The 58,351-nt window shown below is 37.5% G+C and overlaps 8 protein-coding genes across 11 annotated transcripts; 6 read left to right on the plus strand and 2 right to left on the minus strand.

The window, feature by feature from the left end:
* Positions 1 to 202: 202 nt before the first annotated feature.
* LOC103447397 (uncharacterized) lies at positions 203 to 2,167 on the minus strand. The gene is made up of 5 exons (XM_008386587.3): positions 1,912 to 2,167; positions 1,744 to 1,799; positions 1,364 to 1,445; positions 844 to 908; positions 203 to 749 (listed from the first exon to the last, which is right to left on the minus strand). The coding sequence occupies exons 1-5, from the start codon at positions 1,976 to 1,978 to the stop codon at positions 525 to 527; spliced, it is 495 nt and encodes a 164-aa protein (XP_008384809.1). The 5' UTR covers positions 1,979 to 2,167; the 3' UTR covers positions 203 to 524.
* Positions 2,168 to 13,340: 11,173 nt separating this feature from the next.
* LOC139187451 (uncharacterized) lies at positions 13,341 to 15,030 on the plus strand. The gene is made up of 4 exons (XM_029108776.2): positions 13,341 to 13,534; positions 13,673 to 13,727; positions 13,888 to 14,466; positions 14,567 to 15,030. Exons 1-4 carry the CDS (start codon positions 13,491 to 13,493, stop codon positions 14,870 to 14,872), a joined length of 984 nt encoding a protein of 327 aa, XP_028964609.1. The 5' UTR covers positions 13,341 to 13,490; the 3' UTR covers positions 14,873 to 15,030.
* Positions 15,031 to 15,099: 69 nt separating this feature from the next.
* On the minus strand, positions 15,100 to 16,783 carry LOC103426694 (protein CHLORORESPIRATORY REDUCTION 6, chloroplastic-like). Its single transcript, XM_070813733.1, has 3 exons — positions 16,520 to 16,783; positions 15,942 to 16,076; positions 15,100 to 15,521 (listed from the first exon to the last, which is right to left on the minus strand). Exons 1-3 carry the CDS (start codon positions 16,731 to 16,733, stop codon positions 15,352 to 15,354), a joined length of 519 nt encoding a protein of 172 aa, XP_070669834.1. The 5' UTR covers positions 16,734 to 16,783; the 3' UTR covers positions 15,100 to 15,351.
* Positions 16,784 to 22,168: 5,385 nt separating this feature from the next.
* Positions 22,169 to 25,730, plus strand: LOC103447424 (uncharacterized). Its single transcript, XM_008386612.4, has 9 exons — positions 22,169 to 22,519; positions 22,632 to 22,819; positions 23,532 to 23,713; positions 23,832 to 24,116; positions 24,194 to 24,252; positions 24,343 to 24,379; positions 24,486 to 24,557; positions 24,756 to 25,080; positions 25,174 to 25,730. Exons 1-9 carry the CDS (start codon positions 22,417 to 22,419, stop codon positions 25,549 to 25,551), a joined length of 1,629 nt encoding a protein of 542 aa, XP_008384834.2. The 5' UTR covers positions 22,169 to 22,416; the 3' UTR covers positions 25,552 to 25,730.
* Positions 25,731 to 25,830: 100 nt separating this feature from the next.
* Positions 25,831 to 29,161, plus strand: LOC103451852 (uncharacterized). The gene is made up of 8 exons (XM_029108797.2): positions 25,831 to 26,592; positions 26,733 to 26,914; positions 27,029 to 27,313; positions 27,404 to 27,462; positions 27,556 to 27,592; positions 27,675 to 27,746; positions 27,846 to 28,140; positions 28,596 to 29,161. The coding sequence occupies exons 1-8, from the start codon at positions 26,356 to 26,358 to the stop codon at positions 28,950 to 28,952; spliced, it is 1,524 nt and encodes a 507-aa protein (XP_028964630.1). The 5' UTR covers positions 25,831 to 26,355; the 3' UTR covers positions 28,953 to 29,161.
* Positions 29,162 to 30,365: 1,204 nt separating this feature from the next.
* LOC103406867 (uncharacterized methyltransferase At2g41040, chloroplastic-like) lies at positions 30,366 to 33,462 on the plus strand. Of its 3 annotated transcripts, none has more exons than XM_029108799.2 (7): positions 30,366 to 30,627; positions 30,705 to 30,817; positions 30,911 to 31,133; positions 31,247 to 31,440; positions 31,542 to 31,653; positions 32,724 to 32,828; positions 33,131 to 33,462. In XM_029108799.2, the coding sequence occupies exons 1-7, from the start codon at positions 30,469 to 30,471 to the stop codon at positions 33,257 to 33,259; spliced, it is 1,035 nt and encodes a 344-aa protein (XP_028964632.1). In that variant the 5' UTR covers positions 30,366 to 30,468; the 3' UTR covers positions 33,260 to 33,462. The 3 variants fall into 3 exon arrangements, with proteins under 3 accessions (XP_028964632.1, XP_070661364.1, XP_070661369.1); XM_070805263.1 differs by having other exon boundaries at positions 30,408 to 30,627; positions 31,253 to 31,440; XM_070805268.1 differs by having other exon boundaries at positions 30,408 to 30,627; positions 31,262 to 31,440.
* Positions 33,463 to 38,544: 5,082 nt separating this feature from the next.
* On the plus strand, positions 38,545 to 40,197 carry LOC103447442 (protein RGF1 INDUCIBLE TRANSCRIPTION FACTOR 1-like). Of its 2 annotated transcripts, none has more exons than XM_008386641.4 (4): positions 38,545 to 38,788; positions 38,879 to 39,115; positions 39,216 to 39,356; positions 39,754 to 40,197. In XM_008386641.4, exons 1-4 carry the CDS (start codon positions 38,786 to 38,788, stop codon positions 40,135 to 40,137), a joined length of 765 nt encoding a protein of 254 aa, XP_008384863.2. In that variant the 5' UTR covers positions 38,545 to 38,785; the 3' UTR covers positions 40,138 to 40,197. The 2 variants fall into 2 exon arrangements, with proteins under 2 accessions (XP_008384863.2, XP_008384854.2); XM_008386632.4 differs by having other exon boundaries at positions 38,550 to 38,788; positions 38,870 to 39,115.
* Positions 40,198 to 45,592: 5,395 nt separating this feature from the next.
* Positions 45,593 to 49,244, plus strand: LOC103447434 (uncharacterized). Its single transcript, XM_070805271.1, has 8 exons — positions 45,593 to 45,860; positions 46,003 to 46,211; positions 46,878 to 47,344; positions 47,440 to 47,498; positions 47,609 to 47,645; positions 47,755 to 47,826; positions 48,024 to 48,348; positions 48,580 to 49,244. Exons 1-8 carry the CDS (start codon positions 45,746 to 45,748, stop codon positions 49,027 to 49,029), a joined length of 1,734 nt encoding a protein of 577 aa, XP_070661372.1. The 5' UTR covers positions 45,593 to 45,745; the 3' UTR covers positions 49,030 to 49,244.
* The last annotated feature ends 9,107 nt before the right edge of the window (positions 49,245 to 58,351 follow it).

Here is a 58,351-nt window from a genome sequence, read left to right on the forward strand (position 1 = left end):
CATACAAACACCAACATTGTAGCCATTAGACTTAAATTTCTAGCTCCTTGCAGATAGTACAATCATTCATTATTGTCCACTATTTTCGGAGAGATTTTTACATTGTTAAGTATTGTTAACTTGTTATCAATTTGTTAATGTTATAATGAAAAAAAATACATCTTGATATAATCAATATATGGATATCATAATCAAGAGAACGTCAACAAAGTGTGTCATTTTGTTTTTCTTTGTAACATTAGTGTTACAACTTACAAATAATATCCCAAGTGAGCACTCCATAAGTGCTTTTCTCATTTGTACTCAATCATCCAAATCTTAGCCTTCAAAACTAAAACAATAACAAAATCCCAATAGAATATCATAGTTCCCTGTACACAAAGCTAGCCCTAAATTCTGCAGCATTTTCTGAAATGCTGTCCAACTTCTCTATCTAATATTTCCTCATTTATTTTGTCCAACACCTTTCCACTACTAGTTTTTGTGTTTTTCTTTGTTTATCTTTATTCACTACTAGAAACTCATCAGTTGTGTATCGGAGGTTTTCTCCTTGCCGGAGAATAGTCCATTTCCGTCATGTCTGCAAGGTCCGGATAGTGCTGGTGAGCTGCAGCAGCCTCCCGCTGCTTAGAAATAACTGGTGATTTTGCTCTGACATTCCCATTTTTTCCACCATGTTGTGTAGTACTTTTAATGTTTTCGCCTTTCGGTTCGGGATCACCTCTCTTTTCCCTTCCATTCTTCTCATTCTGTACATGGATCACATAGAGGAAGTTTTCACATCTAACCCTTAGAAATTATCAGTATATTAATTCTAGTTACTTTCATTAATTAAGAACCAACCTTTGAAGTGGTGGTAGTGGTAGTACTAGAGGGGGATGTGGCAGAGATTAGTTTTCTAGTGCTTCCTGCAACAATACAAATGAAAACCACTTGATTAATTTTGGTAGGTCCTCTTTTTTTAGCAGCAACTTTAATTTACTGCATAATCTTACTAAGAAAATGGCCACATGATTTAGTAAAATTCATGACTAGTACTGCAAGTCTATAGTTAGATTAGTTTTTTCGGGACAAAGATTGTTCTGCAGAATACATGATAATTGTAGAGGTATCATTCTTCTGATAAAACTCAAAACGGAAAACTAAATCGTTGTCAGACGGTCCTTTTAATGGCCGAAAATAATGGATAAAAGAAGAATGAATTGATGATCTAGCTCTAGCTCTCTATAAATTAAGGTAACTACGTAATCCTAATGGTGCTTGGGTCTGTGATGACTAGGTCCGCAATAATCTTCATGGATATTTGGTAACTGGTGGTGTGACAACTTCTTGGATTCTCTAAAAACTGTTTTCTTCAAGGTACCTGATGATGCAATATTACTAGGCTCTCCTGCAAGACCAGCTGCTGCAATATTACTTCTTTTCACCACAGAATTTTCCTCTTTCTGCATTTAACAAAAAAATTATGGAATTACTATTGTAAGAATCATGTTGTACTAAAAGAGTAATTAAGAAACGTATAAATGTATATACGAGGAACTTCATAAGGGATTCTGTTGCACTATAACAAAGGAACAGACAGAGATTAATGAAATAATTCATCGCCTTCCAAATGGTTGTATCACTCATATATTGCATATACATCAATATATCACCCACGTATTATCATAACGTGAAAACCTATCCCCTTTTTGCTACAGTGCAGCGGGATCTTCACTAAGAACAAAGAACAGAAGTACTCACGTGGATATTATTGTTCTGCTGTCTAACTGAGATGAATCCTTTCTCCAAACGAATCCCTTCAAGAAAGAAAACAACAACAAATATAAGTTACTTTCATAACCAATATTCATAACAATAACTAGGCGTATAAGTGAATATTTTTGCATATATATATAATTGTATAAGTACCTTGAGCCTGAGAAAGGAGGAGGGAAAAAAGAAGAAGAAGAGATACTGCTGAAGATGAAGTAGTCATTTGGAGTGTATCTTATGAATCTGCAGAGATGGCAGATCAATTGATATGGAGAGATGAAAAAGGATTGGATGTCAGGAACAAAACTGTTGTGTTTTCTGCAGGTTTCTCTTTTCGTATATATCTGTTGAGGAACTTGAATATGGACAGTATGGGAACTTCTGAATGGTATGGTTGGGGGGATGCCTGCTTAAATACATACATATACACGCACATATTTATAAGATCTTTGGGCACACATTTATCTTCTCCCGACAAGAGATTTTTGTGTCGGGAACATGTCCCGACACAACAAATGTAATAATACAACTGGTTAAAAATTTAAAAACAATTCAACCAATTATATTATGACACTTAGTGTAATGAACCGTGTTCTCAATACACTATTTTTCCCCGTAACTTGAGTAGGATAAAGTGTAGTCTTTGTCCAAATAAATTAAAGACATCTTTTAGAAGGATAGAATAATAATTTGGATTAAGGTTGTGTTAATGAAAATTCCAAGTTCAAAAGGCAGCTGATTATGGGGACAAGAATTGTCTTTTACTCATATAAAGTATGAAAAGCAGATTTTCTTTGCATAGAATTAAATGTCCCATCTTTTCAGGGTATGATGAGGATTTGCTGAATCCTCTTTTCAAATCTTGTTTTAAATATGAATTAATTGACCAAGATGATTTACCGGTTTGCTCTATTTACTCGAGAGATAATTAGGTACAATTGGATTTATATTTTTCTTGACCTAAAACATTAGGTAAAAAGTGATATAGACATGACATGAGAACGTAATAATGCACTTCGTTCATTGCACTAGTTAGGTTTGAGTCCTATATTCTCATATGCATGATGTATCAAATCCCATTTCACAATTCGTACACTTTTGCTTTTCATGTTGTATCTCATTTTTCATGTAACAAAATAAACAAATCTTACCGTAGGATTAGACAACATGACTTGCCAAGTGATACCAACTGCTATGCTTTATACATTATTTGGTCAGTTAATGAATTTGAAGCTTTGTTCTTGGAGAAAGCCAACAGACATCATATGTGGCAAAGCATACGCGTTCCGTTTTGAGTGATTAATCAGATCGTATGGTATGGCTGATTGGAGTGAGGGATGGGACTGTCCGCACTGCATGATGTAATTCATGAAAAACCTTGGTAAATGGAAATTTCATGCCGAGATCCTCGCTGGATCTCATATTTCAGAGCAAAAGGAGTAAGTAATCTGGACAACTCATTAATTCTAAATTTTACGATCTCATTAGTTTATCCTACTGGCCCGCCTAAAAAAAATAAAAATTAAGGGTCTGAATCTCTCTCTTCCTCCCGTAAACGGTCCAAATAGCACTATTTGTTGCCCCTGGAATACCAAGACTGACGTTTCAAGTTGAAAATAATAATTCTTCTTCATCATTTGATAAATCAAATAACTCTATCTCCTTACATTGTTAGTTCGGGGGTTTAGGTTTATGCTACTTTGGTATAGATATATAGTAAATAAATAATTACCACATAGAAGTGTTTTAATACTATATACGTCATGTCGTTTCGCCTCTATATTTTAACAAGATGATATATGTACAACACAAAATGTTTAATTACACTAAGGGACTATTAAAACTTGATATAAAGTAAGAAACATACTGTTTTAATCAACCGGTCTAATTTACGTGTGAATGGAGTTTAAACCTTCATATCTGTGTTGATATGTTTGAGTTTAAAACTTCATATCTGTGTTGATATGTTTGATATATCGAGTGAGAATATGCTAATGACAGGAATTCCAATAAGAATTATCGCAATGGTGAATTAGGCTCTGTCACGACTTGAGCTACCAAAAACGAAGTGGGTAGCAAACTCACGTGTCACCGGCGACAAGGCGGAGTAAATGCCACGGCGACAGGCGAAGTTGAAAGTCACCATTTCACAACGCCCACCGGACGTGGCAGTAATGTCTCTAGCTCATGGCTGCTTTCTCACGACAACTCCACGTGGAAGTCCACATCCAGCGGCCCCCACCAGAATATGACGTGGCAAACAATTTGGCCATGTGAGCACCGCCGCATCACGAGGCATGTCTGTCCTTTAACCGTCAAAGAAACATCCCGGGACCCGGGACGACGTTTGTCGAAGCTGCCAAGCGCGCGGAATGTGACGACTTTCGCAAACATCTCTTTTCAGGGCGGTTTGCCGATCATACACTGTGCTTATTATTATTATTATTTTTTTAACAAAAAATTTAGGAAGAGATTAGTTACTCTCACCAGTAACGCTAGAGCATACCCACAACATCAAGCCTAAATCATAGCCTTCATTCTCTTACCTCCAATGTTCTTAAAATTCTATTTCAAGCACCACATGCCCTAGTTAGTGGTTATTCAACATAGTATCATTGTTTTTTTTTTCTTCCTAAATGTATGTTTTGAGTTTGATTCCCGTTTCTTATTTCTTTGTTGGTTTACTAAGTGAATGGTGGGGATTCACGCCTACACGTAAATTTCTCTTTTTCCTCTCAGCTCTTCATGCATATGTTAAGCTTAATTGCCTAACTATGTTATTTAAACAGGAACAATATCCCTCACAACTATTTCAATGATGTTTTTAATCACTCAATCTAATTTATTTGAGCGACGACCTTTACCTAACAGAATGTGGTTGGATAAAATCATAGGTGATAAAAAGTTATTTTGCCCAAAAAAGTTTATTCGTCTGGGAGGAATTTTTATTTTATTTTATTTTTTAATTTTTTTTAGCGACGAAGCCACTTTGGAGACCTTCTTTTGGAACGATATTCATACGACCATACTATTGTTTAAGCTCAAGACTGAATAAACTACACACCATTCGCTCACCATGGGAATATGCTAAGTTCCGTGTATGTTGTTTGTCATAAAAAAAATGCTTGAATTGTGGGCTGCTGTCAAATGACCTAATCATCTGATCATTAGTGAAACATAATTAACTATTAACAATTCCTCTAAAGTGCAAGTCATTGGCTTGATGATGCAATTAACTAATTATTTTCCTCAGACATTGAGAGTTTCAATTATGCTTTGTACGTACGTGCTGTCTATAGTTATATACTGAATATTATTTCACCCCTAACGAAGAATGAAATAATTATTTGTTTTCTCCCTCAGGAATTATTACTTAATTTGAAATCTTTTATCAAAGCAGAACGACTAACTTTTTGTTCTTGAAATACTGTCACGTAATATTACAATTTCATTCAAATTATAACGTATGTATTTATTTTTTATTAATATATGTTAAAAATGAGACATATTAAACATGTTACTTACCCATATTATAACACGTAAAAAAGTACATCGCATGATAAATGTATAAAGTGCACATAAAATCTTATCAAAAGGAAAGGCAGGAAGATTTATACACTATAAGAAAAGTGCGTCTCCTACACATAAAATGATTGTTAATTAAAGTCATCGATGCAAATAATTAATATAGTTAGTGCATGCAGAAGGGCAGAACCCAAAACTCCGAGCAAAAGCAGTAAAGGACCACAGAAAACATCAATTAGACATCGATCTCATAATCATCCTCTAGAGCCGCATGTACAACGAATAATTTAAGATATTTAGTTAATTAAATTATTATGGGATTAATAATATATTGCTGGAGAAATCCAAGTTACTTAAAAAGTTGGATTGAGAAATACATATTGATCAGCCGACACTCGACAGAGAGAGACATCACATGTTTTTGGGATTGAATTAATGTTTGAATTGGACCACTGTCCAGTGATTTCAACGCCTGCATTTTGTTCTAGATACATGTTTTTAGGGTCGTATGTCTGGATACATTTACAACCAGATAATCCAATTCGAATTTGAATATATGGGATCAAGCTTCCATATTTGAAAGTTCTTAACAACTGTATATAGACTTTGAACATAAAAACATCGAATTATGTATTAAGTTGTCGTTTATTCTGATTGACAATATATATACTTGCAAAAATTAATGAGCTGAGAAAAATGCTAACCAAGATATTTCTTCCACTAGCTTAAAATTTGATAGTTATCTGATCCCCATCATAATCCGCTAGAGAGACTTAACGGAAATCGTTGTCGTTAATTTAGTGGTGGAGGTGGGTAAGGTGATAGATAAAATAGCTAACCCTAGGTACTTCCTCAACTAGCTTATATATAGCTCATCACAATCCGTCAAAGAGACTGATGAAAGCCAATGAAGTTAACTTAGTTATGGTGAGGGTGTGTATGATGATAGATAAGAGTATGCTAGATCCATAATTCGAGTGTAACCAAAAAATTAAAAGTCTGTAAAAATGTCGAGAAATTTGTGTTGAGAGTTGGGCGATTTATTTGAACAATGTGGAGACATGCATATTTAATATTGGACCCAATGGATAGGTTTATGATATGACATGGATGTTTTGCACAGACCGTCGTGATTCATGAAAATTAATTTGGTTGGGATCGACGTGACATCTCATGCATGCATAAATGCCAGGTTAGGTATCCATAATAAATAAATCACGATATACATTAGCATCCATGAATTTTTATTTCGATTTTTGAAAGTTTGTGTGAGACGTGCTAGCTAGGCAGACCTTCTCTACCTCTTAAGATAAACTGATTCATGTGCAAGTGCGATAGAACCTTTCAATCTCTTCGGGCTGAACATTTAACTTGTCAAATTAACGTATACAGTGGGAATTGGAAAATGGGAAAGTGGGAACCCTTCTCCTTCACAATGATAGAAACAAAAATAGGGTCATGCAGGGATTTGAAATGTTTGTGAACTTGTCGTCTCCACCAAATTGTGAAACATGATCAATACCTAAATCATCATGTATTATGGATACAGAAACATGTTGGGTTTTCGTTCCCATTTTTGTTTGTTTGTAGGCCTTCCATACCCATATATATATATGTGTGTGTGTGTGTGTGTGTGTGTGTGTGTGTGTGTGTGTACTAGTGTGTACCTAACATGTGTTTTCCATCCTGTTACATTGGCACATGGGTGCCATCCCTCGTATACAAGCTCCACAATTTATTGTAGAAGCACTAATTAATTAGAGAAATTAAAGATAGATAGCATATTGGTTTAGTTAAGTTAACTAGATCAGTACATTATTTTTAAATAAAAATAATGCACCCAAAAATAGCGTGAATGCTACAATCATTTTTTTTTGTCAAAGAGAGGAATATTATTAAATACGAATAGAAAGGTTTACATCAATAGCCGGAGTATCAAACAACCACTCTGGTTCAAAGCAATCCCACAAGTGAGAACCTCCCATACGTGTGACATAATTCGCCATCAAGTGCCCAGCCCCATTACAGGTCCGAGGAGTAAAGATAAATTCCACATAACTCAATTGTTGTTTGATGTGATCAATGTCCCATAGCACACCTTCAAGACTAGCATCCAACAGTAAAAGGCCATTTAACATCTCCACAAGAACCTTCGAGTCGGTCTCGATTTAAACCATCCCATAACCTCTTTCTGTACAAGCCACCAAAGCCCCCCTCACCCTTTCCACTTCCGCCATCAGACTAGACTCACACAAGACATTCCCCACACCACCGGCCCCTTGAAAAATTTATGCAAAGTCTCTAGCCACCCACCCAAATCCACCCCTTCCCGTGTGATTACACCAAGCTCCATCACAATTAACCTTAATTGTTTGAAATGGAGGCTTCACCCATCTCTCATGTACCGTCCCCCCCTCCCTGCCGCTGCTGACCACCTACAAGTGTGTGCTCCCCCCCCCCCCCCCCCCCCGGGGGTCTCCCTCAAGTTCACTCCATTGACGATGCATAAGCTCCAAAGCTACCCGAGGCTCCACTACCGACTTCTCAAATACCACACTATTTCTACATTTCCAAATACGCCACAAACCACACACCACCCATCGCAAAAGCTTATCCGCCTCCACCTCAACACTATATTTTCGACATAACCATTTCCAACATTCCAAGAAATCCCCACCCTCCACTGAAACCACATCCAACTGTAATGGTGAACCAAACCAAAAAATTCTAGCAAAAGAGCATTTGAAGAAGAGATGTACTTGTGTCTCCTCTCCACATTGTGGACAACAAGTCTCCAACCGAACACCCCGGCGTTGTAGGTTAGTACGAATGCTACAATCATTGTTGATGGCATGAATGCTATGTTACAATGATGCTGAATGATCAAGTAACTCATTTGAACTGAATATTTTCGCCAAAGAAGCTCAAACTGCCTCCTATGCTTCATGAAAGATTGTCAATATCTTAAGATTCCATCTAAGTTCGAATATTCTTTTTCGTAATTTTAATAAACGTAATATATATGAAATATTGCTTGTATATAAAAAAAGGTACAAGAAAATGTTCACTGTTGCAACAAATACTTCTTAACGTTGAAATTAAACTAACCTTGGAGATAGCTGAAAATTATACACAGGTTTCTTCAACCAGTTGGGCAGGCATTGGAGCCACTCCACATCCTTGAGTCTTGACACAGTTGGCATATGACGGTGTAACACCAACATAGTTGATTGATAGACAATACTATAGCTACTCATTGTCTTTTCATGCATGATTGATGATAGAAAAAGAAGACGACGACTAATGTTGAGATAACATCCATTAATTCATTGACATGAATTGATGAAGAAATAAGTGTTGTGTAGGTTCATACGACGCAGCCTCCGCGCATACACGATTGTGATTTGTGAGTGACTCCCTACCTCTGGCCCCAAAAAAAAAAATTCCGTCTTGTTTAATAAGTATGTGTAATGTGTTTATATCTTTCGTTATACAGCCAATCATGTAATTACATAAATAAATACATAATTTCTACTCTTTAGTAGAATTTTCTTTGTCAATCAAAAGAAAGTAAAAATACCATTCTACCCCTACTAACAAAAATAAAGAAAAGTTATGGACAATATAGCAAATCACACAAAAATAATTTCGTTTTTTTTTTCTCTCCAGGTAATCCTCACTTTTCCTCCCACCTCCATCACTCTTTCTACATGAAGCAACTATCCTCACTATTTCTCTAAAAATTACTCATCAATAGGATTGTAAACGGATCAATTAAATCAATTGTGATAGGATCCAATTTAAGAAGAAAAATCATTTGACATGATCTAATAATCTAAAGATCATTGATAATCCTAATAAACATTATTTTAACCATCATGGGGTGACGCAGTGGTTAGGAAAGAATTTAAGGTATGTATCCCACACGACATATTTTGAGTCCATTTCCTGGGGCTCATAAATCTCATGATGGTGGTCAAAAGAGGCTGAAATGTCATTGTAAATCTTCCTGACTTGTAGAAGGATGGATTGCACTGGCAAAGTCACTAGCAGTCGCTATCGGATTTGTTAACGGACGGTTATCCGCATTAATAATGTGATCTTATGTGTTTATAAGAATTTTTATTAATTAACTATCATAAAGTTTTGTTTTTACCAATAATATACGTCAACGCTTATCAAAGAAGTTAAAAAATAACAAATATAATTTGACAATTAATTTCTACGCAAGTATAAAAGTTTTAACGAGATGTTATTGGCACTCTAAAAAGTTTATTGTGCACTTCTGATAATGTTTTTTTTTCTCTTTTTCCAGTTACATGTTCAGCCTTCGTTTCCCCTAGTATTTGGTGGAGAAGCGTCTCCAGACTCACCGTTACAAATCCCGCCCACCATAACCGCTAAGCCACCCCCAAAGTCACAACCTAATTTCCCCCTCTCTCATTTTCATTCACTAATAATTAATCCCTCTGGCTCTCATTTCCTACACTAATCTTTAGTCGTAATCATATAATTAGGTTTTAATTGTTAAACCCCACCCCCATATTTTCATTCTATCTCTATTTTTCCCTAGAACATATTTGTCATCTATCAATTTAGTCCCTTATTCTCTTTTAATCCTAACCCTTAATTTAGAATTTCTATTGTTCTTAAATTGCCATGTGGCAGCTCTCAGATCTCTCTCTTCTTCCCTCTCTTCCTGAAACAATTTTCCAATCTCAGTGCTCTCTCTCTTTCGGTTTCTTCTCTCTCTCTCTCACTCTCTAAACTCCGAGAGATTCTCTCTAGCTTTCACCTCTCTTCCTTCACAAATCAAACCCCAATATCTATATATTTGGAATCCTTGAGACTTATGTTAGAGTTATGTAGAGAATGCCACTTGTCCTTGTATTAGTGGCTGTTGAGTTTTGTATCTAGGGTGTTATGTTTTGTATGAGTATAAATAGCATAATTGCATTGTATTGATTAAGTTAAAACAGTAATAGAAAAATCTGTTGCAAAAGATCGTCTTCTCTCTCTCTCTCTGATATTCGTTATCTTTCTTCATACCTAAGTTTTCTACATTTCTTAGCAATGTTATCATGGTATCAGAGCCGATACGGTTAACACCTTCGGTTGTCGATCCTTCTTGCTTCCGCTCTCGTTTTCTCTTTCTTGGATTGTTGCTGTGATTTGTCGATCGTCGTCGGTGTTCAGGTTGTGGATTTCGATTTAGTCGCAGTCGGTGGGTTCTGATTTCTGTCGCTAGTCTTCGAAGTCGGTGCTCTGCAAAACCCTAGAAATTGGGGATTTTTGGTGTTCTTGAGCTGTTGTTCATTGTCACTAGTTGCTGAGGTGATTTCTTCTCTATGTTACGGTTGAATCCCTGATTATTGTTGAAGATCTCTACTGCAATCCTAATATGTGGAAATTGTTGTTGCGGATTCTTGATTTTTTGTTCATTCTCTCTCTGCTGTGATATTACTACTCCTTGATTCTTGTTCTTGGTTCTTTTCGCCTATCTGTGGTATACTCTCTTGTGATTCACGATTTGTTGATTGTTATTTGTACAAACATGGTTACCACTGCTCAATTGGCTCTTACACAATCTCCGATTTCCTCACTGATTCCCAGTGTTGGTAATATTGTTACGGTTAAACTTGATGATTCCAATTATGTTACTTGGAACTTTCAACTGGAATTGTGATTGGATGGTAATGGAATTCGAGGTTTTCTTGATGGCTCAATTCCTTGTCCTGCACGTTTTGATGACTCGGATTCTGATAATGATATTGTGGAACATGCACAAACTGTTAACTGATGCATATAAAATCTGGAAGATTCATGATAAGGCTTTAATGACACTCATTACTGCTACTTTGTCCACTGCTGCATTGTCTTGTGTGATTATTAATGGCTGTTGAGTTTTGTATCTAGGGTGTTATATTTTGTATGAGTATAAATAGCAGAATTGCATTGTATTGATTAAGTTAAAACAGTAATAGAAAAATCTGTTGCAAAAGATCGTCTTCTCTCTCTCTCTCTGATATTCGTTATCTTTCTTCATACCTAAGTTTTCTACATTTCTTAGCAATGTTATCAACTTAACGAACTCAATGGTACCCTTGCATGCGCCATCAGAGCATCGTGGAGCTTTCTGCCATTGAAGCCGAGATGCTTCAAAGCTCTAAAACTCGAACCCAGGTGAGAAGTGTGTTCCTTCTTCAAATTTCTGGGTTATGTATGTTGGTTTTATGACAAAACTCGAGGGTTTTGACCTCAGTTTTTCTCTGTGCCAACAATCTAGCTCCGACGACGAACTCCGACGAGTTCGAGGTCCATTTCTTCCCAAAACCTGCTGCAGTGCGTCCAGGTGAGTTCTTAGGTATATTTGTGAGGTTTTAGAACCCTTTATTCAAGCCCTAACCCTTGCCATCCTTTGTGCATGCATGTCCGGTTCCGATGACGAACTCCGGCGAGTTCGTGAGTGTGTGTTTGGTATGTTTGGTCCCTGCAAGGTGTGCGTGTGTGTGTGTGCAGGTGTGTGTTGTGAGCTGTTGTGTGTGTGTAGTGTGAGTGTTGAGTGTGTGCGTATGTGTTGTGTATGTACGTAAATTGTGTGTGTATGTTTGTGTAGGAAGTTGGGCCGTGTGCGTGTATGTGCTGTGGGTGTGCGTGTGCTGTGTGAGTGTATGTCGTGTGCATGTATGTGTGTGTGTGGGGTACGGTGCATGTTATGTGTGTGTGTGAAGTGCATGCTTATGCATGTTGTGTGTGTGTGTGTGTGTTTATATATGTATATATATATATATGCAAGTGTGTGTGTGCAGCGCATGCTTATGCATGCTCTGTGTGTGTGTGTGTGTGTTTATATATGTATATGTATATGCAAGTGTGTGTGTAATGCATGCTTTGCATGTGTGTGTGTGTTGGTGAGTATGGGTTTGGGCTCAAGCCCAAACCACCTCTTGATCCTAACCTATCCAAACCCAAGGCCCATTTCCATTTCCTAGAATTATATTGTTTGGGTAGTTTGATTAAGTTGTACATTTTCGTGCTTAGGTGAAGTTGCTAGTGGAGACTTCCTTAATAATTTTCCGCACAATTCTGCTGCTTCGGAGTATCTGTGAGTGGACCACCTTCAAAAATTGCATATTTTATTGATAGAATTGCATAATTTAATAGCATGCCTTGCAGATTGATTGATTTGAGGAATACTTTACAGAAGCATGATGATTTAATTATGATTGATTATATATATTTTGAACTATTTTCATTATATTGTATTTTCTATATAACCCTCATTCTGGTAGACAATTTGATCGATGATGATAGGATACTAAGAATGTGTTTCAAATGACTTTCGAACACCTCTTCGTAGTATAGATGATCGATGAATTTATGCTACGAAGTTGTATTTTAGAGATGAATTATGTTTTGTGCGTACCTAGTGAACACTATGCCGACTGAGGCGAGGATCTGGTGTTGGCATTGAGGCCAGGAGAAATAATCCCTAGCGAAAGGCTGAGGGATACGGAGACAGGCATTGGGTCGGGAGGGAGATATCTCTGGCTACGGGCACAGAGACTGAGGTGCAGGCATTGGGCCGGGAGTATTGTTATTCAGTGCACTCACTAGCGACACAACTTGTGTTATGCTTCCTGATATGATTTGTGATATGATTTTCTGAGATTGATTTGCAGAGAGATATATGAATTGTTTTTATGGCATGCTAGAGGTTTTGAGAAACCTATCACTTATTATTTAGTAGTTTTCATTATCTTAACTGTGGGGGTTAGTATGTTTATAATTGTTTTCGTATTATGTATGTATATAAACTTGGTCCACTCACCCTTATTTTGCGCCCCCATTCAGGTCTTAGGGACGAGGACTACGACGCAATATACGAGGCATTCACCTACCAATAGCTGCGTCCGTTTTCCTTGTGTGATATCTGTAATAGTCCTTCCTTTTGAAATCTCAAATTAGAACATGCTCTGTGCACTCTAGCCACTTTCTTAAGCACTGTTTATTTCCTTTAGACCTTCTGAGAATTATATTTATATTTTCTCCTAATCTTTACTCTTGTATTCAATAAATGGCTTTCGTCACCTCAGGTGTTGGCCAGCACGTGCCTATCCTAATATTCGGGGAATATCGGGGTCGGGGCGTGTCATTAATTGTAGTAGCTTGATTAATGCTTTGAGTTAATCTCTCCTCTCGTTCTAACGATGCATGCAACTTGTTCCCATGCTAATCCTCCTCGAGAACCAACGTAAGTTGATTAGAAGAACAAAATTAAGTTCGAATTATTTCACATCCACTTGATACTCGATTGTACGCGAAATCAACGCGTAATTTATTATATTCGCGGAATATGTCAATGTTTGAATTCAGAAAAATGTGATTGTAGTAAAAAGACGGGGGAAGATCCTGGTTTACTTGCCAATTTTGGATCTGCAGGGAGGGTGAGTATTAATAAACACTTTTTATCTCTTCTTCTGAGTTTTATTTTTTTAATTCCCGATATGATTTCTTGTGACACAAGCAATAGGCCTCAGTTTCAAAGTTGCACAATTTTCTAACAAGTTCTTCCAATTTTTCACACATTGTTTGCGTCTTCTCCAGACATCTTTGTCCTCGCTGCGAGGATCACATCAAGCTTTAAAACCTGTGAGCTTAATTGTTCGAAGGAGCTCACATGATCCGCTTTCAGCAGCCATCACAAGGAGCATAACAAGTTGCATTGCCAACACTCCAGACCTCAACTCATCTCATACAATATTACTTAACCAAATTGGAAGAACTAATACTAATTTTCCAGGTTCAGACGAGTTCAATTCTGGAACTTGCGCCACATTAATTCTTGGATCTGCTCCTCTTCTTCGCCAATTTTATCTTTTTCAACGTCTTTTTGGGATGCCTAACAATTTTTTTCGATCTTTATGGCCTCCCCACATAAGACACGGAGATTATACATTTCAATTAGGTCAGGCTTCTGCGTCTTCTGATGATAACGGGTTCCAAAATGAGACCCAAATTGATCTGTGGAGGCAACTTCTCATGGAGTCGACTCTATACATGCACAGGCCACCTGATAGCTTGCAGAACGCTGGAGCTACTTACCAACGACCTCTGCACTTCTCGATTGAAATGCGTGATCGTTATGGAGCAATGTGGCTCGATGTGGATAGCATGTCATATGAGGTACACTCTCACATCGGAACTTTCTTTGTTTATTAACTATCTTGATCGACAATGGTTTGATGAGTATCGCTATTGTCATAATCTCTCTTGGCATCTGTAGGAACTATTGGCTTTAGAAGATCATATAGGGTATGTCAGTACAGGATTATCTGAGGAAGCAGCTGTCACGTCTCTCAAACGCAGCAATTACTTTGTGTTTAAAGAAGAAAATGTTCAGAAAGACTTCTGCAGCATCGGTCAGGAGGATTTTGTAGAGGAGGATGAGCTAGGAACATTGGACTGTGGACACGGCTTCCACATTTCTTGCATTAAGCAATGGCTAGGGCATAAAAATGTTTGTCCTATGTGCAAATCTCCTGGTTTAAGTTCTAAGCTACCCTCATTTTCGCACATTCAAAGTCAGTAAACTAATTAATTTTTTATGAAGTTGACCAAGTATTTGGCGATTTCTCAATTTCGCCAGGCTAGTTTAATTTACTTTCATTTTTTTGTCTGGTAAATGTACAGATTATTTATAAAAAAACAATGAGGAATCTCATGTACATGCTCAAAAAATTTCTCTTTCGTGCAGATTGGAACTTTATGTACGAAATGTATCTCTATGCACGATAACAAGATGAACAGAAACAGAATTTTTTAAATTACCATTCTAAGAAGTACAGTAAATCAAACCTGTATAAAAAATTGAAGTTAGAAAAAACAGCTGTAGCAAAATCATCGATCATAGTAGCAGCTTCTTTCTGATATTGGTTTACTGCCACTGCCAAAGGATACGGTGTGCAGCTCCTCCTGACAGTGAACTAGACGCGCATCAACACCTAGCCTCGTTCTTAATCAATCCTGTATGACATTGAGGGAACACTAAGTTGAGACATTAGGCTTGTTTTATGATGTTTTCAGTGGATGCTTGTTGATCATGTCATAAAGTTCGTCTCCAATCCCAAAACCTAGCATCCTAGCCATGTCACTAGTCTTCAATCTAGGTTTTGGAATGTCTGCATGACGAACAGCTTGAGTGCCTCGGCGTTGAAGACAACTCCCATCCTCATGTTCATCTGCAAAGATGAGGGATTTCAAAAGTCAGGCCATTGAATAAGCATCACACTCTCCAACTTTTCCACAATGGCATTGTAACAAATTACAAAGAACTATTAATAGCGCTCCAAAATATTCATCATGCACTGCCCAGAGCGCTAATAAAAGCTCCCTAGATTATGCTACCTGGTGTGAATCAACATGGCACCATAACGAGCTAGCTCTCCAGCGCGCCAATCCAAGAGGACTAGCAGCCAGGGATAAGAGCCATCAAGTCTCAAAAACCAGAGCCTTATGCAGGGAATTCGGATAGTTCTCGAGGATCACGCGAATCTTCTCTCGTGTAGTTGATGGTAGTAAAACTCCATTAGGGTTTGCATAAAAGTCAATCATGAAATTTAACTTTGTTCAGCTAATGCTTAACTCGTTAATTAAATTACCTGATGAAGGAGTGGTAATCCTAGTTGCAGTATGAAATGGAGATAAATCAAGACCTCGAATTATATCATTGTCAATAACTATTTCGAAACGGCCTTCACTTGGTGGCATTGGAGGTTCAACTTTGCTAGATGTGTCTGCCAATAACAAACATTTTAGAGCCAGATTTAATCAAGTTTTCATATCCAATATTGTGTCTTCTATATCTTATTAAAGCACCCAAATTTTGAGTGTGATGGTCGCACCGCCCCTTTGTGCTACTAGTTTACATGTTAAATATGAGTGGACAACAAAGATAGTGTGTTTCCAAGGTGTAGTAACAATACTAATGCGTAAGATGAGATATAAATGGATTCTTGACCATTGGATTAATAGTTTTTTTCATTTTTCTCCCTCATTTGCGCTAAATCGTCATATTAATAAATAGATACACGTGTTATAATATGTAGCAGTGCAACAACCACATTGAAAATTTACTCGTTTAAAAGAGTATGTGATTGTTAGCATCAAATAAAAATTACTACAAAGATGAAGGGACAGAAACATTAACCGGAGAAACCAAATTAAGGAAAGGTCATACCTTCTTCTTCATCATATGAAGAGATGTCAAAATTCCTAGATGGGTTGAAGGCAACTGATACTGCCGTCTGTCCCTGCTGCCTGTTTAACTGTGAAATGGCCAAAGAGGCCATGGAATCTGAGATTGGTTTGAGGGGAACCCATGGAATAGGAGAGGCTATTATGGTCGGTCTCGAAGAACAACTGGGAAGCAGAGTTTGGAAGAATGCAGTCATTGCTGCAGACTGCAGTGTGTGAACTGATATGGTCTCAGACAGTTTAGACAGTTTCTTGTGGCCTTGTGTTTTGAGCTCATATCCCCTTGTGGGTTTTTTATTCCATGCATCACAGATCTATTTCAAGTTTGCCCACCATCTCATTTCTTGGGTTGGGCCAATTTAAAGTCCATTATGTAGGGTCGTTGGTGTTTTTGAGCCCCATAATGAGAAGATAATTTTTTATGTGTCTAAAACACGAAATGGTATATTATATGTTATTATATAAGTGAAAGAATTTTTTTATTTTTTTTCAAATGTCCCTCCACTTGGATAACGACATATAGTGTATGTGTCCGCGTTCCGAGGCACACTTAAAAATCTCTCCATAATGAGGAGCTAATAATGTGGACCATTCTTTTAGTATAAACCGACTTTCAAAGTTTAAATTTTGGAGTAGGATTCTCTCTTCTTTTTATTTCCCTCCCCTTCCCTTCCTTCCTATTTGAACGGTCACGGTTAAGCCACGTTAACATCTTATATTTTATAACAAGAGAAAGATAAAATAAGAGAATGTGAGAGGAGGGGATGGAAGGGGATGAAAAAAGGAGGGGAGAGAATCATAGTCCTTAAATTTAACCGTTGCACGAGTTGTGAGATGCATACCTGTGATTTGCCTACTGAGCCCGTACATGTTTCTAAGTTTCCCAATTGCGACATAACGTTCTTGTGTCCAAACTTCAGCCTGCCACCACTATTAAAAGTGCCAACCACATGGAATGATGCACATTGCCAATCCATCCACATGAAAATAAGAATTAAGATATTGCTTTTTACTGTCCAAAAAAAAAAAAAAAAGAGATTGCTTTTTAGTTTGGTTTGGCCAACAGAAACTATAATTCAATTCCGTGTTATGAACATCTTAGTTTTAATATTATCAAATAAATCCTTAGAACTCTATAGCTGGCATGTCACATGTATATTAATTTTGGCATGTCAACGTAAGGTTGACGATTTCAAAGGAAAACGTGTGTCGTGATGATGCAGTGTGTTTCCAACACCTCACACTCCTAAACTTTATATTATTATGCATGCCATTTACACAAAAACCACCCAAAACTATATTATATGCACAAAAATTATTCAAATTATTTCAGAATATTCAACTTTTGCTGCTAAGTAATCATCACGCGGTGATCCAGTGATTTGTGATGAATTGCAGGTCGTATTACATACGACGGGTCTTGTTTTTGACTCATGACACTCGTTAATCATACGATTGTGGTCAATGGTAGGTTAAAATACCTCTGTAAATCTTACTGACAGCCGAAAAAGTGGACTGTCGTGATGAAGCCTCTATGAGTCTTCTGGCTGCTGAAAAAGTGAATTGTCATAATGAAGCCTCTGTGAGTGTTCTCAGCTACCGAAAAAGTGGATTGTTGTGGCAAATCCTCCAACTCGTCTCCTTTTTAAGAATTTTTGTTTTGCTACTAAATTTCTCTTAATGATAATAATCATAAGTTAACACACACACACACACACACACACGATTCAGATCAGATAGTGTACTAGTCTAAACGCAAGTTAAATCAATTAGTCATAATACTGAATAAGACGCTTTAAACTCAAGTTTAGTTTTTATCTTTTTCCGGAAATCAAAGTAAGATATGATATCGGTTTGGAATAAAAAAGACAAAGATTTCATCTTAAAGTTGCTAATGTCCAAATTATCTTATTGATAAGATTTTGGCTGTCACCCAATTCGACCACAAAAAGAAATGGTCCCAATTCATCGAAGAAAAAAAAAATAACTATATATATATATATATGTGTGTATTCATGACCACACAATTCATACATCTTGAATGTTAATTCAAATTATCTCTAAATTTTAAGGTCGGAAGAAACGGAGCACATAATTTGACTGTTTAAAAAATTGAGATAGAAAAATTGGAGCCCATGATGTTTATGAGGTGCACCAGTAAGATGAGTTATTAAGAGTTGTAAAATTTAAAAGGAGTTGTTCAGTTTATTCTGTCATCGGCTTTGAACCGCGAGATCAAAAAAATATTGATTCCTTGAATGTTTGCATAGTTTTTGTTTCATTCTTGTTCTTAATTTTACAAACACATCAAACATTTCTTGTTACCAATACATATCACTCCAATCACGTTATCGAGTTTTCTTCCTCTTTTATTTTTTAATATTTGGTTAATTTAAGGCTCTAATTTTTTTGAACCGTTCAAATATAATTATCATGTGTTTGTGATGGTTCACATTCAAGTTTAATAGCAATTATACCCTCTTCATTTGCTATAAAGAACCATTATAGTCAATAATTTCTAATAATACAATGGACTTTGAATAACTTGACTAACAACTTAGGAGGGTGTATTCAATTAAGAATTTGAGAGAATTTAATGTAATTATTAACTTCCATGAATTTCATGGATTTTAATTGATTCACATAGAATCCGGTGCATTGTAAAAAAATTTGATATGAATTCCGTTATGAAGTTCAATGGATTTTTATAGAGTCTAATAGACTCATTGGGCAATTTTTTTTTTTTTTGGTAAGAGTAAAATCTTTATTGAACTTATTGGAATGCAAGCCACACATTCAATTCTTGCACATATTATACGGTCGGCTAAACTTTTGCCTCTCAAATTATTCACTTTTTCTTTTTCTTTTGAGCTCTAACCATCCAATCCAAGCAAAAAAAAAAAAACACAACATACCGTGAGACTTTATCATCTGGGTCTGCCAAAAATTTAGCATTATGTTGATATTGTTGCTTCATCCATCTCAGCCGACTCGTATATTGACTATAATTTTTGTTGCACCCAAGTTTTTCCTTAATAACAGGAAATATCATCGTTTCTACTAATTGCTTGCTAAACGAACCATTAGCATCACGCCATCCTCGCTTGGCAGCATCAACCATTAGTTCCAACAAAGTTTGGCTTTCTATGGAGGACCATTGGTTATACTGTTTGCCCCTTCCTTAAGGTAAATCTCCCATTTCGAAATTAGACGAAGCTAGCACTGACATTAATTTTTAAGCAACACACATTAATCCCAAAGGGTTATGAATCATCTAACAAACTAGATGAAAAATCATGTAAAACCTGTATTCTGAGACATGATTGATAAAATTGTTGAGTCCTTGTCTTGCAAGTTATAAAGTCGCAGAAATAAAAAGAAAAATTATGTAATCAAAATTTTCATACTCATAATGAATCATTGAGAAAAACACATATCGTATTGTGTGTAATACCGAGAGAAAGGTTTTTGAAGAAGCTGTTCATATTATGTGGTTGGGTTTGAAGGAGAAATCAAGTTGAAATATGGAGGAGGGTGCCTGATTTGTGAGGACCTTTGATATTTATACCTCACGCTCTAGAATACATCAAAATCAATAAATTTATTGAATCCAATAAATTCCCTGACTTTTTAAATACTCACCAATTTGGAAAGTCAATATAAGAATATGGATTGAATACCGCCAGACTGACTCTTTATAAATATAAATTGAATATGTAACATCTCACATCGTTCGGGAGAGTGGATCATGTAAGCCTTATATGTATATTCTCATCTCTACCTAGCATGAGACATTTTGGGAGCTCACTGGCTTCGTCGGAACTCTGAAGTTTAGCGAATTCACGTGAGAGTAATCCCATAATGGGTGACCCACTGGGAAGTTATTTTGTGAATTTCCAAAAACAAAACCGTGAGGGCGTGATCGAGGCCAAAAGCGAAGAATATCGTGCTACGACAGAGTTGAGTTCGAGATGTGGCGGGGGCCCATGCTGAGATGTGACAATTTGGTATCAGAGCCAATCCCTGATCGAACGTGTGCCGATGAGGACGTCGAGCCCCAAATGGGGGTGAATTGTAATATCCCACATCGCCTAGGAGAGTGGATCCTGTAAGCCTTATATGTATATTCCCATCTCTACCTAGCACGAGGCATTTTGGGAGCTCACTGACTTCAGGTTTCATTGGAACTCCAAAGTTAAGTGAGTTCGCATGAGAGCAATATAATGATAGGTAACTCATTGGAAAGTTCTCCCAGAAACAAAATCATGAGGGTATGGTCGGGGCCTAAAGCAGACACTATCGTGCTACGGCGGAGTCGAGCCCAAGATGTGGTGGGGGTCCGGGCGGGATGTGACAGAATACAACCTGCATCGGATTTCATTGGAACTCCAAAATTAAGTGAGTTCACATGAGAGCAATCTTATGATGGGTAACCCACTGGGAAGTTCTCCCAGAAACAAAATCATGAGGGTATGGTCGGGGCCTAAAGCGGACAATATCGTGCTACGACGGAGTCGAGCCCAAGATGTGGTGGGGGCCCGGGCGGGGATGTGACAGAATACAACCTACATCTCACTGATTCAATTAAAATCTGAATTGAATACCAATAAATTTTCAAATTCCTTTAAAATCTCACATAATCCTAATTGAATACAACCCTCTTAGTATTATAGGGAAAATTATTTTTACTATAAAATCAATATCGAAGGACGAGAAATTGAACTCGAAACCTTAGCTCAATAAATAATCTTAACAACTCAGCTACAAACTCCTGCTTGGTACAAAATTTCTTGAGCTTCATTAAGGCAAACACACTGTCACGCTCCACTAATTTGAGCAAATTTTCATTACCTTTGTCCATTTTCTTCTTCTCTAATCAATATATCAGGACTGCTGTTTTATCAAAAACTTTGGCCACCTACTTAAGCAGTAATTACTTAGATATTTTGAGCTACAACAAATAGAAGATTTTCAGTGTGTCAGAAACATTGTCCGGTATATCAAATGTCATAATATTTTTTTCAAGTTTCCAACCAATTATATTATTACACTTGATGTATGAGATCGTGTTTCCACATATTGAATTTTTTTTCCCAATAAATCATACATTTACCAAAACACACACATTATAATTGGTATATTAAGAAAAGGAAAAAAAAGTTCTTAAAGTAAAGCTGATCCTTGTGGATTTATTTATTTTTTTTACAAAATAAAGTTTTTTTTCATTTTTTTTTTCAAAAGAGAGGTGGTTGTGAGTCTTGTCACCTTATAAAACAAGATTTGCTTTTAAATGATAGTGTTTATGTCCAATTTTACATTTGAAAACCTGAGTAATTAATTTTGTTGTTTTACAAGATTTTTTATTGAGCTCATAGCATAGATGGTACATTAAATGTTATTATACAATTGAATTTTTTTTTTTTTTTTTACAAATATCTTTCAAATTATATAATGATATGTGACGTATCGTATTTATTCGCAATTCAAATACACTGTTATTCGCAACATTTTATTCCCCAAAAACAAAGCAAACAAACATAATTCTAAAAAATATTTTATTCTACACAAAATAATTAAAATCTAAATGAGAAACAGAGAAAAATATAAAAGGGGTAATTTCGTCATGATAAAAACACCGACAGAGTATATTTGCGAGTCAGTGCCCGTTGCTGTCCGTGGAAATCGAAAGGACCACAAGAACACAGCTTGAAAGAAAAACAGTAGTAAATTATCAAATCTCTCTCTCTCTCTCTCTCTCGTTAAGCAAACGGATATAAGCAAATGGACGCGGCTTTCCTCTGATAATTTCCGAAACGTTTCCTCTATCCTTCTGGAAATTTTCTTCGTCTGCAATCTAAAAACTCAAAAACCCAATTCAAAATGCCTGGTTTTAGATCGAACCCACCAAAAAGTTTGCTCCTTTTTCTCGGTTTTTGCCTCCTCGTTGCTTTCACTTCAGCAAGCTCTCACATTTCCCACACAGGTACAGAGGGGTTTCTGAAACAGTTTTTTTCTTTTTTTTTTCGTTTCTTTTGTTCTTTGAGGAAATGGGATCTTGAATCTTGAATTTGGGGTTACTTTTATGATTGTTTCAGGTGGTGGGAGAGGGGATGATGATGCTGGTGGGTCGGTAGTATGGGAAACAAGGAGGTCGCTTGCAAGCGGAACTGCCCAGAACTCGTCTCTGCTGTTGGCTGAGGAGAGGACGCGCAGGAGGGACCCACTTGATAGTTTTAAGAAATACAATGGTGGGTGGAATATCAGCAATGAGCATTACTGGGCTGTGAGTTCTCTCAACTCTTTTGATTAAGTTTTATAATTTAGTTGTTTTTTTTTTGTTATTTTTGTGATTTGGGTTTTTCTGAATTTATGAGCTATGGTATAATTCTGTTGTTTTGGGGGTGTTTTGCTGCTGTGTTGGATGATTGAATTATACTAAATGTTCCTTAAGAACTTAATTGGATGAAGACTTGGACTTTCCAAGCAAATGCCATCTATATCTGCTGCGGTATGAATTTTTCCTCAGCTGAAAGTCCTTGGAGGGGCTGAGGCACCCGAGCTCCTCTTCCTTGCACTTAGAATCAAACGATGAACCATACCCCTCTCTGCACCCCAACTATGATTAATGCAATCACAACATTATTTTGTTGATTTTTTACTTACGTTGTGGTTTTGTTTAAAACTAATTTGGTATGTAATTGTCTTTCAGTTGATTTTTATGCTTTGAAAGAAAGACCATGTCTTTATACTTAAAAGATGCAGGCCTTGAACTCTGTCATGATGTTGTTCACAAATAAATTATTTTGTGCGGTATCCTGTCTTTATGCAGGCCTTGAACGCTTCCGAGAATGTTATCCATTGACTAATTATGATATCATATCTTTTCGTTGTTTCTCAAATCCTTTTTTTTCTTTTGGACTTTGTTTGGAGATTGGATGTATATTTAATACGTATCTGAATGGTATGCTAACATTGGTTATTAATTTTTTATGCAGTCTGTTGGTTTCACTGCGGTTCCCTTCTTTGCCGTTGCTGCTGTCTGGTTTGTGATTTTTGGGCTGAGCTTGTCCCTTATCTGTCTCTGTTACTGCTGTTGTCCACGGGAGCCTTATGGTTATTCTAGAACATGCTATGCTCTCTCCCTCATCCTACTTATTTTGTTCACCCTTGCGGCAATGTAAGTCTCTCTCCTTCCCTCTCTCCACAGTTCATGGTAACTATATTTGATACCAATGGACAAGTACTATATTTTTTGTGAACTGATGACATCCTTTAATTTTTATGTTGGTCCCTAGTGTTGGATGCATTGTTCTGTACACTGGTCAGGGAAAGTTCCACAGCAGCACAACAAAGACGTTGGATTATGTTGTGAGTCAAGCTGATAAGACTGTTGAAAGCCTCAGGAATTTGTCAGGTTATCTTGGTGCAGCTAAGCGGGTTGGGGTTGACTCTGTATTTCTGCCTTCCGACGTTCAGAGTAACATTGACAATATTAGGACAAAGCTTGACTCTGCTTCCAGTACACTTGATGATAAAAGTGAAAAGAATTCTAAGAGTATACAAGATGTCTTGGATAGCGTGTAAGTATGTTCTAAAAGTTCTGGAACTTGTGCTCACAATGCTGTGTGTAATATTTGTCTCTCGCTATATATTGCAGGGGACTGGCTCTCATTATTGTTGCTGCTGTTATGCTCTTTTTGGCCTTCCTTGGATTTGGTTAGTCTTTTCACTTTCCTTTGATTAGAGGCACAGATTTTGAAGATTTTACTATTATTCTTATATTTTTCTTCTTTTTACTACTTGCAGTGTTTTCCATTTTCGGGTGGCAAGCCCTTGTATACTTGTAAGTGAAAGCTGTTTCCTTTTTATTGTAACATCTTCAAATTTTGGAAGCATTTGTATCCTAGTCCTCAAACATTTGTTCACATCCACTTACCTCTTTTATGCAGTTTGGTGATTGTTGGGTGGGTTCTTGTTGCGGGTACATTCATATTATGCGGTGTATTTCTCCTTCTCCATAAGTAAGTACTATTTGGTTATGATCACACATCATATTACTTTCTAAGTTGCACCTATGTTCGTTGTAAGGGTTACATCTTGGTTATCTCATAAGAACAAATTCATGATATGAGTGTCATTCGGTCTAGCTTATGACTGATCTGTTGTGTTGTTTTCTAATCTGTCTTCTGTTCCTCTAACTTCTCGTCCTATGTATATAGTGTGGTTGCAGATTCATGTGTTTCCATGGATGAGTGGGTCCAGAACCCCACATCTCACACTGCATTAGATGATATCCTCCCATGTGTGGACAATGCTACTGCCCAAGAGACTGCGATACGTGCCAAGGATGTAACCCACCAACTTGTTACTGTGGTTAATAGTGTCATCAACAACGTCTCAAACGTTAATTATCCACCTATTGCCCGACCTTTATATTTTAATCAGTCTGGCCCACGACTACCTGTTCTTTGCGACCCTTTCAATTCTGACCTCTCTGATCGACAGTGTGCCCCTGGTGAGGTGGAACTGAAAAATGCCACCCAGGTAATGAAGCATCTAAGTTGATCTAAACATTGCCTACATCTTTCTGTTAGTTCGGTAAAAACTACTAAGATTCGCATTTTATGTTTCAAGCAGGTATGGAAGCGTTACGTCTGCGAGGCTTCTGCAACTGGTATCTGTAGGACAGTTGGCCGGTTGAATCCAACCATGTATGGCCAAATGGAAGCTGCAAGAAACGTGAGTTATGGTCTGTATCGTTACGGTCCATTCCTGGTTGATCTGCAAGACTGCACATTTGTTAGGGTTACGTTCACCGACATAAGTAAAAACAATTGTCCTAGTCTGCGAAAACATAGTGAGTGGATCTACATTGGCTTAGTAATGGTATCTGCAGCCGTGATGTTGTCACTGATCTTCTGGGTGATCTATGCAAGGGAGCGAAGGCATCGGGTGTACACTAAAAAGTTTGCATCTGCTAAAACCGCCGAGGAATTCGAAGACAAGGGTGCTTAAAGGTTTCCATGTATAAGAGTTGGGTAAAAATATGTTTTCGTCCATGTACATTCGAGTGATTTTACCTTCGGAGTTCTTTTGTACATTGTGGTTTGGTTTTATTGCTATGCAGTACTCATTTGTGCTTCCTCAGAAACTCCATTAGACAAAGCAGTAATATTTGGAGCTTGGTAGTATTACACTTTAGAAGTTCAGATAAACAATGCCCTTTACAATCTAACCGCCGCGAACCAAATATACTAGCCTCTTTGCATGTGCGTTTTTTTGTCAGCACCACACGTGCTTATATATACTCTCATTGACCATGGTCAAATTAAAACCAAACAAAATCCTAATAATCCGTGCAATTAAACTCTTTGTGGAGTGTGCAGATAATTCAACACGTAACATCGAACAAAAGTCTCTCTCTCTCTCTCTCTCTCTCTCTCTCCATGTTGCGGTTAAACTCAGCAAGTAGTGGGAGTGGTGGTGGGTGGAGTTCAAAAAAGCAGTTGAAATCTTAGGATCGTTGAAGGGATCTTATCCAAGTAGAACTGTAAAAAAAAGCATCTTCAATATTTGCTATCTGGGTTCCTTCAAATTCACTTCAACTGATCAGTTGTATTTTCTCCATCCATTTCTCTGTGGAAAAAAATGTTATGCTTCACATCAAAAACGTTGCTTCTTTTTCTCTCCCTTTCCTTCTTCATTTCTTTCGGTTTCGGAAACTCTGACACTTTGCAAACAACAGGTTCTGTATCGCAGCTGCTTTAGTCTCTTTTCGTTGCCGAAAATGCTTCCTTTTGTGTTATATTTTGATCTTTAATGTGTTTGTTTACGGTTTGTGCTCGTGTTGGCATTGTAGGGGATGGTGGTGATCAGAGAGAGCATGGTGGGGTGGTGGTGACTTGGGGCACAAGAAGGTCTCTAGCAGAAGAAAAAACTCCCCGAAACGCACCTCTGATGATATTGTCTAGGGAGAGGACACGCCGGAAAGACCCTCGTGACGGATTTAAGAGATACACCGGTGGCTGGAACATCAGCAATGAACATTACTGGGCTGTGAGTTTTCTTTGTACTTCTTATTATTTCGGTTTCTATGAAAACTTATGAATGACTATTCATATGTACTTGTTTGGGACATTGTGTTGATCATGTTGCGTAATATATTTTTGCACATTGATTACGAATTTATGATGCAGTCTGTTAACTATACCGCGACGCCCTTCCTTGTCATTGCTGTCGTATGGTTCAAGATTTTCGGGATAAGCTTGTGCCTAACCTGTATCTGCAACTTCTGTCGCCCTAAAGAGCCTTATGGTTATTCTAGAAGAGCTTATGCTCTCTCTCCCATCTTCCTCGTTTTCTTCACCCTTGCCGCAATGTATGTCTCTCTCCTTATTCCTGAGCGCGCACACATCTAACGTGCACGGACAATTTTTGCCTATGATTTGTATGAACTGATGATTTTGTTTACCGTTTGCACCGTCCATTCCAGCATTGGATTCATTGTTTTGTTCTCCGGTCAAGGAAAGTTCCAGGGAAGTTCAACCGATGCACTGAACCATGTTGTTAGTCAGGCAAATACAACTGCTGCAAAGCTCAGGAATGTGTCATATAATCTCAGTGCAGCTAAGCGGATTGGAGTTGATGCTGTGTTTCTGCCAGAAGATGTCCAGAAGAAAATTGACAATATCGTAACAAAAATTGACGCTTCTGCAGCTACACTTTCTGATAGAACAAAAAAGAATTTAAAGACTATAAAAGATAGTTTAAATACCATGTAAATAGATATATATTCTACAAGCTCTAAAAATTAATCGGACAATTGGTTGGATCATATAACATATGTATTTGCTACAATGTTTTGCAGGAGGATCCTTCTCATTAACCTTGTTGCAGCTATGATCTTTCTGGCCTTGCTTGGAATTTGTAAGTCTTTTATTTTCTTTCAATTTAGGAGGAATTAATTTCGAGAACTCGAGAATTAATTGGCATTTAATCACGTTGTACTACTTGTTGCAGTATTTTCGATCCTAGGGAAGCAAGTTGGTGTACACATGTAAGTGATAAAAACCATGAAATCTTTGCTCTTTAGTTGCTTGCTTGACAAGAAAGTACTCAAACATTTCATTTGTGTGCAGCTTGGTGATTGTCGGGTGGATTCTTGTCACGTTAGCGTTCATATTGTGCGGTGCATTTGTTGTCCTCCACAAGTAACTACAGTTTGTCACTGCTTTAGTAGGAAGGATTTCTAGTTTAGAAGTTAATTTTCAGCTTGTCCTCCATGTGACTTCTTTTCCTATGTTGCATAGTGCGATTGGAGATGCATGTGTCGCCATGGATGAATGGGTTCAGAACCCTAAACCTCATACTGCATTTGACGATATACTCCCATGTGTGGACCATGCTACTGCCCAGGAGGCTGCGTTGCGCACCAAGGATGCAACCTTCCAGCTTGTTACCGTGGTTAACCATGTCATAACCAATGCTTCGAATGTCGACAATCAGTTAGACAGACCTGTACCTCTTCTTTGCAACCCTTTCCATTCAAATCTCATCGACCGACATTGTATCTCCGGTGAAGTGCCACTGCAAAATGCCACGCAGGTAATACAAATTATATAAGTATCTAAAATTGAAGCCTACATCTTCTACTCTTAAGTGTTTTTACTGCAAGCGCATCTATAGAAGCATGTCGAATTTTTAATAAAACTTTTTAAGTGCTTGCTTAAAAAAACACTTGCAAGTGCATATGTTAGAAAGTACTTTCATGTGCTTTTCAAATCCAGAGGCACTAGATTAAAGTTCTTTTGATTATTTATAAGAACTTTTAACCATTTAAAAGGACTTCCAAACGAGACTAGCTCTTCAGATAATGTTTGGCAAAAAAGAGTTGAAATGTTCTAGGGTTGTAAAAGAACTTGGAAGTGTTGTTTGCACATACCCTTAGGAAGCACTTCCAGGTGCATTCTGAAAAAGAACTTGCTTCTCCTAAAAGTGCTTTCTTGAAAAATTTGTGCTATCTGCATATACCCTAAGACCGGCATTTTTTTTCTGAGCAGGTATGGAAGAAATATGTGTGTGAGGTTTCAAAGGCTGGTACTTGTACAAAACCGGGCAGCTGGCTGACTCCCACATTGTACGGACAAATGGAAACTACTGCAAATCTGAGCTACGTACTCTACGGTTACGTTAAATTCTTGACGAATCTGCAATCCTGCAGATCTGTTAGGGATGCATTCAGAGACATAAGCAGTGGGAAGTGTCATGGTTTGGAAAAACACAGCAGCTGGATTTACATTGGTTTGGCAATGGTGTCTGCAGCTCTGGTGCTTTCAATGATCTTCTGGGTTATCTACGCGAGGGAACGAAGTCATCGTCTTTATATCGAAAACTGCTTTCTGGAGAGAGCCATATAGGAAATTCCAAGACAAGGAGGGTGCTTATTTTAAAGATTTTCGTATGTAATTAAGCATCTAATTAGTTTTCTAAATCTGTTTAATCTGCAAGTAGATTTGAGTGATTTTATCTTAAGTTCTGTTTTTGTAATTATCTTAAGATTTGATTATTGTATCATGCAGTAGTCATTTTTAGAAGAGAAATGGGATATATAAACTTATAATCTAAAGGTGATGGATCAATAGCTAAAAGAACTTTTTAGGTTCAAATATGCGCTTAGGAAAATGATTTTCGCATATTATCCTCTTGCAATTTTTCCTTTGTTTATGTCCATCGATTTTTTTCTAATTTATTTAATCCAACGAATAAGGCCACATTGACGTAAACTTTTTACGAATGAACATTATTTTGGGAAAGAAGAAAAAAAGTATAGTACTAGTAGTACTAGTTTTTGTGACAATGGCTTCTTCGTCTCTTCACCAAGCAACGGAAACCGGAAATGCAAGCTCCCTACTTACTTTCCAACCCGAAACTCAAAGCTCCGGCAATGGCTTTGAGCTGTTAGCATGCCCTGTTTGCTACGAACCCCTCATCCGAAAAGGCCCTCTTGGTCTCAAAAGCTTCATTGGTGTAAAAAATGTACCATTTTTTTTTTGTTATTTGTTTATATTTTTGTAGGCAAGCAATATTCAGGTCGGCTTTCGAGTGCAAGATATGCCACAAGTCGTATAACAGCAGTAGCAGGAGCAAAGAGAAGGACATTTACTTGGATCTTACTGTTAGCACGGCAGATTAAGGGAGTACATTGCGCCCAATCCCGCCGGGACTGGGTTCTTCAGAAATCGCCTCGTTTCCTTCTTGTAAGAAAGAGGTTGGCGTCCGTATTTTGGCCAAACCGGCTTCCCTTGTCCGGATCAAGAGGTACGCAATTCGCGCTATACATAAGAGTACTCTATGCATACACTATGTTAGTCATATATCATACTACGCTTGTTAATTGTGTCCTCCGTACGTACGCAGTTTAAAACGGCTATGGACTACTTTCACTACGTTACTGATCAAGGTGAAGGTGGTGGTCGTACTGCTGTAGTTGCTCGAATGAAAATTGAGTCACTCGTTACTCTTTTTTAGTTGATCCAGTCCAATTACAACAACCAACAACCATTATCATAAGAATTCAATTTAAAAAACAGAATGTCGGCTGTCAAAATCTAATGCACTTTTTATCCTCTTTTATCCGCACTTGTGACCAACATCGTAAGATAAACTTACAGACGAAATTTGATCCAACCCTATTACTATTACGTAAAACTGGGGCAAATCAAAATTTTTTTTTGGCAATAAAATTCATTTTTATACTGCTAGCATGTGACCCGCACGTGTTTGAGAGTGATGTCGTATTACCTCCGTGTCTCTCTATCCGCCAATTTTTTTTCTGTTACAACTCTACCTATCCGCCATTTTCAAAAAAAAAAAAAAAAAAAAAAAAAAAAACATCAGCATCAGCAGCAGCAGCAGAGAATCAAAATCTCTCCAATGGCGACGACACCCTCCTCCACTCTCCACCAAAAGTTTCTATCCCTAAACTATCCTCCCTTCCATCACAATTCTCAATTCCGCCCTCCCCGTCTCCGCCGCCCCTCCCGCCATCACTGTCACCCCATTCGCGCCACCTCCACCGTCGCTCTCCCGCCGGTACCGCCTCATCCTCTGCCCTCTCCCTTTCCGCTTCCATCCTTTTCCATTTAAATTTCAAATTTCCGATATTGCAGGAGCGGCGGTCGAGGGCCGAGGAAATCCAAAGCTCCGGCGTTGACCTCGAGGTGCTTGCCTGCCCAATATGCTACGAACCACTCATCCGAAGGGGGCCGCCGGGTCTCAATCTGTGAGTAACAGTACGACACAAAGCCTCAGTCTTTTGCTTGAAATTGGCGTCGTAAGTGTTTCAATTTCGTTTTGTGATTTGCAAATTTTGCAGGCGAGCAATTTACAGGTCGGGGTTCAAGTGCAGGAAATGCGACAAGACGTATTCGAGCAAAGACGTTTACTTGGACCTTACTGTTACTGCTGGGTTGAAGGAGTACGTTGAGGTACAACCGACCCGGACCGAGTTGTTCCGGAGCCCTCTCGTTTCCTTCTTGTATGAAAGGGGTTGGCGCCAGAATTTTAACCGCAGCGGATTTCCGGGTCCCGATGAAGAGGTAAATTGGTAAATGTGGTTTCTTGCTAAATTTTTGGTCAGTTGGGTTAATTTTCTTGCTTAATTTTGAGTTTTGGTTTGCTTAGCAAGTTTAGGTTCTTACGTGGTTTGCAGTTTAAGATGGCTCAGGACTACTTTAAATCCGCCGAAGGCGGTGTTTTGGTGGATGTCAGCTGTGGGAGCGGCTTGTTTTCGAGGAAGTTTGCGAAATCCGGGACATATTCTGCAGTTGTTGCACTTGATTTTTCGGAGAACATGCTTCGGCAGAGTTATGAATTTTTCAAGAGAGATCCTACTATTTTAGATACGTAAGTTTGTGTTTGTTCTTCTGAGTGATCAATGTTTATGTGGTCTTTGGTAGTGAAATGAGATGTTTATCATTGCTCACGGTTCACTGGAATAAGTGCAGTAATCTTGCTCTTGTGAGGGCGGATGTTGCTAGGCTTCCGTTCCCTTCGGGTTCAGTTGATGCTGTCCATGCCGGCGCAGCATTGCATTGCTGGCCCTCTCCTTCCAATGCTGTAAGTTGTGTTTCATGTGTTTCCTATGTTTCTCTTCTCCCAAAAGGATTTTGTTGTGTGTGTTAAAACAAATGTGTTGGCTACCTTTTCCTTTTATTGCAATCGGAGATGCTAGTAATATGCAAAGTCAAAGGAGGACTGCATATTGTCTTACACCGTTACACACATGTTGCCTGCTATTTGGTAACCTGTGAGAAAGTCACGGTGAAAGTGCTGTGTTACATCCACTGAAACCGTTTGATTCTGGCTTCATTGTTAATCAGGAATATGAGATGAAATGTGAAATAGCGAGTAAAGTGAGTAAACACCATGGCTCCTTACAAGTGACCAAAAGAAGTAGGCATCTTACGGTGCCATGGTGTGTGAGAAATAGATGGATGATATCTTTTGACCTGTCAAGTTTCTTCTTTTCTTTCTGGAAATCACTCATATCAGACCTGAAGGTGTGTCTTAGTGGCTCTTCAACTTGGGTTTGGACACCAATTTGAATTCTAATGCCAAACCCTTAGAATTGCATGGAGTGTTTTGGATGGGGGACTACATGTGCTAGGAGATTAGCTGAATATTCTTACAGGCTAGCAGCAGTACATACCTTGTCAGCAAGGAAGAGAGAGAGCAGGTAGTGGTTAACAAACCTAACAATCTTATACTGTATGTGGGTCAATTGGAATCAGAAATCTAACCTTTAGGTAAAGGATTCCGGCTTTTGTGGAATTACAAGCTTTCTGTTAATGCAAAAGCCATAGAATGTGTGCCATTGGCACATTGCAGAGTTAGTTCATATGGAAAACACTTCAGTTTTCGACTGAAGAAAGATAGTACACCACAGATTCTGGTCTGCTCAACTTTGGCTCCTATATTAGATACATCTTTTCAGGTGTAATTAATGAAATTAGCTATCGGGTGGTTTGCTTGTAGCACCTGTTTCACTGGTGGACCTCTATTTGTTGCGTCTGAAAGTCATAAACTGTCAAATCTCATAAAATTTTCATTGTTTTACTCCATGGAGACATGTTTGGATGCAACAAGCCTTCTATTAATTTCCAACTCGTATCTCATTTAATTTTCAGATTGCTGAAATAACTCGCATATTACGAAGTGGTGGTGTCTTTGTTGGAACCACTTTTCTGCGGTATACTCCATCTACTCCCTGGATAACCCGGCAACTCAGAGAGGTAATACTTAATCAATGATTACCAAATGTGAGCAATGCTAGATTTGGTTCAGACCTCTCAATTTTCTATCTATATGTGGCAGTCATAGAATGTGTGTTTGAAACAAACAATTGCGTAATATCCACATTTCTTTTCTAGTTCTGTTTAAGTCTGTTGCGAATGAAGTAAAAATTAATCGTTACTGTGATCCAAATAGTTGAATTTACGTCAGAGACGACTCATTAGTAGTAGCGAGCTAGGTCTGTTTAAGGGTGGTTATAAACTTAAAAACAAATATTGATTTTAAGGTGTTGGTGTGGCAGAGTGCTCTTCAGGGCTACAACTATTTAACGGAGGAGGAGATCGAGGACTTGTGTGCATCATGCGGTCTCACCAACTACACGAGCAACGTTCAACAAGCTTTCATCATGTTTTCTGCTCAGAAACCTTAAGAGTTTAAACTAGGTTTGAGCCGTTTGAACATCATTTCTCCGTACATGTATTTATCATATTTATTGTCGAAGTTGTTGTATAGTGTATTTATATACAAGTATACATAAACTTTTGAAAAGAAGAATACAAAAACCTGAAAAGGTGGATAATCTGGGGAAGAAGGTATCATTGTTAATGAGAAGTATTTTATTAACTGTATAAAGAATGATAGCCGTGCTTAACATTAATACATTATCAATAACTCTATTAGTGGTTTCTGAATAGTAATGACAGATTAACAGCCAGTTTAATTTGAGAGCTCGTTTGGAAGTACTTTTAAAATGGCTGAAATCGCTTTTGGTAAAAATATTTTTGGTATCAATCTGTAACAAAAATGCAAGTGAATTTTTGAAAAACACTTAAAGTGCTTCCTACAATAAACACATAACCAGTGTTTTTTTTTAGGAAGCACTTCAAGTGTTTTTGAAATCCAAAAAATTATCCCTAAAAGCAAAAAGGTATGATAGTAACACTTGAATTTTTTACCAAAAAAAAAACGAACACTTGAACCCAATTTACTTGAGCTTTTGTGTTTACGACAAGATTTCAGCAATAAATTTGAATTTTTCTAAAAAATATATGAAAAATGCTATGTGTTTTGTCCAACCAACCTCACAAACTAATAAATTCCTTGTATTTTAATTTCATCTATCTCCACACTGATCTCGTTTCTATGTGAAAGTTGTATTAGGCAGAAGTCCCACTCAGAATTTCTCCTCGAATAGAACTAGTACTGGAGTACATCATGCTGTATTGTAGCCTTGGTCATTGGACGCACATGATCTCGACTCTTGAGGCTTTAATCTTTGGGGGAAAAGGCTCTCCATGTGAGATAAATACCTTGAAAATAAGGGCCTGAATATCTAATAGGGCGTGGTGAAGTGGCTGGACAAATAAATAAAGAAAACCCTTTTCAAACAAAGCAAATGGAACTAACTCAGACCACACACAGGGCAGAGAGGGGCAGGAAGATCCCCTCGTGCGGCTCATCCGCTGACCCTGCAACGCCTATTTGTTCTTCTGAATAGCCTGTTCACTTTGAATCTTTGACCTTTGACCACCATTAGAAGATGTTTTTCCGTGTACTCAGAACATAATCACCATTTGTTACTATTTTTTACTTAAATTATAAATGTGTCTTTTTTAATACTTTAAAAATTGAACATATCAACTTAATCGATCACTTGTATTATAACACGTAAAATAATACAACATATGACAATTAATTTAGAAACATTTATCGTTTGATTTTGGACGATAAAAGGAGGAATAATTGGTTGGTCAGTCTGAGTGACCTGTCCCAAGATACACTTAAGCTTTTGGACAAGTTTAAATTTGTTTAGGGTTTAAAGCCAGACATTTCCCTTTGGATCCCTTGCACGTGACCTTCTTTGCTTTACTATAACACCTTTCTGCTTTTCATGGCATGTGGGGTTGGCCATGGCCATCCTCTTCTGTCCTTTCTTTCTTTGGTTCTGCGACTGTGATTAATTAGCTTTCTTACTTTCTTCTTTTTGTTTTGGATGTAACTGCTAGGGTTTTGCTAGTCGTGTTGTTTCATCAAGCATACACGTGGATGTAATATTCAGTCATCGTAGACATCTAAGTTAAGCTGAGTGGTTGGCTATTTTCATAGGAAATTATTTTTAGAGCTCGTTCAATAATCATTTTTGTATTTGACTTTTAGTTTGATTTTTGTGCTTAATATATGAGGAAAACCTATGAGAAAAAATAGCAATGAAGCAGGGGGATGGAGCTTAAACACCAACGTAGTTTTTGTTTTATGTTAGACTTTGTGTCTTTCCTTTAAAATTTAATCTACTTCTCACATCTCTATCATCCTTCATGTATTCTTAAGTATCTCGTATTTTTCTCATGTATTTACTTTGTATTACTAACATAAAAATAAAATTTAAAAGTAAAAACGAAATAGTTATTAAACAAACTTTCGTATAATTTTTTTGAGATTAATCGTTAGAAAGCTTTCTCATCACATTAAGTAGTGAATGGGAGCAGTAGATAATTAGCACTTCATTTTACCATTCAGGAAGCTCCAGGCCCCCAACATACCTACAAATACATTGCTTAAGAAGGGGGAAAAGGAGAAAAGAAAGGACAAACCGAACTGCCTCAAAAGAATTATTTTTCTTGTTTTCTGGTTTGAGACTAGACTTCAAAATTTATAATTTAGGAAATATCTTGAGAACATGTTTATACCATTATAGTTTTGCTTATGTCCAGCTCCAAGAGAAAAGCTCTCTACAAAAGATTAATTACAGTGTTAAGCATTTACGTATGCATGATTGATTGTCAACTATTAATTCATATGATAACATTATGCTGACATGGAATTTCGAAATGAGAAATGTGAAAGAGATTTTCTCAAAAGTGGAACTGTCTACCACCTTATACTTTTGGTACAATATTTTATAATATTGACATGAAAATAATGTTAAATTTTTTATGTGCCAAAAAATTCAGAAAGAGTCATATTTTTTAAACAGCCTCTTTAGTATTTCTCTTTCAAAATTAAACAGTAGGCATGAAGGGTATAAAGGGAATAATGATACAAGATTAGTACAATCGGCATTGCAAACCCCAAGGTAACTCGTGTTTGGAGCTGAGAGGGACAATGAGCAAGGTCTTCCTCAAAATTAGCACACTGGGGAGCCTCTAATTAATTAGGTCATTAGTTTTCCTAACTAGTGGTTAATGAGTTGTGCTTGTCTGTCAAATGTTTGTCTGCAAAAAATAAAAATAGAAAAATTTTAAAAACATTATTATTGAGGCAAGCTGCAGGCTAGGACTTGTGATTAGTGGAGTTGTTGATTGATTGTTGACATGTTTCATTCCCTAAAAACCGGGTTTTTTCTCGTACATGTCTTGTTTGGGACTCTGTTATTAGCAGATTAGGCATGCTGCCATATAATTGTATTGGTCAGATGCAAAGGATATGTTCTTGGATGATACCGACCTTCTCAGTTAGATATTTTCTTTTTATCTAACTTGTTTGCTTTCTTTTGTATAGTACAATGTTGCACTATGATCTTAATCTTTTACTTTTAAGTTTATCCTTCAAAAATCAATTTTGTAGAAAACCAACCAAATCAAAAATATTTAAATAGTGCCGTAGGACGTAGATGACTACAATTCTCTTGCAATTGTAGGATAAAAAGAGAGCCGAGAAGGTTATTATGAACTTTAATGAAAAGCACATGGTACTGTTCATTTTAACGAAAAACCACATTTTTACACTAAAAAGTCAATTATGTTACTATTCACTTTACCCTTTATTTTGTCTTTATCATTAAAACTTAAAGTTTTCAAACCATTTTCATTAGTTTTCCTTATTAAACAATGCTCTAATTCCTTACGAATTACCTTTCCCTGTTTAATTCCTCAGAGGCTACTGTACTAATACCCTGATTTCAACCCTTTAACCACCTGAGTCACATGAGTCATAGTTGAGGTATCAAAAGCCAATGAGTAGACATCTGCAAGTTTTTTGACATGCTAATATTTTCACGGAGTAAAATTCTCTCCTGCTAATTTTTTTCCCTATCCTCCCTCTTATTTGAACATTACGATTAAATCGTGTCAATATCTTATATTGATTTCTTTATAAAGAGAAAGACAAAATATAAAGTGGGAGATGAGAAAATGGAAGGTAATTAGTACAAAGGAATTTACTAGGGCCTTGGAAGAAGAAAATTAAAAGCACCCTGACCTACACTAGACACGTAGGCACTTACGAGAGAGGGATTATTGTATGTTGGAAATATACTAGTCAACACAAATACAATTAACTTTAAATTAAGAAGTTAAAATGCATAATAATCTAGATATAATGCGTAATTGATTTGAAATATGGACACAATAACATTTAAGGACGAAGCTGTATAGGGTCTAGGGGGCATCCGCCCTCACTAAATTTTGTGTGTGTACTGTTGCATTCCAATTTCCAAGCCCTAATTAAACTACAAATGAAAAAAATGGTCCAGTGGAAAAAAGACAAGGTGTATCCGCTAGTTTACATGCTTATGACATTAGCACTAACTCTTCCAGTTGCTACTACCACCGTTGAAAGAGTATTTTCGGCCATGAAATTTCTGAAGAATCAATTGAGAAATCGAATGGGAGATCAATAGATAAATTATGAAAACATGATTATTTTGGTAGAGAGAGATATTTGATGGTATTGGTAATGATGTTGTCATGCAACGCTTTCAAAACATGAAAACGCGTCGAGGAATATTGTAAGATGTTGTATGAAATTTTTTATGAATTAATATATAAGTGTTTTGTGCAATAAATTCTTGAGTTTTTTAATTGTACCTTGTTGTTTGAGAATGCCTCTATTCTTACAAATTTCTAACTTTGTCCCTGATAACATTCTTATGTTGATGAGTCTCTCTCCACTACAAAGACTGAGACATGGTATCTTAGATATTAGTTACATGGATTGCAAATTAAATGAAACATTCAGATGATCAAACTGAAATACGATTGTAAAAATATTTCAAGCTAATCATACATAATTTCATTCTTTTTGTAGGCCTAATTACTTAGCTTTCAAGTGATGTAAGTTACAAAATGACAAAAAAAAGCATCAGGGAAGAAAAAGGGAAGCCTAATTTCTGCTCTCCTGCTCTCCTCTACTTGTTTTTTATTTTATAAAAAGTGAGCAGAAAAAAGAAGAACTTATTAGCCGACTTGACAGCAACAAAGTGGAACGCAACGAATGGACTGATGGAACTATATAATCAGGGATGGCTGGTAAATATCTGTAATTTTTGGGTTTTGTTTTTACAACAAGTGGCTAGTTTCTACTGATTTCACCAATTCTAAGGGATGAGAATCAATGAAAAAACAGGTAAGAAAATGGCTGAGCAGCTCCTTCAAGAAGGTGGCTTGGTTAGTTTAGCATTTGAGCTCTTCAGCCAAGGAGATGAGCAGCAATTGTTTATAGGGTTTTTAAAGAATGGGAGACACGGAAATCGCGCCCACGTTCCCCTCATATCTTACTTCCTTTCTCGCTCTGTCCATTAGGAAATTATATTTTGGAAAGCACTTTTATTCAAAAATGCTTCTAATAAAAACTCAATTGCTTTCTAAAAAATATTTGGAAGTGTTTTTTATAAAAAGTACATAACCTTAAATCCTACGCACATAACATGTGTTTCTTCTAAGTAATACGTCAAGTACTTTCTTTTTTGTTGAATATTGTCAAGAGCGTTTTTAGTGACCTAAAATCACTTTCAAACATCTCTCTCTCTCATGTTACGTGTCTCACTATTGACAAAATGTTGTGTACCTCCCCAAGGAGTAAATATTACGCCTTTCCTCTCTTGTGAAGCTCAATAAATACACTTATCTTCATCCCTTGGTCTCTCTCTATCTCTCCATCTCTCTTTCCTGTTTACAACACCGCCTTGGTAACAGCTCAAAGGGGCCGGGGGCTCTCTCTTTCAAGTGTCTATGTGATCATGGTTTGTCTCTGTCCACCCTCTCTCTCTCTGTTGCATGGTTCTCATTGTCTTTTGAGTAACTGAGTTTAACTGTTTTGATAGGGAATTCAGAAGCCTGCATGGTTGGATGCCCTTTACACTGAGAAGTTCTTCGCCGGCTGCTCATTCCACGAAACTGCGAAAAAGAACGAAAAAAACGTCTGCTGTTTGGATTGTTGCATCAGTATATGCCCCCATTGTCTTCCCTCCCATCGATTCCACAGGCTCCTTCAAATTCGCCGTTACGTTTACCATGACGTTGTCCGATTGGAAGATCTTCAGAAGCTCATCGACTGCTCCAACGTTCAGGTTGGTGCCAAAAAAATGATCAATCTAGCTTATAATTGATTGACTTCTGCCATTGCAATTCAGTTGGTTTGACACTTGAAGTCTTCGTTTGTTGTTTTAGGCATATACCATCAATAGTGCCAAAGTAGTGTTCATCAAGAAAAGACCTCAAAATCGGCAATTCAAGGGTTCTGGAAACTACTGCACATCGTGTGATAGAAGTCTTCAAGAGCCATATATCCATTGCTCTCTCGGTTGCAAGGTAACGAAAACTACGAATATATTTGGAAATTGGCCAAAATGATCATTTTTTCGATCCATTTACAAAATAATCAGTTTTTCATTATGTTATCGATATCTAATTGCTATGTCATCGATTTTTAGTCTTGATCAGTTAATCATTGAGATTTGATTTTTTGATCATTTTAGCCAATATCCTAGTATATTTTGCTTACTTTTTGGCGTTAATTTGTTCCATGCATGTAGATGAATTACTAAAATGTTGGCATCTATATTTTATGTGACAACAGAACTTATATAGCTAAATTTTACCTGGTTTACGTAAATAACTTATATATCTAGCTGAAAATTTATCTGATTCATGAAAACTGAAACGTTTTAATTAATTAATGAACATGTTGATTCGAATGATTAATCAGGTGGATTACGTGCTTAAATTCAAGAAAGACCTCTCTCCTTACTTGAAAACATGCAACTCCCTTCAACTGAGTCCTGACTTCTTAGTTCCACTTTCCGATATGGGAGACGAGGAGATGACCAGCGATCAGACCAACCCCAATTCCACAATTCTGGACCTCGATGACCCGATGAGCTCGTCATCATCAGAGTCGTGGGGGTCTGAGACCATGGGCATGAGCTTGCACATGACATACATGCATCATGAGGTCGTCAGAAAGAAGAGAAGCGGGCTTAATTACGCGTCAATATGTGGAAGGTCAACTCATAAAGCTTCCGACGAGGACATGGCCACAAACATGATCAGTAGAAGAAAACGCATTCCTCATAGATCTCCATTGTGTTAGCATAATCAACAAAAAATTTAATAAACCTCAATATTACAATTTTCCGTTTAATTGACTGAATTGAACCCTTCAAATGCTTTGATTAATTAAATAATTACATTAGCTCTCTCTCTTTCTTCTCGAATATGAAGTTTAATTTTTGTTAATTAATCACTTGGTCGGGGTGTTTTGTCTCAAGGTGATCACGTGGTTCCCAGTTCCAAGTTATTGTTTTGTACATTTTTAACACTCTTTTCCATGTCATATTTTATACCAGACCAAAAAACTGCCATTTTTTTATACACTAATATCATATAGGTGCTTCCCTTGCCATGAATTAATATAATTTTTTCAAATTCTTCCTTCACTTAATAATAATAAACTTTTTATTTTTTAAAACGTAAATTCATAATTATAGATCTGGGCATTGTCAAGTATAGGGTTTAGCTCAAATTAGACTATTGTTCGAATGAAAAGAATGGTATGAGTATGCGCAAAAGTTTTATATGTAATAAAGTTATCATTACTGACTGTAGTTTAAGAGAGATTTTTCAATGTGCCAAGAATACAGCCACATGCTACATATTATAATACAAAACTTATATACCATATAATGTAATGTGTTCCGAGCACATTAAAAAAAACTAGTACATTTGCCGTGTTTTTGCACAACTCAATATGTAATTCACAATTTTAGGGCCTCAATGAGGACCCAGGATCCCCTCCTGAGCAATTCCCTAGGGATCCTAAGGATCCCGCAATCTTGTCCGTTTATCGTATATCGTGCGGTCAGAAATCATTTAAAATTTAAATTTTAAAATTCAAATATAAATAATACCTAACGAAAACTGACCGCACGATATAAAATAAACGGACAAGATTGCGAAATCTCTAGGAAATTACTCAGAGGATCCTGGTTCCTCAATGAGTACCGCCCAAATGGGCTTCCTTGGACTTTGACTATAATTATAAAACAATATTGTACGTGTGTGAGAGACCACAAAGACAGAGAATTTAGTTTAATTAATTTTGACCAGTCAAACCTTCCGGGACTAGCTGTGATAACCCTAGGTATTACGTATTGTAGCACCTATTGTGCTATATCAATGGTTTGATCAATCTTTCAATTACAAAGATACAAATTCAATACTTAATAACAAAATTAGTAATCCACCAAAGTTAGTTAAAGATTACTAATTAGTTGTACGATATCTCGTGACCTTATGCATTAAAGTTAGTTTTGTGAAATTCGTTATATTTATTGTGAATTTTTTGTTGTTGTTAATAATTTGGTTTATTTGAGTTTGTCATGCAGTTTGGGTCCAATCTTTTTTTAGCAAGCTCCTCCTTCTTGTCGTTGGTTGCTAGTTGCAGATAGATCTGGAGTCTCATGGCCTAGTGATATTCTTATGTAATCTTTCATTTTCTTTAGGGCTTATGAACTGTTGTCAACAAAAAAAAAAAGATTACTAATTTGTATTAGGGTCTAGAGGTACTTCTATTCATTTATAAGTAAGAGATCTCAAATTCGACTTACATAAAGAGTGAAGATGTATAATTTTTTTTTTTTAAATTGATACTTAATTATGATTAGCTAATTACGTTGTATCAAGTTCGACTTATATCTCCACTTTTTATAATATCGTTGTATCAAAAAATGGTTAACATTACTCTTCTTTTATAGTTTTTTTTTACTACAACAATATATTTATGAGGTTTTAATATTATTTTAATATAAATGTTTCAGGAGTAATGCAAATGTATTTTTTGGTGAATTCTTATAGCATTAAACTTCATGCATCTTCTGTAGAAATTCTCACTTAGGCCCCATAGAGATTGAGCCTCATTCATGTGCAGCCCAAAAAGCATGAAGCAGCCACTCAGAAGTCCTAGGGTTTGGAGGTTATTCGAAGGCTATGGGTTTGCATTAATGCTGCAACTAGAACTTCTGTGATAACTTTTTCATTAAAAACAAATACAAATCAATTGACATAGTTAGGCTTTGCGAGCAAAGACCACATAGCCACCTAAACCCTAAACCATAATCTCCTGCAGCAAAGACCACAGTCATCGCCGTCACATCCTCGGATGAAGTCAAACTCCAGACCGAGAAAGTAAACACCATATCCAAATCCCCTTCATGAACCTCTGCAAATATATACAAACAAAGTATCACACAAGTAGAGGTGAGGCTAAGGGTATGTAAAATACCCCACACTTGGCCTCGATGGGGTTCTGGCATATGTATGATGGTTGGGGAAGGGGAAGTGAAGGAAGGTAGTAGATTTGGTATTCTTTTCCTGATCAGAACCTGGCTATCCGAGTAAATGGTAGGATGGGGATGTATTATCACAGCTATGGAGGGAGGATACAAAATTAAAAGATAGAAAGCAGTAAAATTAGGCAAAAGATGCCGGATAAGGGGCATGAAGCCCAGATCTGAGACAAGCCCAGGGGATAGTTAAGACCCATCTCAGGGAAAACTAAGATAAATTCAAAGAGAACTGGAAATAAAACAAAAGAAGAAGACTAGAAAGAAAAGAGGAAGAGATGGATGCAGGGAAGGGGTGGAGCAGAGGAAGTGAGAGAGGAGGAAAAGAAGTAAAAGGCAAATTAGGGGAGAGAAAAAGAGAAGGAGGAGGGAAGAAGGAGGCTGGAAAGAGGAGGTAGCAAGTTGCCCGCCTACCCCGAGCAAGAGTAAGGGGCGGCGACTGAAGGTTAAAGTCGAAGAAGAGGCTCTAGATCTAGGTTTTTAGAAACAGATACTAAGAGAGAGAGAGAGAGAGAGAGAGAGAGAGAGAGAGAGAGAGAGAGAGAGAGAGAGAGAGAGAGAGAGAGAGAGAGAGTTCAACCTCTAAACTGAGCACCCTGAGACTTTTTAATATATCGAAAGCAACACAGTTAGGCTTTGACAATCTTTCTATGTGGCGGACTAACTAATTCCTCTACTAATCAATTGACATATGTCTCGATCTAGACCATTGACATTCATTCCTTAACAGCTACCTCTCTACCATTGGCTTAATTTCTTATTTCCGCTAGACATTTAAAAGGTGACTTCAAGCCAACAAGATTCTTTATGGGAACGTCTACCGCATGCAGTTTTACATTTGTTTTAGAAAGATGTTGTTTCCACAACTCGAACCCTTGATCTTTCAGTCACAAATGAGCAACATTTTCATTATGCTAAGGATCACCTCATTTCTCATAGACAATTCGTGGAAACGTCTATCGCACGCAACTTTATATTTGTTTTAGAAAGAGGATACTGTTTCCACAACTTAAACCCATGAGGAACCTAGCCAAAACAAAACCATATATATCTGCATTTGTCCAGATATATAATTGGACAGCGATTGAGTATGCACTAGCTACTACTTAATTTGATTAGTATGTATACAATATATGCAAGTGCAACTACATCTCAAAATTTAAAATAGTTGCATATATGAAATCTCATGCACATATACCTAGCTTTATAAGGAAACAGTGCACATTAAAAAGTGTAGGAGGCTAGGAGCGATAACCAATTAACTACTATATTGCAGATGAAGAATAATCATGTGTCTACATATTTGTATAAGATTATTAACCGCGTTCCTTTTTTCTTTTGGAAAGATTTTTCAATGTGATCGGTATACGAGATGATACACCACATGTCATTATATAAATGGTAGGATATGTGTGCTAAAAAGTTAATAACTTAAAAATTAAAATTTTCCACCACTTCTGTTGAAACACGTGGTGTACCACTTGTGTACCCGTCACAATTAAAATTTTCTCATTCTTTAGCATTCAATCGAAAAGAATAAAATCTTTGGTGTTGTCAGGTACTGATCAAGCTGGTTCGTTTGCTTCTCAAATTCAAGGAAATATATATAGTTGAATTACTTAGGACTTGTTTGAAGTGATTTCAAAATCATTGAAAGCGTTTTTTATAAAAATATTTTTAAAACAAATCTTTACTAAAATTGCAAGTGATTCTGTAAAAACACTTGAATCTAGTGCTTTTGGAATTCAATAACATTTTCTCTAAAAATATATTCGACATTTTAAAAGCAATTCTAAATGAGGCTTAAGCATTTTTTGTTTTTTATTTTGTTTGGGTTAAATTTGTATTTTATATGCAAGTTATAAAACATGTTATTCTCATAAGACCCTGATTAGGAACAGTAATGAAGATACTGTGATGCCCTTGTCTGACAACTAGCATCATTTCCTACTTGTTCAAACTTGTAGTTTTTAATTACATCGCTAATCACTCATCATCCCATCTGTTTAGTGCAGGTGCATACTTCCTAATAATGGTATTCTTACTATCTAACATGCTATAAAATTTAATAAAATTGTATTCTTGCTATTCTTAATAGGATTTTAAGAAATTAATCAAACTCTACTGTTTAGGTTTTCTAGCCTCCTACATCGCCTCGTCCTCCTTCCTATCTTATGATCTAACCATCGTTATCTTGCTTCTCTGGCCACCAACATCAATTATAAATAGGGAACTTTAACGAAAAGCACCCGGTACTGTTCACTTTAACGAAAAACTACATTTTTACACTAAAAAGTCAATCCTGGTACTATTCACTTTACCCTTTATTTTGTCCTTATCATTAAAACTCAAAGTTTTCAAGCTCTTTTCATTAGTTTTCCTTTATAAATATGGAAAAGATTGGACATAATCTTTGGCTCTTCTCTTTTACTTTGGGGCTTTTCCAAAGAAGGAAGATTGGACACAAGCATATCAACCATTATTTTACCTCCGTTCGTCTCAGATTGGTTGCTATATATATTGACAACCTCTTTTCCAATTTTTTTTTTTTTTTTTTTTTTTTGGCTTGCAACGGCAGAATCCGTTTTGAGAGTCCGATATATTGTGAAACTTTTGCTTGGACCTTCATCTGACTTATATGCTTTGATCTTCAAAAACAGATCAGGTGTCAGGTGGAGGGATGGGGGCTAGAGACGGGGAAGGTGAAAGGAGTAATATTGTTGCGTTTAAGCAGAAAAAAAAAATAAAAATAAGAGAGTGAAATTACACCTAGACTTGACAACTAGGCTACCAAATAAATGTGGTATATTCTTTTCTTAGAATAAAATGTGGTATATTTAGATGGTAATTAAGCGTAGCACCACTCCCAATTTAATACCTAATATATAAATTCTTACATTGTTAGTGTAATTCTACTTTCAACCTAAATAAAAATGTTTTATCAATTAAATCGTTTTACTGAAACCTAATTTATAAATTCGCCTAGCTTTAGGTTGTAATTCCCTTTAATTTTCAATAAATTCGCGACCGTTTCATAATGTTATACTTTTTTCTTTTAAGAAACAATACTTTCAGCTGAAAAATCATAGTACATTAATCTCTCGCGCAGTCTATATATGGTGTATTTCTCATCCCATAAAATTTGTGTGGGTGCAGTTAGTTATGTGTGTAAACCGCGTCATATAAATAGCTCCCTCTGCATAAAATGCACGCGGATCCTCATCTCTCCCCGCCCCCGAGCTCTACCTCAAAAACCACAGGAGGTCGAGGAAATCATCATCCAACGTCGTTCGGGGGCTCACATTAACAACAACAACAACAACCAAATCATACAAAAACCCAAAAACCGGAAACATAATGTCATGCCTCAGATCAAACACATGGACAATATCCGTCCTTTTTCTTTCCATTTTCCTCTTCGTTCCTTTAATTTCCGGTACTCCTGACCTTTTTGACATCATACGAGCAACAGGTATACTCATGCATGACATTTGACATTCATTCCCACATTCTTTTTCGTCGAAAATGGTTGTGATTTCTTGCAAAAAATGGTAGTGATTTCGTATTCTTTAATGTTGAATATGCTTTTGAGTTTAATTTGGTTTGGTTTGCAGCCGTAGAGGTAGGCCGCGAGAAAGGGCACGTAGGGTTTCATGGGGTGGTGGGATGGGACACAGCAGCAGGGAGGTTTCTTGAAGAAAAAGGTGGAGAAAACAGGACTGTCATGTTATTGGCTGAGCAGAGGACGCGGCGGAGAGATCCTCTCGACAAGTTTAAAAAATACAGTGGTGGCTGGGATCTAAAAAATAAGCATTATTGGGCTGTGAGTTCTTGCTTTTGAAAAATTCCTCCCCCCTCCCATTTCCCTTTTCTCTTTTTGTTATTTGGGTTAATTTCTATCAATTTATGAATAAAAATCATGTTATAAGTGTTGTTTTGCTATTTTATTGAATTTCTGGAATTGTTTCGCTCTCTTGCTTATCTCATGTTGTGGTTGTTTCAAAATTATTTGTGGTATCTTAATTGTCTTTCAATAGATTTTGGTATTTATAACTTGTTGAGGTTGCTTTTGAAAATGTTAAAAGTGTTTGATGCCAATCAAAAACCGTTTCTGATTATGTTTTAACAAAATAATTTAAAATGCTAAAAAATTGCTTTCATGCTTTTTTAGGAATCACTTCAGTTTTTAATAAAATGTGCAACGTGTTTCTAATAAAAAGAACTTCTATTAGAAACGCTTATGAGCAAACATACTTCTTAAATAAGCAACCCCAAACTAACCCTAAATGTGGGTTGGGATAAGTATGCAATTTTTTTATATTTGGATAATGATACTATATATATATATATATATATATAGACAGCTCTGTCAAGAATGTTCAGAATTGATAACTTCTGTCAATTTTTGCATGATATAATGTGGTTTCCTATTCTTCTGCTGCTCAATGAATACTTTTTGACATTGGCTATTGTTTGTTTTATGACGCAGTCTGTTGGTTTCACAGCGGCACCCTTCTTTGTCACTGCCGTTGTGTGGTTCGTGGTGTTCGGGATAAGCCTGTTGCTCATCTGCTTCTGCTACTGCTGCTGTCGGAAAGAGCAGTACGGCTATTCTAGAGTAGCATATGCTCTCTCGCTCACCATCCTCATTTTCTTCACAATCTTGGCAATTATTGGATGTGTTTTGCTCTACACTGGCCAGGACAGGTTCCACAGCAGCACGTGCAACACGCTTGGATACGTCGTGGCACAGGCAGATAGGACTGCAGAAAACCTCAGGAATGTGTCAGAATATCTCAGTGCATCTAAGACAATTGGTATCAATGCCATTGTTCTTCCGGCAGACATTCAGCAGAGTATTGATGGTGTTATGGGATCCATAAAAAATGCTGCGACTGTGCTCTCTGATACAACTGAAAAGAGTTCGAAACGTATACAAGATGGCTTGGATATCATGTACCTATACAACTATACTGCAACTTATTCCAAGCTTTGCTCACAATGCTTAATAATTTGGATAACTTTAATTTTTCTGTTTCTATGTTTTGCAGGAGACTGGCTCTCATTGTTCTTGCTGCTGTTATGCTTTGTTTGGTCTTTGTTGGATTTTGTAAGTCCTTTTTTTTTCTTTCGTTTTGAGGTAGAAATTTCAAAATTTTGACTTTTAAAATTATCCCTTATTAATCTCTCTGCTCCTCTTTTGGACTAAAATTGTTGCAGTGGTTTCCATTTTTGGGATGGAATGTCTTGTATACTTGTAAGTGACGTATATACCTAGAACTGTTTCATGTTCATTTTTAAGATCTCCAAATTTTGGAAGAATTTATGTCTTTGTCCTCTAACAAACACTTGCGCCTTTGATGCAGTTTGGTGATTCTTGGGTGGATTCTTGTCACGGGAACATTCATTTTGTGTGGTGTATTTCTCCTCGTCCATAAGTAAGTGTTGTTTAATCGTCACAAGAAAACATTATCAATAGTCACTGGCATTAGTGGCACCGAATAAGGTGGCTTAAAGCAGTACCAGTGCCTATAATCAACAGACGATTATCAGGCTACAAGATGACTTAATCTTGCTAAAATAAATTTTGTTCTTCGGGTTTTTTGACTTGATTTCCTATGTGCATATTTGTTAGTGTGTTTGCAGATGCATGTGTTTCAATGGATGAGTGGGTGCAGAAGCAACCCACAGCTCATACCGCCTTAGATGATGTACTTCCATGTGTGAACAAAGACACAGCCAAAATGGCCTTAGCGAGGACTAGGGATGCAACCTACTATGCTGTTGTTGTGCTCAACCGTGTCGTCACCGATGTTGCAAATTCTAATTCCCAGGCTAATGGTCCCCTTTACTTCAACCAGACCGGCCCACCATTGCCGCTTCTTTGCAACCCCTTTGATGAAAATCGCGACGAGCGAAAGTGTGTCGATGGTGAAATTCAAATGCAAGATGTTCGAGAGGTACAAATAAAAAATAAATGGAAGAAACCTAATAGCATTCATATCTAAGCTAAAGCGTAAATAGATTTTCCTTGTGTCTCAAGTTATTCATAAATTTCGAATGCAAGACCTGCTAGCTGCAAAGAGAGTTCTAATACCATGATATACAATCGCTAGACACAATAAGTATAAGCTTTAATAGCTTTTCCGAGTGTATAAATCTGACCTACCTTATATTTTTGCCTCAAACAGGTGTGGAAGAAGTATGTGTGTCAATCTTCGCCAGCGAATGTTTGTGTAACTCCTGGCCGGTTAACTCCAAACTATTACAACCAATTGTCTGCCTTCGTCAATGTGATCTACGCTCTCTATCGTTACAGTCCCTTCTTCGTTGAGCTTATAGACTGCACATTTGTTAGGGATGCATTCTCAGACATAAGTAGAGATCATTGCCCCGGTTTGCGGATACATAGTGCCTGGATGTACATTGGCTTGTTTTTGGTATCTGCAGCTGTAATGTTTTCCTTGATCTTCTGGGTAATCTATGCCCGGGAACGAAGACACCGTGTCTATACCAAAAAGGTTTTGTCTTCTAGGGTTTGGCTAGAACAACCTGCAGAGTTGGCACTGTCTCAGACTCATTCCAGATCCTCCTCCAGGAGAACTCCCATGCATTCCGGACTCCAGGACAGGACCGCGTAACATTTGCATATACAAGCAAGCTTCTGATAACACTACAGAATCAATGGTTGTATTGAGTGCCATGTGGGATTAGATAGAGAGTTAGTTATGATAAGGTTGTTGAGAAGTTTGCTTAGTCACTAAGAAATTGGATAAGAAGATATATATCTCTGATGTAATCAACACATTGTACGATTCCATTCATTGAATATACAGATCTCCTTCTTGTTCTTCAAGCGCGCTCTCTCTCTCTCTCTCTCTCTCTCTCTCTCTCTCTCAAGCTACAAACTGCAACAATCTCTGTTGCAACAATTTCTGCTTCTGCATTTCTGTTTCCTTTTCTACTTCTTTGGATGTACTTTTGAGTGATTTATCATAGGGTGCTTTAGATTTTGGCCCTTACAACTCATTATTTCTAGATAAAAACTCATCTATCTTTAAAGATTCAATTTAAGCCCAAATTTAAAATTTGCAAAAGTATGGGAATGTTATTGACCTATTAAAACCATTTATTTACACTCATGCCACTCATACTTTATGGTCCCTTTTTCAAATTCCTAAATTTATGCCAAATTAAAAGTAATAGAAAAAGTGAAATAAAATGTAAAAAGTGTTTGCATTAACAACCATATCCATGTCAAACTAGAAAAGTAGTTTTTTTTTTTCGTGATATATTTTGTAGCAATTTTACCCATATTAATTGGTAGGTAAATTAGTTTGTTCCAATTATTTAAAAAAAAATATTACACCTATATTATATATTTTGAATCAAATAACATTCCTCTAACTTGTAGGTAAATTATTTTCTATGTATTGTTATATATGTTAGACACGTTTTGTTGTTGTATAAATATGAGTGAAACATAATATTGTTGATTTTATACATCAAATTGCATTTCTTTTGTTATGGGTAAATTATTTTCCATGTACAAGTACTTATGTTAGGCACGTTTTGTTGTTGCTACATACAATATTTTGTATCATTGTAAAGAAAGATATTACATTACACCCATGATATAATTGTTGTAGGTAAATGATTGAAAATTAATTTGTAGTTAGGTAATGAACATTTTGTGTAACATCCCACATCGCCCAGGGGAGCGATCCTTAAATGTATATTCTCATCCCTATCTAGCACGAGGCCTTTTGGGAGCTCACTGGCTTCGGGTTCCATAGGAACTCCGAAGTTAAGCGAGAAGGGGGCTAGAGCACTCCCATGATGGGTGACCCACTGAGAAGTTGCTCGTGAGTTCCCAGAAACAAAACCGTGAGGGCGTGGTCGGGCCCAAAGCGGACAATATCGTGCTACGGTGGTGGAGCGGGCCCCTGGAATTGATCCGCCCCGGGCCGGGATGTGACAAATTGTAACATCCCACATCGCCCAGGGGAGCGATCCGTAAATGTATATTCTCATCCCTACCTAGCACGAGGCTTTTTGGGAGTTCACTGGCTTCGGGTTCCGTAGGAACTCCGAAGTTAAGCGAGAAGGGGGCTAGAGCACTCCCATGATGGGTGACCCACTGGGAAGTTGCTCGTGAGTTCTCATAAACAAAACCGTGAGGGCTTGGTCGGGGCCCAAAGCGGACAATATCGTGCTACGGTGATGGAGCGGGCCCGAGAAGTGATCCTGTCACAGCCCGTCCCAGAATTATAAATTCCGAGGACGTGAAAGTACGAAAATAACCTTAAACGTGACAAGGTGCGTAAGTGTGAAGTTGGTTTTAATCTAAGTTCATAACTTTTGGTTAATTAAAATATCTTGTGGGATAAGAACTTAGAATTAGGTTTACATTTATTGTATTAATTTTAGTTAAGGACTGAGAAGGGGCCACGTGGGATCCCCATTCCTTATTTCCCTCCCTAAAACCCGTAACTCCTTCTCTCTCTTTTTCTTCTTTCATCTCAGAAAACTCTCTCACTCTCTCTCTTACTCTCGAACATACGGACTCACACACAACCTCAATCAAACCTCCACGAACGTCCAAGTTAAGACTACCATCGTGATCCTGAGGACTTCACGAACACGGGGATACCAAATTCAGGTGAGTTTCATTTCGAAAAACCCTAGTTTTTAAAGCACCGTGAAATGGCACTATTCATGATCTTCTAAATGACTACGTTTTAGGCTAAAAAAAGCTCACAGTGAGCTTATTGAGGTCCCAAGGAAGCTCGGAGTGCTTCGTTGGAAGTTTTTGGACGTAAGAACACGGAGATCGATAAGTTCAAAGTTTGGCCGGAGCTTTCGAGGCATTTTCCGGAGAATACCCGGTGAGTTAGGAGTCGAGGTAGGTATCAATCTCTTCATCTCGTCAATTACTACAACTTGCCTTTTTGTTTCACTCAATTTAGTTGAGTATTGAAGAAGTTATACTCATTTGAAAAATACCCAGTTTCCGGCGACCTCCGAGGCTTTCGAGGAAGTTTCCGGCCAAACCACGGCGAAATAGGTGTTGTGCAAGGTACCATTCTCTTTGTCTCTTCAAGGGCTACAACTTTCGTTTTTGAATCACTTGATTTCGTTGAGAAATGACAAAGTTATGGCAATTTGAAAAACGGCCGCCGGAAAAACCAGTCCGGCGACCCAAGGAAGAAGAAGGTGCGCGTGGGGGCGCGTGGACCCGTGCCTTCCTTGGCGCGTGGGGGCGCGTGCTACAGTAAAAATTATTTTAAAAATATGTCGACGTCCGTGACGTCGAGTAGATCACTGTGGTATATTCATATACCCAAATTGAGCACCGTATGAGAAAGTTATTAAGGATTGTTGGTTAGGTGTTCAAATAACGTTTTATAGTTTTTGCATTTAGGTGAAAATATGAATTGACGATCCGACCGTTGGATCATCACCAAAATTTGATACGTTGCAATACGTAATGTTTGAGGATTATTGGAACTTACGGATTGGGAATCCGAGTTACGGATCTTCCGGAATTGGAGTTGTAAGTTCATAAAATAAAATGTTAACCGTCACTTAGTTTTGTTAATTGACGGAGATCCGACCGTTGGATGGTGATGAAATTTTAGGATGTTATCCTAGAGATATATTGTGGACCTCTGGAAGTTATGGATTTAAAATCTGAGTGGTGGATCTTCCGGATCGAACTACGTAGTGACGTATTTTATATAAGTTATATATTCTATCGATATGAATTCTGAGGTTGGAATTGATTATTGTTTTAGGCGCCGATCGTCATGACGCCTTGGCGTATTGTGCTAGGGAGTTGTAGGGCGAACTCCAGGTGAGTGGGCAGTTTTGTTTTCCGTATACATATATACTTACCGTTTTCCCAGAAATTGAAAATGCATGAAATTATGCTTTAAATGCAATGTATAAAATTATATGAAAAGTATATTGAGATGTGAATTGAGATGCCATGCATAAAATTATATAAGGGCTCTCTCCTCAATACATAAGTGATGGGTTAGAGTTGATGCTGGCGGCGAGACGGTTGCTCAGCTGGCGACGTTGCTCTCTAATGATGGTGAGGGAGTCCCTTTTATAAAATAAGGGTTCGCTCCTTAATACATAAATAATGGGCTAGAGTCCCCCAAGTATTTTTCATGAGGCCCAGTTGAGGCCCAATATATGGTACATAATGTAGTCCCCCAAGTCTTCGGTCAATAGAGTCTGTTGGTTGGAGACTTCAAATTGAATCCATGTATGGGCCGAAGTGGCGGTTGTTCGGAGGCGGTATTTGTATACCCTGCACTGAAGCTTTGTAGGTGAAGCTTTGCAAGTGAAGCTTTGAAGCTAGAGCTCTGTAAATGAAGCTTTCGAAACTGGAGCTTTTGTAAATGAAGCTTTTGAAGCTAGAGCTTTGTAAATGAAGTTTTTGAAGCTAGAGCTCTGTAAATGAAGTCTTTGAAGCTGATTGACATGAATGATGCTCATGAATGTTTATGTTGATTGACATGAGTGATGCTCATGGATGTTAACATGAGTGATGCTCATGAATGTTAACATGAGTGATGCTCATGAATGTTAACATGAGTGATGCTCATGAATGTTTATGTATGATTGATATGAGGGATGCTCATGAATGTTTATGTATGATTGACATGAGTAATGTTCATGTATGATTTGAAGTACTGGGCGTACTTTTGATCGTCTGGTTGGAGCTATTTTGGGCTTATGGGCCTTCGCTCCTCCACAACATGTCAGCCCATTTGTTTTGGGCTTTTCCTTTTTTTTTTTTTGTTTTTTTTTTTGTTTTTTGTTTTTTTTTTTTGACCCTCTGATGGGGTTTATACATATTACCCTCTGATGGGGTTTATACAGATGTCTCCGAAAGATAATAAAAATAAATTACATCATTCGGGTGAGGTGTTTATTCCTTGCTTTTGTTTTTCTGCTTTGCTTTTGCTTTTCCCACTCCATTTCTTTCTCTTTTTCTCTTTTCCTTTTGCTTTCCACTGCGTCTCTATCTCTGTCTCTTGGCGAAACTGGAGGGCTAACTCCACTTGCTTTTCTTGGACAGCCTGGTCGTGCCCATCCACTATCACCCCTCTTTTTTCTTATTTTCTGAAATATTCTTATGTGCTCCCGAGGCCCTTTTTTTCTTTTTCTTTTTCCTTTTGGCAATGGTAGACGAGAAAGCCATGTGGAGTGTCTCTTTTCCCTTTCTGCTTTTGCCGACAAAAGCAGTGGAGATTTTATATTACAGATGGCTTTTACTTTCTCAGGTGGAGATTTTATATTGCAAATGGAAGACCGTGAGATCTCCTCTACCAGTGACTTGGACGGAGCTCCGTGAATTGGGGAGGAGATCTACGGTAGGGAATCATTGAAGTGGTAGTAGTAGTTGTCGGCAAGCTTTCGTATTCGATCAAGGCAGAGATCCACAATCTCCTTCCCAATTGTATAGTGGCCTTGGCAAAGTTATTGGCGGCGTCTTCCTTGCCGCTGATGAGCTACTCCGTTCCTTCTTCGTATTGGCGGTATGGAGCCCTAGCCTCATCGACACCGTTATCGTCCCGACCACGACGTAGACCGGCACGAAGTCGCCCCCCATAAACCTCTTGAAGTTACTCTGTTAGGAAAGCCAGAATCCAAAGGAGAAAGTTGGTGCCCATTCTGGGTCCAGGAATCGCCTATGTGACGGAGCCCGTAAACTCTACCACGTCCAAGGCCTTCTCCTAAATCCACGGTAGATCCTCTTCCACCTCTTCCATTACTTCTTCTCAAACGAATTTTCAACGACCCAGAAATCTAGTTGTTGGAGAGAATAAGGTGCTTGAGAGAATTTATGCTCCACAAATCCGAAGGAAGACCGGTGATTTTGGCGCGGTTGAGGTTCACAGTTTGAAAATTTATGAGCTTTCCGATGGTGGTGTCGGGAACCGAACCGGAGAGCTCCATACCGAAAGCCTCAAAGTCGATAACATTGTTGGATTCACAAGAAACTCCTTTCCATGAACAAACAGGTGCAGAGAAGTTGTAGAGACTGCTTTCTGTTGATCACATGAGTCTCTTCAATTAATTGGTCAACAATAGCAAGATCCTCATAGGTGATGAACCCGAACCCCCTGGGTCGACCAGTTTCGCAGTCTTTCATGATCACAGAGTCAATTCTCTCCCCATACTTCTCAAAGTACTGAACGAAGGTATGCAAAGTGGTGTCTTTGGGTAAACCACCGATGAAGATCTTTCCGGGGCTAGCATCATCGTCGGATAGAGGGTTATAGTTACTCTTCTTGGAAGCCATGTCCGTCGGGATTTGAGTGGTCGAAGATCTAGTAATTGCCGACATGTGGGTTTTTTGTTCGTCCACGAGTCACTGAGTCAGCATAGGCTATGGAAATTATCTCAAATGTGTAATGGAGCTGAAGATTGTGGAAGATTCGAGAGAAAGAAAAATGGGTTTTTGGAAGGGTTTTTTTGTTGAACTGCACAGAGTCTGTGAAGCTTTTCTGGAAAAACCCAAAGAAGGAGGTTCTGGGTTTTTGCAAATTCACGGCGGAGGTGAAAAAATGAAAGAGAACCGACATAACTTTTCGTGTCGTTTCCCACAGACGGCGCCAAATGTTGATGCACAAAACCGGATGGTCTTGGTACAACGTAAATCCGACCGTGAATCTGCATGAAATGTAAATGACACAAGAGTTATCGTGGTTCACCCCAATGTATGGGCTACGTCCACACTGTAGTTGATATTGTTTCTCTGTATGTGTATGGATACAAGTGTTTGGGGAAGTCCCTCGGAGAAAGGAGGGTGGGGGAGAAGGAAGGAGAGCCTCTTGAATTGTATGAGGACTCTCTCTCTAAATGTATGAGAGTTTTGAGCCTTGTAGGATGGCTTGGCTATCTTCCCCCCTTAGAATGAGGGGAGGAGTCCCCTTTTATAGAATAAGGGGCTCCTCCTCTTTTACAAAGTATGGGCTTTAGTGTGAGGCCCAAATACAAGGCCCAAGTCCCAAGTATACGAGGCCCTAAATATGGTATAAACAAATGTCGCTGGTCAGAATAAAAGTGATGGATATACTGGTAATCCCCGATATTTGAGACAAGGTGTCTCGAGTAAAGGAAATGTACCTTGTGCAGCAGGTACAAAATTAACACTTTGGGAAGTGTGAAATTAATGAATGTATTTATGTGGACAGCGGGGACATAGAATTGTGAATCGTCCCTAGAATCAGTTGTACTCAACAATTTTCCATGATATCATAGTGTCGATTCAACAGAGTTATGGACTTAGTAGTTTGGTCGGATTGACCGTGAGTACAGAGAGATTTGATGAGTTATATGTTCAGCCGTACAGACCATGAGAAGTGGATTCGACTGACACATAAGAAATTGGTGAGTTATAGGCTCGGCCGTACCGACCACGCGGAGTGGATCCGGCCGACGTATTATTGAGATAAGAGTTGAATCAGCCGTATTGGTCATTCTAGTTGACTTCGGCTGATATATTTCTTATTATGTATGTTATTACCTAGAGAGTAGTAAATAAATGAAGTTGAGACGAGTGTATGTATTTTGCATTGAGTGACAAAATAGTAATGTTATATATTTGAGAGTGGTTGCCTACTTATCGAGACAACGATGATTTATCAGTATTGCGGGCTGCAGACCGTAATATTAATAACTTATTCGTGGATTCGTTAAGTAAGTAAACCGGTAGATTATTTTATGTTAGTATTGTACTTATTTAGAATGCTTAATAATAATATAATATATATTGTATCAGTTAATTCTGTTCCATTAGATTGGTTGGTTATAATTGTGACAAGACGGAATGTTACGGGAAACCAGTACTTTCCATCGATCTGGATGACCAGAGATTACTTTTGTAAGTATGCAAAGTGGATTGAGTCAGGCCGTTATTTATGCTGTGAGAGCAAAGAGATTGTTTTGAAAGGCTGTAAAAAAAAAAAAAAAAAAAAATTATTAGCTCATGTAGTGCTAAATGATGTTGTTTGGAGTAGTGTGAATAATGTCGAAAGAGTTAGACTATTCTTGATGTTTTCCCTGAAAGTATACCTAGATTGTCTTCAGGCAGAGATATGAGGTTCATTATTGATTTGTTACCAGGTATAAATTTATATTGGAGATTGGTTCAGGATGAGTTAAGGGAATTGGAAATTCAGTTGAAAGAATTGGTTGATAAAAGTTTTATTCAACCTAGTACAACACTTTTGAGGAGCCCCAGTTTGTTGGTGAGGAAGAAAATGGATCTTGAGACTGTTCATTGATTATAGACAATGGAGTCGGGTAACGATTGAGAACCGTTATCCATGGTGATGTACTAATGTTTATTTAACCAGCTCAGAAGTAATTGCGAAGATTCAAAGATTGAATTGAGATCTGGTTACTACCAATTGAATATTATAAGTGACGTTGATCATAAGATGGTTTTCTGGACTTGTTATGGTCCTTATGAAGTTTTGTGATGCTATGTGGATACTCATGCGGTTTTATGAGTTGATGGATGAAGTAATCCAAGAATGCCTTGATAGATTGATATCATTTTCATTGAAGATATTCTGGCATATTCTGAGCCAGAGCAGAGCATGTAAACGTATTAAGTCGGTGGAACAAAGATTGGAAGAATGTCGATTGTATGCTAAGTTTAGCAAATGCGAATGTTGGATGAATCAGGTGGCATTATGAGATTTGTTATATATTCTTAAGGTATTCAAGTGAATCCTTAAAAGGTAGCAGAAATTAAAAATTTGGAACAACCACAAGCCATAATTGAGATTCGGAATTTCTTAGCTTACCAGGCTATCTTGGATGGTTGTGATTTTTCAGTCATTGCTTTGTCATTGACGAGACTGTTGAGAAAAGAGGTTATGTATGAGTGGGAAGGAAATTGTGAGCAAAGGATTCAACAACTGAAGTATTTCCTCACTCATGCACGTATTTTAGTATTCCTAGAAGATAATGGTAATCATAAATTTTTAGTGATGTTTCTTGAATGGTAGTAGAGGCATGTTGATGCAAATGTTAGGGTGATTGCATACGTTTCACGATAAATGGAACCTTATGAGATGAATTACCCTACGGGTGACTTGGAAGTCATGATTACCATTCTTGCTGTGAAGTTATGAAGGCATTATATTTGGTAAGAATGCAAGATTTTTACGAATCCAAAAAGTCTTCAATATCCATTACTTGGAAGGATTTTGATATGAGGCAGCGAAAGTGAATTGTATTGCTTAATGAACATGATTGTACGATCAGGGTGATCGTAAAGTTTGTTCTAGCTGAAGCACTTGGTGAGAAGACTACAATAAGATTAATGTCTGGCACGTTTGCCAAGAGTATCATCTTGTGGATTGAAAACCAACGGAAGAAAAATTAAGGATGGAAGATCGAGAAGAAGTTATACTTGCTAAGTTTCAAGTTAGGCCTTTTGGTAAGGTCGTACTCGAAATTTAAATGTTTGACGAGGAAATTTAAGAATTAACCAAGGCAGAGAAAGAAGGGAAAAAGAATGAGTACATGATTTGTGAATCAAATGGTATGTGGATACAAGAAAACAAAAAGTATGTGCCTAATGCTGAGGATTTAAAGCAAGCAAATTTGGACGAAGTTCACTGTTCAACTGCTGCAATATTCCAAAAGTAATAAGATTTATCATACATTCGACAGTTTTATTGGGTCAGCAGATTGAGGCAGAAAGAGATAAACCTTTGGATTGAGATAACTATTTTCTGTTTCGCAGTGGAAATGGAAAGATATTACTTTGGATTATGTGTACAAGTTTCCTTGTACATAGGATGGTTATGATCGAATTTGAAGTGATAGTTGGTCAATGTACCAAGTTAGTACAATTACTCCAGTGCTGAGTAATAACTTTTTCCCAGACAGGGCAACGGTACTTAATGTATTTTGTGTTCGATG

This window comes from Malus domestica, chromosome 02 (genome assembly GCF_042453785.1).
Source record: "Malus domestica chromosome 02, GDT2T_hap1".
Classification (NCBI taxonomy): domain Eukaryota; kingdom Viridiplantae; phylum Streptophyta; class Magnoliopsida; order Rosales; family Rosaceae; genus Malus; species Malus domestica.

Coding starts and splice junctions, on each gene's coding strand:
- LOC103447397 (XM_008386587.3), bottom strand. CDS start 1,978: ATGACTACTTCATCTTCAGCAGTATCTCTTCTTCTTCTTTTTTCCCTC. Junction 1,800..1,911: donor CCTCCTTTCTCAGGCTCAAG/GTACTTATACAA, acceptor TCTTTCTTGAAG/GGATTCGTTTGGAGAAAGGA. Junction 909..1,363: donor TAGTAATATTGCATCATCAG/GTACCTTGAAGA, acceptor GTATTGTTGCAG/GAAGCACTAGAAAACTAATC.
- LOC139187451 (XM_029108776.2), top strand. CDS start 13,491: ATGCATGCAACTTGTTCCCATGCTAATCCTCCTCGAGAACCAAC. Junction 13,728..13,887: donor ATTTTGGATCTGCAGGGAGG/GTGAGTATTAAT, acceptor CGTCTTCTCCAG/ACATCTTTGTCCTCGCTGCG. Junction 14,467..14,566: donor TGGATAGCATGTCATATGAG/GTACACTCTCAC, acceptor TGGCATCTGTAG/GAACTATTGGCTTTAGAAGA.
- LOC103426694 (XM_070813733.1), bottom strand. CDS start 16,733: ATGACTGCATTCTTCCAAACTCTGCTTCCCAGTTGTTCTTCGAGACCG. Junction 16,077..16,519: donor TTCATATGATGAAGAAGAAG/GTATGACCTTTC, acceptor TGTTATTGGCAG/ACACATCTAGCAAAGTTGAA. Junction 15,522..15,941: donor GATTACCACTCCTTCATCAG/GTAATTTAATTA, acceptor TCATCTTTGCAG/ATGAACATGAGGATGGGAGT.
- LOC103447424 (XM_008386612.4), top strand. CDS start 22,417: ATGCCTGGTTTTAGATCGAACCCACCAAAAAGTTTGCTCCTTTTTCTC. Junction 24,558..24,755: donor GTATTTCTCCTTCTCCATAA/GTAAGTACTATT, acceptor CTATGTATATAG/TGTGGTTGCAGATTCATGTG. Junction 25,081..25,173: donor AACTGAAAAATGCCACCCAG/GTAATGAAGCAT, acceptor TGTTTCAAGCAG/GTATGGAAGCGTTACGTCTG.
- LOC103451852 (XM_029108797.2), top strand. CDS start 26,356: ATGTGTTTGTTTACGGTTTGTGCTCGTGTTGGCATTGTAGGGGATGGT. Junction 27,463..27,555: donor TCTGGCCTTGCTTGGAATTT/GTAAGTCTTTTA, acceptor TACTTGTTGCAG/TATTTTCGATCCTAGGGAAG. Junction 28,141..28,595: donor CACTGCAAAATGCCACGCAG/GTAATACAAATT, acceptor TTTTCTGAGCAG/GTATGGAAGAAATATGTGTG.
- LOC103406867 (XM_029108799.2), top strand. CDS start 30,469: ATGGCGACGACACCCTCCTCCACTCTCCACCAAAAGTTTCTATCCCTA. Junction 31,134..31,246: donor TTCCGGGTCCCGATGAAGAG/GTAAATTGGTAA, acceptor CGTGGTTTGCAG/TTTAAGATGGCTCAGGACTA. Junction 31,441..31,541: donor GATCCTACTATTTTAGATAC/GTAAGTTTGTGT, acceptor GAATAAGTGCAG/TAATCTTGCTCTTGTGAGGG.
- LOC103447442 (XM_008386632.4), top strand. Junction 39,116..39,215: donor TCGACTGCTCCAACGTTCAG/GTTGGTGCCAAA, acceptor TTGTTGTTTTAG/GCATATACCATCAATAGTGC. Junction 39,357..39,753: donor ATTGCTCTCTCGGTTGCAAG/GTAACGAAAACT, acceptor ATGATTAATCAG/GTGGATTACGTGCTTAAATT.
- LOC103447434 (XM_070805271.1), top strand. CDS start 45,746: ATGTCATGCCTCAGATCAAACACATGGACAATATCCGTCCTTTTTCTT. Junction 47,345..47,439: donor CAAGATGGCTTGGATATCAT/GTACCTATACAA, acceptor TATGTTTTGCAG/GAGACTGGCTCTCATTGTTC. Junction 48,349..48,579: donor AAATGCAAGATGTTCGAGAG/GTACAAATAAAA, acceptor TGCCTCAAACAG/GTGTGGAAGAAGTATGTGTG.